This window comes from Scyliorhinus torazame, chromosome 8 (assembly GCF_047496885.1).
Source record: "Scyliorhinus torazame isolate Kashiwa2021f chromosome 8, sScyTor2.1, whole genome shotgun sequence".
Classification (NCBI taxonomy): Eukaryota; Metazoa; Chordata; class Chondrichthyes; order Carcharhiniformes; family Scyliorhinidae; genus Scyliorhinus; species Scyliorhinus torazame.
The window spans coordinates 174,524,492-174,596,302 of NC_092714.1; the positions used below are offsets into that span (position 1 = coordinate 174,524,492).

The 71,811-nt window shown below is 47.4% G+C and overlaps 1 protein-coding gene and 1 long non-coding RNA gene across 2 annotated transcripts in view; both read left to right on the plus strand.

Moving 5' to 3' along the window:
- Positions 1–11,570: 11,570 nt before the first annotated feature.
- On the plus strand, positions 11,571–45,154 carry prelid3b (PRELI domain containing 3). The gene is made up of 6 exons (XM_072514531.1): positions 11,571–11,715; positions 27,441–27,609; positions 33,918–34,007; positions 38,722–38,792; positions 39,480–39,582; positions 40,714–45,154. The coding sequence occupies exons 1-6, from the start codon at positions 11,684–11,686 to the stop codon at positions 40,825–40,827; spliced, it is 579 nt and encodes a 192-aa protein (XP_072370632.1). The 5' UTR covers positions 11,571–11,683; the 3' UTR covers positions 40,828–45,154.
- Positions 45,155–64,477: 19,323 nt separating this feature from the next.
- Positions 64,478–71,811, plus strand: part of LOC140428259 (uncharacterized) — an 18,057-nt gene continuing 10,723 nt past the window's right edge. The window contains exon 1 of the long non-coding RNA XR_011948740.1: positions 64,478–64,629. This is a non-coding gene — a long non-coding RNA (uncharacterized lncRNA). The remainder of the gene's footprint in view (positions 64,630–71,811) is intronic.

The window sequence follows — 71,811 nt, forward strand, 5'->3', positions numbered from 1 at the left end:
GTTCATGTTCCAGTGCCTCCCCGTGTTTATCCCGAAGGCTTTTTTCAGGCGGGTTAACAGGAGTATAATGGGGTTTGTGTGGGCGCGAGGGACTCCGAGGATGAGAAGGGTGTTCCTGGAGCGGAGTAGAGATAGGGGGGGGCTGGCGCTGCCCAACCTCTGTGGGTACTACTGGGCCGCCAATGCGACAATGGTGCGCAAGTGGGTGATGGAGGGGGAGGGGGCTGCATGGAAGAGGCTGGAGACGGCGTCCTGTGTGGGTACGAGTCTGGGGGCGCTGGCAACGGCGCCGCTGCCGCTCCCTCCAAGGAGCCCGGTGGTGGTGGTGGCGGCCCTCAAAATCTGGGGGCAGTGGAGGCGGCATAGGGGGGAAGTTAGGGCCTCGGTGTGGACCCCATTACGGGGGAACCACCGGTTCGCCCCAGGAAGAACAGGTGGAGGGTTTTCGGGGTGGCACAGGGCAGGCATACAAAAGTTGGGGGACCCGTTTGTGAACGGGAAGTTCGTGAGCTGGAGGAGAAGTACGGGCTCCCCCCCGGGGAACACCTTCAGGTACTTACAGGTAAGGGCGTTTGCCAGACGGCAGGTGGTGGAATTCCCACGGCTACTGCCACACACAGTACAGGACAGGGTGCTCTCGGGGGGTGGGTGGGAGTGGGGAAGATCTCGGAAACTTACCAGGTGATTCAGGAGGAGGAGGAGGCCTCGGTGGTGGAGTTGAAAGGTAAGTGGGAGGAGGAGTTGGGAGAGGAGATCGAAGAGGGGATGTGGGCAGATGCCCTAGGGAGGGTGAACTCTTCCTCTTCATGCGTGAGGCTCAGCCTCATACAGTTTAAGGTGCTGCACAGGGCACACATGACCGGGACAAGGATGAGCAGGTTCTTTGGGGCTGAGGACAGGTGTGTTAGGTGCTCAGGGAGCCCAGCAAATCACACACACATGTTCTGGGCATGCCCAGCGCTGGAGGAATTTTGGAAGGGCGTAGCGAGGACGGTGTCGAGGGTGGTAGGCTCCAGGGTCAAACCGGGCTGGAGGCTCGCAATATTTGGGGTGGCAGAGGAGCCGGGAGTGCAGGAGGCGAAAGAGGCCGGAATTCTGGCCTTTGCGTCCCTGGTAGTCCGGTGAAGGATTCTCCTTCAGTGGAAAGATACGAGGCCCCCAAGCGTGGAATCCTGGATCAGCGATATGGCAGGGTTCATTAAATTGGAGAGGGTGAAATTCGCCTTGAGAGGGTAGGTACAAGGGTTCTTTAGGCGGTGGCAACCGTTCTTAGACTTTCTGGCAAAACGATAGACATTGGTCAATGGCAGCAGCAGCTCGGGGGAAGGGTCTGAGGGGGTGTATACACCTGTTGTCTTAAGTCGGGGTGTTAATGTTAATTTATTATTTGGGTATGGGGGGGGGGAGGGGTTTGGGGGGTTGCTTTTTTAGATTGTGTTTTGTACTTAACCCTGTTGGGTTCTTTTTTCTTTCTCATTTTGTTATTGATATTTTATGAAAACCTTTAATAAAAATTATTTTTCAAAAAAAGATATAACTTTTGATTGTTCTCAACAACTGTTCCAGTTCAAACAATCCCAACAACCTCTTGCCTCCCAATTGCTCAACCTCTTCTCCCTAGACTACACCCACAGGATTTGCGAGGCTACACGCCAGGATCTAATCACAATCCCAGCTATCTAGCTACACTGAGCAGACACCCACCGCGCACCATGGGCTTTTCTACTTTTAAAGAGCAAACAGCTTCATTGAGCTGACAACTGTGCAGGTCTCTTAACCCAACTCCCCAGCAGCATAGGGTTAACAGTTGCTCCTGGGCTTCTCTGAGCCCCAGCTGCCACCTCTTAAACTCCGGACTAATCTCGTCCTGTTGGCTTGATTTATGTGCCCATACATACGACCCTGTAGTCAAACTTTTTGCACCACCTTTCAGCATATGCAGCCTATGTCTTCCCTGCCCCCCGCCACATCATGCCAGATTCCCTCCCTCTATTCTTTGAGAGAACAAAGTGAGGGAAGCTTCACCATAATGAAGGTTTCTTTACTATAGCTTTGAAAATATAACAAGATCCTACCATCATAAAGTTTTTGACAAATAGCTTATTGCACACTGGAAATCTTTCAATTTTTCACAATTACACATGGTATTTACAGACCGTTCAAAGCTTAACCAAAGCAAAAGCAAGTGTACATGACTAGTATTATTAGCAGGATTCAAAATTCAAACATTATAGAACTATCATAACTTAGTTTTTCACCTACATCTTTCCTTTGAACTCTGGACATAGCATCAGCAATTACATTGTGCTTCCCATAATCTTTTCATGTCAACAAAAGGTTTATATTCATTCATGAATGAAGGCATCTTTGGCTACGCCAGCATTTATTACCCAACCTTAATTGCCCTTGAGAGGTTGATGGTGAACTGCATTACTGATCCGCTGCAGTACCTGTGGTGTAGGTACAACCACAGTGGTGTTAATGAGTTCCAGGATTTTGACCCAACGACAGTGAAGGAACGGTGATATATTTCCAAGTCTGAATGGTTTGTGGCTTGGAGGGGAACATTCAGGTGGTGATGTTTTCAGGTTTCTGCTACCCTTGTACTTCTAGATGGTTTGGAAAATTCTGTCAAAAGGGCCCGTTGCTGAAGTGCACCTTGTAGATGGTAAACACGACTGCTACTATGTGTCATTGCTGGAGTGAGTTGAGTGTTTAAGATGGTGGATGGGGTGCCAATCAAGCGGGCTGCTTTGTCCTATATTTATAGCTTAAGAAACAGTGGCAGGATCGGACAGAGTCAGCATAGATTTCTGAAGGGGAAATCATGCTTGACAAATCTACTGGAATTCTTCGAGGATTAGTTAAATCGATAGCAAGAAGAGATATAGGATCAGAAGGCATAGAATCTCTGTGGGTAGAGTTGAGGAATCACAAAGGTAAAAAGACCCTGATGGGAGTTATATACAGGCCCCCGAGCAGTAGTCCGGATACGGGGCAGAAAATAAATCTGGAGATAAAAAAGACATATGAAAAAAGGCAATATTACAATAATCATAGGGGACTTCAATATGCAGGTAGACCTGGAAAATCAGGTTGGTAGTGGATCCCAAGAAAAGGAATTTATGGAATGTTTAGAGATTTTTTTTTGGAGCAGCTTGTGACAGCCTAATAGGGAACAGGCAATTCTGGATTTGGTGATGTGTAATGAGGTAGACTTGATTAGGGAACTTACGGTGAAGGCATCCTTAGGGAGCAGTGACCACAATATGATAGAATTTACCCTGCAGTTTGAGAGGGAGAAGCTGGTGTTATTGGGGGTTATTCCAGAGGCACAACAGAAGTTCTTCCCAAGGAGGAGGAAACATGCTAAGGGGAGGACGAGGCATCCATGACTGATGAGGGAAGTCAAGGTAAGCAGAAAAGAAAAAGAAAAAGCATACAAAGTGGCGAGTATTAGTGGGAAGCCAAAGGATTGGGAAACCTTTAAAAGTGAGCAGAGGATAACTAAAAAAGCAATAATGGGGGAGAAGATGAAATATGAGTGTAAGTTAGCTTGTAATATAAAAGAAGATAGGAAGAGATATTTCAATATATAAAAGGTAAGAGAGAGGCAAAAATAGACATTGGATCACTGGAAAATGAGGTTGGAGAAGTAATAATAGGAAACAAAGAAATGACAGGGGAACTTTAATAGTTACTTTGCATCAGTCTTCATGATGTAAGACACCAGTGGGATGCCAGAGCTCCAGGAGACACAGGAGAAGCTTCTGGGGAAACTAAAAGGTCTGAAGGTGGATAAGTCACCTGGGCAGGATGGACTACACCCCAGGATTCTGAAGGAGGTAGCTGAGGAGATTGTGGAGGCATTGGTGGTGATCTTACAGGAATCACTGGAGGCAGGGAGGGGCCCAGAGGACTGGAAAGTAGCTAATGTAACACCACTGTTTAAGAGGGGAGGGAGGCAGAAGACGGGAAATTATAGGCCGGTTAGCCTGACTTCGGTCATTGGCAAGATATTTTTGAGTCCATTATTAAAAATGAGATTGCGGAGTACTTGGAAGCGCATGATAAAATAGGACTGTGTCAGCACGGCTTCGTCGAGGGGAGGTCATGTCGGACAAATCTGTTAGAGTTCTTTGAAGAGGTAACAAGGAAGTTAGACAGAGGAGAGCCAGTGGACGTGATTTATTAGATTTCTAGAAGGCACTTGACAAGATGCCGCACAGGAGACTGTTAAATAAGTTAAGCTCCTATGGTGTTAAGGGTAAGATCCTGGCGTGGATAAAGGATTGGCTGACTGGCAAAAGGCAGAGAGTGGGGATAAAGGGGTCTTTTTCAGGATGGCAGCCGGTGACTCAGGGGTCGGTGCTGGGACCACAACTTTTTACAATATACATTAACGATTTGGAAGAAGGAACTGAAAGCACTGTTGCTGAGTTTGCAGATCTAAAGATCTGTAGAGGGACAGGTAATATTGAGGAAGCAGGGGGAGCTGCAGAAGGACTTGGACAGGCTAGGAGAACGGGCAAAGAAGTATCAGATGGAATATAATGTGAAAAAATGAGAGGTTATTCACTTTAGAAGGAGGAATGGAGACATAGACTATTTTCTAAATGGAGAAATGTTTAGGAAATCAGAAGCACAAAGGGACTTGGGAGTCCTTGTTCAAGATTCTTTTAAGGTTAACGTGCAGGTTCAGTCATCAGTTAGGAAGGCAAATGCAATGTTAGCATTCATGGCGAGAGGGCTAGGGTACAAGAGCAGGGTTGTACTTCTGAGGCGTATAAGGCTCTGGTCAGACCCCATTTAGAGTATTGTGAGCAGTTTTGGGCCCCGTATCTAAGGAAGGATGTGCTGGCCTTGGAAAGGGTCCAGAGGAGGTTCACAAGAATGATCCCTGGAATGAAGAGCTTGTCTTATGAGGAACGGTTGAGGACTCTGGGTCTGTACTTGTTGGAGTTTAGAAGGATAAGGGGGAATATTATTGAAACTTACAGCATACTGCAGGGCCTGGATAGAGTGCACATGGAGAGGAGGTTTCCGCTAGTAGGAAAAACCAGAACCCATTCCGTAGGGCAGGGACTCATTTTAGATACCTGGGGGTGCAGGTTGCTTGAGAAATACTCAGGGAGTCCGGTAATAATAGGTTCATTGAGAATTTGGAGACAGTTTTGCTAACACTTCGGGTTGGGGGCAGGGTCAAGGGAAATGCCGCTTCAGGGGAACCACAGATTTGAACCAGGGAAGTGGGACAGAAATTTTTGGAAATGGGAGGAGAAGGGGTTTAAGACACTAAAAGATTTGTTTCTTGGGGGTCGATTTGCAGGATTGAAGGAGCTGGGAGCAAGTATGGGCTGGAGCAGGGGGAAATGTTTAGATACATGCAGGTTTGAGATTTTGCCACAAAGGAGTTACAGAGCTTTCCGGTGGAGCCAGCCTCCACATTGCTGGAGGAGGTGCTGACAACACGGGGACTGGAGAACGTCGTAGTGTCGGCTGTTTACGGGGCTATTTTGGAAGAGGAGAAGGCACCACTGGAAGGGATCAAAGCAAAGTGGGAGGAAGAATTGGGAGAGGGTATGGAGGAGGGGTTCTGGTGTGAGGTGCTGCAGAGAGTGAACGCCTCCACCTCGTGCGCGAGGTTGGGGCTGATACAGCTGAAGGAGATATATAGAGCACACATGTGGTGCACGTGAAACTGGACCCGGGCCCTGGGGAGGGCATATTCGGGGTATCGGACCAGCTGGGGTTGGAAACTGGTGCGGAGGCAGATGTTGTAACCTTCACCTCATTGATTGCCCAAAGGCGGATCCTGTTGGGATGGAGAGCAACCTCTCCATCCTGTGCCCTGGCATGGCGGGGGGACCTGTTGGAATTCTTGACACGTGAGAAGGTTAAGTTTGAACTGCGGGGAAGGATGGAGGGGTTCTACAATTCACGGGCGTTATTCATTATGCACTTTCAAGAATTGGATAACATCGAACATTAGGGGGCGGGGGGGGGGGGGGCGGGGGGGTTGGAGGGGGGGACAACTGTATGTGTTAATGGTGACTGGGTGATTCCTGATTCCTTTTTGTTATTTGTTTAGGTTAACATGCGGGCAGTTGTTTGGGGGTTGGTGGGAGGATGGGATTGTTGTTGTTGATATGGGGATTGGCATTATATTCATTACTGCTTATTGTTTATTGTTGGTGGGTGCAAGTTTGGGAGAAAGTGTGAAAAAGGAGAATAAAAATATTTTTAACAAGGAAAAACTGGAACCAGAGGGCACAATCTCAGACTAAAGGGATGATCCTTTAAAACAGAGATGAGGAGGAATTTCCTCAGCCAGAGGGTGGTGAATCTGTGGAACTCTTTGCCGCAAAAGACTGTGGAGGCTAAGTCACCGAATATGTTTAAGACTGAGATAGATAGTGTTATAACCTGCCTACTGACGATTGGCTGGGGACTAATGACTATCCCACAATCCTATGGGAGTATGAACTTCCCCAATGAGGGGGGCAGAGAAACTCCTACTATAAATAAGCTGGCCAGTCCAGGAACCAAGAGGAAGGAGAAGGTAGCAAGGGAAGTTACTGCTACTGTTACATATATATTGTTATAGTAAATAAACTTTATTATTTTGTATCCTTAAAACTCGTGCTGGATTCTTCGGGGCCCTTACAAAACTGGCGACGAAGGTAAAAGTGAATAGCTGTCTACACTGCTGAAGCCACCTCCCTGGATTTTTGTTGGATACAGGTTGGAAGTTGTTTTCTATTATACCATGCCTCTGTACGGACGTTTGGATGTTTTTGATGCTGCGCTGGAAAGCTGGAACCAGTACACACAACGGATGCGTTACTATTTCCGGGCAAACAATATCACTGAAAACGAGCGCCAGGTGGTCATATTGCTCACCGCCTGCGGGCCGCATACGTTTGGGGTGATTAGGAGCCTTACGTACCCAGCTGCGCCGGACACCAAAACGTTTGACGAACTTGTGAATATAGTGGGGCAACACTTTAACCCAACCCCGTCCACGATAGTCCAGCGTTACCGGTTTAATACCGCTGAGAGGACCCCTGGAGAATCCCTTGCCGATTTTTTATCCAGGCTACGCGGGATTGCGGAATACTGTGACTATGGTGAGACCTTGTCAGAAATGTTACGCAACCGTTTGGTTTGCGGTATTAACAATGTGGCCACCCAGAGAAAGTTGTTAGCGGAGCCAACATTGACTTTTCAACAGGCAATACAAATAGTCTTGTCCCGAGAGAGCGCAGAGCGAGGAGTACAGGAGCTACAGGGAATGGAAGTGCATGCCTTAGGGCGAAACCCTTTCCGCCCAAAAACGTCCCCCCGCACTCCTGCGGTACCTTGGGCGAGGCAACGACCAGACCGACGCCAGTGGCCATCGGACATTCCTCCCCGAAGGGAGCCTTCTCCAGAGCCAATGGATGAGGAGCCATGTCCGTGTCAGACTTGTAGGCGCCGACCCCGTCGCGGACGGCGGTCCTGGGGACGCCAGAGGTGCCGTCGTTCCGACCGAAACTGGGACCAGCCCAGGGGCCGTAACTGGGACCAGCCCAGAGGCCGTACCTTCCATGTGGATGAACCTGTGGCGACCACTCCTGAGGACGTGGAGACGGAGGACGACTGCCTGCAGCTGCATTGTGTGGCAGCTCCCCGTGTGGCCCCCATTAAGGTGACAGTACGGGTCAATGGCCACCCGCTGGAGATGGAGTTGGATACTGGCGCAGCAGTCTCCGTGATCGCCCAGAGGACATTCGACCGCATCAAGCAGGGTATACAGACCCTTACACTAACTGACTCACAGGCCAGGTTGGCCACCTACACGGGGGAACCACTGGACATTGCAGGAACTACAATGACCCCTGTTGTCTATGGACGCCAGGAGGGGCGTTTCCCACTTATCGTAGTGCGTGGCCATGGGCCCAGCCTGTTGGGTCGGGACTGGTTGCGCCATTTGCGGTTGCAATGGCAGCACATCCTCCAAACAGTTTCTGGAGGGTTGACTGAGGTGCTAGGACGATACCCAGAGGTATTCCAGCCTGGTCTGGGGAAAATAAAAGGGGCCGTAGCCCGTATCCAAGTTGAACCAGGAGCCACACCGCGCTATTTCCGGGCGCGCCCAGTGCCTTACGCTTTGCTCGAGAAGGTAGAAGGGGAGCTCACTCATTTGGAGAGTTTGGGTATTATCAGGCCCGTCCGTTTTGCTGACTGGGCAGCACCAATTGTGCCAGTAATGAAGCCAGATGCCACAGTTCGCTTGTGTGGCGACTATAAACTTACAGTGAATACAGTTTCCCGACTCGACCGATACCCAATGCCTCGCATAGAGGATCTCTACGCGAAACTTGCAGGCGGACTCTCATTCACAAAATTAGATATGAGTCACGCCTACCTGCAGTTGGAGCTGGACCCTGCCTCCCGACCATATGTAACGATTAACACACACCGGGGCCTGTATGAATATACACGGTTGCCCTTTGGAGTATCCTCTGCCTGCGCAATTTTTCAACGTGTTATGGAGGGCATTTTGAGAGGTTTACCACGTGTGGCTGTCTACCTAGATGACGTGTTGATTACAGGGACGTCGGAGCAAGAGCATTTGGAAAATCTGGAGGCTGTCCTTAAACGCCTTTCGGAGGCTGGAGTCCGTTTACGTCACACAAAGTGCGTATTTCAGGCAAAAGAAGTAGTCTACCTAGGTTATCGGGTGGACCGCGAGGGTCTGCACCCCGTCGCAGAGAAGGTGCGTGCAATTCAACATGCCCCCACCCCGACTGACACTTCGCATCTTCGTTCTTTTCTCGGTCTCGTAAACTATTACGGGAAGTTCCTCCCCAATCTGGCAACTACGCTGGCCCCCTTACACCTGCTGCTAAAGAAAAATCACACCTGGGTTTGGGGTCAGCCGCAAGAAACCGCTTTCCGGCGGGTAAAGCAACAATTGTCGTCGTCTGGGTTACTAACCCACTATGATCCGGGAAAGCCTTTGCTCGTCACATGTGATGCATCCCCGTATGGTATTGGGGCTGTCCTGTCCCACAAGATGGAGAACGGGGCCGAGCGACCGATAGCTTTCGCCTCCCGCACATTGACTGCAGCGGAGAAGAAGTACGCGCAGATCGAGAAGGAGGGCCTGGCAGTGGTTTTTGCGGTGAAACGCTTCCACCAGTTTGTGTACGGCCGCCATTTCACTATCGTGACTGATCATAAGCCCCTGCTGGGACTCTTCAGAGAGGATAAGCCGATACTGCCCATTGCTTCTGCACGGATCCAGCGCTGGGCTTTGTTGCTTGCTGCATATGAGTATTCTCTGGAGCACAAACCAGGTACGCAGATGGCAAATGCCGACGCACTGAGCCGATTGCCTTTATCGACCGGCCCCATGTCGACCCCCACGACCGGTGAGGTGGTCGCAACCCTAAATTTTATGGACACCTTGCCTGTCACGGCATCACAGATCCGTGAGTGGACCCAGACGGAGCCAGTCCTGTCAAAGGTTCGGCACATAATCCTGTATGGTGGGCAGCATAGACAGCTCCCAGGCGAGTTACGGGCATTTTCCTCCAAGCTGTCAGAGTTCAGCGTGGAAGACGGCATCCTCTTGTGGGGGACGCGTGTGGTTGTCCCGGAAAAAGGCCAGGAGCTGATATTATCAGACTTGCACAATGGGCATCCGGGCGTGACCAAGATGAAAATGTTGGCCCGGAGTTATGTCTGGTGGCCAGGCCTCGACACCGACATTGAGAAGGTGGCCCAAAACTGCTCCATTTGCCAGGAGCATCAGAAGCTTCCGCCGGCCGTGCCCCTACATCACTGGGAATGGCCAGGGCGGCCTTGGGCACGCTTACATGCAGATTTCGCAGGCCCTTTTCAGGGATCCATGTTCCTTCTACTAATTGACGCCCAGTCCAAATGGCTGGAGGTGCATAAGATGCAGGGGACAACGTCCTGCGCAACAATTGAAAAAATGCGTTTATCATTTAGCACGCATGGCCTCCCCGAGGTGCTGGTCACGGATAATGGCACTCCATTCACGAGTGAGGAGTTTGCTAGGTTTACAAAGATGAACGGCATCCGCCATATCCGCACTGCCCCTTACCACCCGGCTTCAAATGGGTTGGCAGAGCGTGCAGTGCAAACATTCAAAAGAGGCCTAAAGAAGCAGTCTTCCGGATCAATGGACACGAGACTGGCTCGGTTTTTGTTTATGTACAGGACCACCCCCCATACAGTGACTGGGGTAGCTCCCGCAGAACTCCTAATGGGCCGGAGACTTCGCACCCGCCTTAGTATGGTCTTCCCGGACATTGGCGCAAAAGTACGCCGCACACAAGAACGGAAGGGACCGGGATTGTCTCAGCATCGTCCGATTCGGCAGTTTGCGCCCGGTGACCCAGTATTCTTGTGGAATTTTGCTGGTGGTGCCCAATGGGTTCCTGGGGTAATCTTTCGCCAAACGGGCCCTATATCGTACCAAGTGCAAGCCCAGGGTCGTCTCCAGCGAAAACATGTAGACCACGTCCGGTCCAGAAGATCATCCCCGCAAAAGATTCCCCGCCCCCGGAGCTCAGTTCAACAGCGGCAAAGACCAGAAACAAGGGAAGGTAGTCCTCCAAATCTTCCACTGGTGCCTCAGTCAAAGCCTGCGCAGGTCATGACGGGACCGAATGGGGACAGAGACGCTGACATGACGGAGGCAGCAGACTCTGACTCTGAGCTGGAGACACAGGATGAATCAGAGGGGGAATCCTCGGGTCCACAGGCCGTGGATGTACAACCGCGCCGTTCATCACGGAAGCGCCAGTCTCCGTCTCGTTATACGCCGCCTGATCCAGCGCCGCGTGCAAATGGCGTCCGGCCTGCGGCCAAACGAGTTTGACGCCTTCCTTCGCCAGGGCCTACGGTGGATTCCTTGGACTTTGGGGGGGAGGGATGTTATAACCTGCCAACTGACGATTGGCTGGGGACTAATGACTATCCCACAATCCTATGGGAGTATGAACTTCCCCAATGAGGGGGGCAGAGAAACTCCTACTATAAATAAGCTGGCCAGTCCAGGAACCAAGAGGAAGGAGAAGGTAGCAAGGGAAGTTACTGCTATGTATATATTGTTATAGTAAATAGACTTTATTATTTTGTATCCTTAAAACTCGTGCTGGATTCTTCGGGGCCCTTACAAAAGATAGGTTCTTGATTAATAAGGGGATCAGGGGTTCTGGTGAAAAGGCAGGAGAATGGGGGAATTAGAAAAATATCAGCAATGATTGGATGACGGAGAGACTCGATGGGCCGAGTGGCCTAATACTACTTTATCTTATGGTCTTAAAGTGCCCTGTACTGTAAGGCTTTCCTCCTCACTATTTCCCGCACCCCCAATTGAAGCACTATATAAATGTGATCAGTTGTTGAACACTCGAACTCTGAGGCTGTGTTCCTCCGGACTCCCCAGTGACCGCACCAGGTGAGCAGCAGAGGCGGTACCTGTGAACGTGATGATGTCAGCACGCACAAGCCCGGCGGGGCCAACTGGGGTTCCCGACGGCTGCCAAGACCGGGCTGCGTGATGACGTAAGTGGCGGCCAGGTCGGTTTGCGTGCTGACGTCAACTGAAGGCTTCGGGCGGGTGGAGAGCGGGACCCGGATCGGCAGTACGATCACCGGGAGGATGAAGATCTGGACGTCGGAGCATGTCTTCAAGTGAGTGTGGAAGTCACTAACCGGGGCCCCGGACCGGTACTGACTCAGGGTATTTGACCAGGCCTCAGGGTCGGTCAGAAGCCGGGCCTTCCCCCGGGGCGCCGGCCGGTTACCGACAATGGGTTAGTGGTTGAGGAGAGCGGCGGCCTGGGTTGAGCGGGGCTCTTCTGGGCGGTGTTGGCTCAGTGATTCGAGTCAAGGTGACAAGAGCCTCCATGTGCTGACCTCTAGAGAGAGGGAGGTGCTGTGATGTCCGTCTGTGCAGCGTGATTCAGGCTCACGCTGAGGGTGAAGTCAGTCTGTGCAGTGTGATTCAGACTCACTCTGAGGGTGAAGTCAGTCTGTGCAGTGTGATTCAGGCTCACTCTGAGGGTGAAGTCAGTCTGTGCAGCGTGATTCAGACTCACTCTGAGGGTGAAGTCAGTCTGTGCAGTGTGATTCAGGCTCACTCTGAGGGTGAAGTCAGTCTGTGCAGCGTGATTCAGACTCACTCTGAGGGTGAAGTCAGTCTGTGCAGTGTGATTCAGGCTCACTCTGAGGGTGAAGTCAGTCTGTGCAGTGTGATTCAGGCTCACTCTGAGGGTGAAGTCAGTCTGTGCAGTGTGATTCAGACTCACTCTGAGGGTGAAGTCAGTCTGTGCAGTGTGATTCAGACTCACTCTGAGGGTGAAGTCAGTCTGTGCAGTGTGATTCAGGCTCACGCTGAGGGTGAAGTCAGTCTGTGCAGTGTGATTCAGGCTCACGCTGAGGGTGAAGTCCGTCTGTGCAGTGTGATTCAGGCTCACTCTGAGGGTGAAGTCAGTCTGTGCAGTGTGATTCAGGCTCACTCTGAGGGTGAAGTCAGTCTGTGCAGTGTGATTCAGGCTCACTGAGGGTGAAGTCAGTCTGTGCAGTGTGATTCAGGCTCACTCTGAGGGTGAAGTCAGTCTGTGCAGTGTGATTCAGGCTCACTGAGGGTGAAGTCAGTCTGTGCAGTGTGATTCAGGCTCACTCTGAGGGTGAAGTCAGTCTGTGCAGTGTGATTCAGGCTCACGCTGAGGGTGAAGTCAGTCTGTGCAGTGTGATTCAGGCTCACTCTGAGGGTGAAGTCAGTCTGTGCAGTGTGATTCAGGCTCACTCTGAGGGTGAAGTCAGTCTGTGCAGCGTGATTCAGGCTCACGCTGAGGGTGAAGTCAGTCTGTGCAGTGTGATTCAGGCTCACTCTGAGGGTGAAGTCAGTCTGTGCAGTGTGATTCAGGCTCACTCTGAGGGTGAAGTCAGTCTGTGCAGTGTGATTCAGGCTCACTCTGAGGGAGAAGTCAGTCTGTGCAGTGTGATTCAGGCTCACTCTGAGGGTGAAGTCAGTCTGTGCAGTGTGATTCAGGCTCACTGAGGGTGAAGTCAGTCTGTGCAGTGTGATTCAGGCTCACGCTGAGGGTGAAGTCAGTCTGTGCAGTGTGATTCAGGCTCACTCTGAGGGTGAAGTCAGTCTGTGCAGTGTGATATAGGCTCACGCTTAGGGTGAAGTCAGTCTGTGCAGTGTGATTCAGGCTCACTCTGAGGGTGAAGTCAGTCTGTGCAGTGTGATTCAGGCTCACGCTGAGGGTGAAGTCAGTCTGTGCAGTGTGATTCAGGCTCACTCTGAGGGTGAAGTCAGTCTGTGCAGTGTGATTCAGGCTCACGCTGAGGGTGAATTCAGTCTGAGCAGTGTGATTCAGACTCAGGCTGAGGGTGAAGTCAGTCTGTGCAGTGTGATTCAGGCTCACGCTGAGGGTGAAGTCCGTCTGTGCAGTGTGATTCAGGCTCACGCTGAGGGTGAATTCAGTCTGTGCAGTGTGATTCAGACTCAGGCTGAGGGTGAAGTCAGTCTGTGCAGTGTGATTCAGGCTCACGCTGAGGGTGAAGTCAGTCTGTGCAGTGTGATTCAGGCTCACGCTGAGGGTGAAGTCAGTCTGTGCAGTGTGATTCAGGCTCACTGAGGGTGAAGTCAGTCTGTGCAGTGTGATTCAGGCTCACTCTGAGGGTGAAGTCAGTCTGTGCAGCGTGATTCAGGCTCACGCTGAGGGTGAAGTCAGTCTGTGCAGTGTGATTCAGGCTCACTCTGAGGGTGAAGTCAGTCTGTGCAGTGTGATTCAGGCTCACTCTGAGGGTGAAGTCAGTCTGTGCAGTGTGATTCAGGCTCACTCTGAGGGTGAAGTCAGTCTGTGCAGTGTGATTCAGGCTCACTCTGAGGGAGAAGTCAGTCTGTGCAGTGTGATTCAGGCTCACTCTGAGGGTGAAGTCAGTCTGTGCAGCGTGATTCAGGCTCACTCTGAGGGTGAAGTCCGTCTGTGCAGTGTGATTCAGGCTCACTCTGAGGGTGAAGTCCGTCTGTGCAGCGTGATTCAGACTCACGCTGAGGGTGAAGTCAGTCTGTGCAGCGTGATTCAGGCTCACTCTGAGGGTGAAGTCCGTCTGTGCAGTGTGATTCAGGCTCACGCTGAGGGTGAAGTCAGTCTGTGCAGTGTGATTCAGGCTCACTGGGGGTGAAGTCAGTCTGTGCAGTGTGATTCAGGCTCACTCTGAGGGTGAAGTCAGTCTGTGCAGTGTGATTCAGGCTCACTCTGAGGGTGAAGTCAGTCTGTGCAGTGTGATTCAGGCTCACTCTGAGGTTGAAGTCAGTCTGTGCAGTGTGATTCAGGCTCACTCTGAGGGTGAAGTCAGTCTGTGCAGTGTGATTCAGGCTCACTGAGGGTGAAGTCAGTCTGTGCAGCGTGATTCAGGCTCACGCTGAGGGTGAAGTCAGTCTGTGCAGTGTGATTCAGGCTCACGCTGAGGGTGAAGTCAGTCTGTGCAGTGTGATTCAGGCTCACTCTGAGGGTGAATTCAGTCTGTGCAGTGTGATTCAGGCTCACTGAGGGTGAAGTCAGTCTGTGCAGTGTGATTCAGGCTCACTCTGAGGGTGAAGTCAGTCTGTGCAGTGTGATTCAGGCTCACTCTGAGGGTGAAGTCAGTCTGTGCAGTGTGATTCTGGCTCACTCTGAGGGTGAAGTCAGTCTGTGCAGTGTGATTCAGGCTCACGCTGAGGGTGAAGTCAGTCTGTGCAGTGTGATTCAGGCTCACTCTGAGGGTGAAGTCAGTCTGTGCAGTGTGATTCAGGCTCACTGAGGGTGAAGTCAGTCTGTGCAGTGTGATTCAGGCTCACTGAGGGTGAAGTCAGTCTGTGCAGTGTGATTCAGGCTCACGCTGAGGGTGAAGTCAGTCTGTGCAGTGTGATTCAGGCTCACTGAGGGTGAAGTCAGTCTGTGCAGTGTGATTCAGGCTCACGCTGAGGGTGAAGTCAGTCTGTGCAGCGTGATTCAGGCTCACGCTGAGGGTGAAGTCAGTCTGTGCAGTGTGATTCAGGCTCACGCTGAGGGTGAAGTCAGTCTGTGCAGTGTGATTCAGGCTCACTCTGAGGGTGAAGTCAGTCTGTGCAGTGTGATTCAGGCTCACTGAGGGTGAAGTCAGTCTGTGCAGTGTGATTCAGGCTCACTCTGAGGGTGAAGTCAGTCTGTGCAGTGTGATTCAGGCTCACTCTGAGGGTGAAGTCAGTCTGTGCAGTGTGATTCAGGCTCACTCTGAGGGTGAAGTCAGTCTGTGCAGCGTGATTCAGGCTCACGCTGAGGGTGAAGTCAGTCTGTGCAGTGTGATTCAGGCTCACGCTGAGGATGATGTCAGTCTGTGCAGTGTGATTCAGGCTCACGCTGAGGGTGAAGTCGGTCTGTGCAGCGTGATTCAGGCTCACTCTGAGGGTGAAGTCAGTCTGTGCAGCGTGATTCAGGCTCACGCTGAGGGTGAAGTCAGTCTGTGCAGTGTGATTCAGGCTCACGCTGAGGGTGATGTCAGTCTGTGTAGTGTGATTCAGGCTCACTCTGAGGGTGAAGTCAGTCTGTGCAGTGTGATTCAGGCTCACTGAGGGTGAAGTCAGTCTGTGCAGTGTGATTCAGGCTCACGCTGAGGGTGAAGTCAGTCTGTGCAGTGTGATTCAGGCTCACGCTGAGGGTGATGTCAGTCTGTGTAGTGTGATTCAGGCTCACTCTGAGGGTGAAGTCAGTCTGTGCAGTGTGATTCAGGCTCACTGAGGGTGAAGTCAGTCTGTGCAGTGTGATTCAGGCTCACTCTGAGGGTGAAGTCAGTCTGTGCAGTGTGATTCAGGCTCACGCTGAGGGTGAAGTCAGTCTGTGCAGTGTGATTCAGGCTCACGCTGAGGGTGAAGTCAGTCTGTGCAGTGTGTTTCAGGCTCACTCTGAGGGTGAAGTCAGTCTGTGCAGTGTGATTCTGGCTCATTGAGGGTGAAGTCAGTCTGTGCAGTGTGATTCAGGCTCACGCTGAGGGTGAAGTCAGTCTGTGCAGTGTGATTCAGGCTCACTGAGGGTGAAGTCAGTCTGTGCAGTGTGATTCAGGCTCACGCTGAGGGTGAAGTCAGTCTGTGCAGTGTGATTCAGGCTCACTCTGAGGGTGAAGTCAGTCTGTGCAGTGTGATTCAGGCTCACTGAGGGTGAAGTCAGTCTGTGCAGTGTGATTCAGGCTCACGCTGAGGGTGAAGTCAGTCTGTGCAGCGTGATTCAGGCTCACGCTGAGGGTGAAGTCAGTCTGTGCAGTGTGAATCAGGCTCACGCTGAGGGTGAAGTCAGTCTGTGCAGTGTGATTCAGGCTCACTCTGAGGGTGAAGTCAGTCTGTGCAGTGTGATTCAGGCTCACTGAGGGTGAAGTCAGTCTGTGTAGTGTGATTCAGGCTCACGCTGAGGGTGAATTCAGTCTGTGCAGTGTGATTCAGGCTCACTGAGGGTGAAGTCAGTCTGTGCAGTGTGATTCAGACTCACTCTGAGGGTGAAGTCAGTCTGTGCAGTGTGATTCAGGCTCACTCTGAGGGTGAAGTCAGTCTGTGCAGTGTGATTCAGGCTCACTCTGAGGGTGAAGTCAGTCTGTGCAGTGTGATTCAGGCTCACTCTGAGGGAGAAGTCAGTCTGTGCAGTGTGATTCAGGCTCACTCTGAGGGTGAAGTCAGTCTGTGCAGTGTGATTCAGGCTCACGCTGAGGGTGAAGTCGGTCTGTGCAGCGTGATTCAGGCTCACTCTGAGGGTGAAGTCAGTCTGTGCAGTGTGATTCAGGCTCACTCTGAGGGTGAAGTCAGTCTGTGCAGTGTGATTCAGACTCACGCTGAGGGTGATGTCAGTCTGTGCAGTGTGATTCAGGCTCACTCTGGAGGATTCACTTCATTTTTCCTGGCTCGGCACATCACCTGAGTTTGTGGCTGCAAATCTTCAGCCTTTTAGGTAACGAGGCAGTTCCCAGTAAGGAGCAAAAACTTACTTTTCCTCTCTTAAATCTGATTTGTAACAGCTAGCGCATATTTTCTGTTTGTTCGAGTTGATGTTTGGCATGCACAGAAACCTCTCATATTGTTATAAAACTAAAAGATTGTCTTGTCCCAACTCCCAACTTGGCTCACAGCTCCGGGAACCGTGCTTCTCCATAAACATGTGCGGCTCCACAAGACGGACCCGTTGGTGGAAAGGGTGCACTTGCTCCACGCAAACCCACAGTACGCCTACATGGTGTTCCCCGACGGCCGCCGGATACCGTCTCCCTCAGGGACCTGGCACCAGCAGGTTCCGCCCCCACACCACCCCCGCCGTCCCCATCACCCCTGCTAGAACCGTCCGTCCTCCCCCTGCACACCCCCGTTGATGAAGAGGATTTTGGCACGTTCCCGGAGTCAACTTCGACCACGACAGCACCAACATCGCCGGCTCCACCTCGTCGATCCCAGAGGACGATCAAGGCGCCGGACCGGCTGAACCTCTGACCGGCCCACCGGATGGCCAGAGACATTTTTTTTTCACTGTTCTGTAAATATTAAAGATTGCGAATTGTATATAGTTATCCACCACCCCCGCCGGACTCAATTTTAACAGGGGGTGAATGTGGTAAACCACTGTGTTCCTATATTAAGGGTTGTACGGTAGAACATGCACTACAGGTTCACCTGGGCCCCTGCATGCTAGCTCCGCCCAGGAGCCGGGTTATAAATATGCGTGGCCTTCAGCTAGCAGCCATTTCGTCAGCTGCTGTAGGAGGCCACACTTCAGATACTAACAATTCAACTAAGTTTGAATTCAACTTCATCGGCAGCCAAATTGATCGTGCCTCAGCACATCTCTGCATCATGACATACATGGGAAATCTATCGTTTCTGTGAATCCAGTATACAGTGAAGTCCAGAGAGCTTGGGTGTAAAAAGTTGGAAGAACCATGACTTAAGTGATGTTAGCATGGGTCCTTTCAGTCAGGAGGACTATTCGGGGAGACAAATGGAGGGCTACTATTCCTTTTTTTCATTCTTGGGATGTGAGTGTCATTGGCTAGGCCAGCATTTATTAGGCATCCCTATTTGCCTGCAAAAGATGGTGGTGAACTATCATCTTGAACGCTTGATGTAGATGCACACAGTGATGTTAGGGAGGGAGTTCCATGATTTTGAACCAGTGACAGTGAAGGAGCGGCAATATGTTTCCAGGGTCCCGGGTTCAATTCTGGCCTTAGGTGACTATGAAGTTTGCACTTTCTCCCTGCGTCTGCATGGGTTTCCTCCAGGTGTTCCGGTTTCCTTCCACAGTCCAAAGATGTGCAGGTGAGCCCTCCATTTGTCTCCCTGAATAGTCTTCCTGACTGAAAGGACCCATGCTAAATTGCCCATTAATGTTCAAAATGTTAGGTGGGGTTACAGGGATAGGGTGGAGGTGTGGGCTTAAGTAGGGTGCTCTTTCCAAGGGCTGGTGCAGACTCAATGGCCCGAATGGCCTGCTTCTGCACTGTAAATTCTATGATTCTATAACCTGGAGGGGAACCTCCAGCTGGTGGTGTTCCCATGTATCTGTTGTCCATGTCCTGCTAGGTGGTAGAGATCATGGGGTTGGAAATAGTCAAACAAATCTTAGTGAGTTGCTCTTGTGATTTTTTGGGATGATACTGTAAACTGATGGTGGATGGGGTGCCAATGAAGCTGGGCTGCTCTGTCTTGGATGATGTCATGCCTGCTGAGTGTTGGAGCTGCACTCGTCCAGCCAAGTGGAGAGTATTCCATCACAGTCCTGACTTGTGCCTTGTAGTTGGTGACCAATCTTTGGAGAGCCTGGCGAATGAATAGAATCACTAGCCAGGGATTGCTGCTGGGAGGACACGTGGTGATTGGATTGGATTTGTTTTATTGTCACGTGTACTGAGGTACAATCAAAAGTATTGCTCTGGGGCAGCACGGTGGTGCAGTGGGTTAGCCCTGCTGCCCCACGGCGCCGTCGTCCCAGGTTCGATCCTGGCTCTGGGTCACTGTCCGTGTGGAGTTTGTACATTCTCCCCATGTTTGCGTGGGTTTCGCCCCCACAACCCAAAAATGTGCAGGCTAGGTGGATTGGCCATGCTAAATTGCCCCTTAATTGGAAAAAATGAATTGGGTACTCTAAATTTTAATTTTAAAAACGTATTGCTCTGCGTACAATCCAGACAGATCATTCCATACATTAAAAAAAACATAGGGAATACATAAATACACAATGTCAATACTTGCTATCCACATTCCAATAACTTGCTGTTGGGCTGCATACATCAGGAAACCTTGTCTGTGAATTCTACTCCAGAAAGTGTTCACACCAGTGGGACAGTAGAGGAGAATTTGACAGGAAAATTCATTTTAAAAGAAACAAATTTATTTCCTGTTTGAATCTGTTGAACACCTTACTAGATGAACCAATTTCCTTGTGCGATACTTTGCAGGCAGCACAAAGGTCATAATGCTCGTTCGCAATAGCTAAAATGTGTTTTGCCTTATTGTGGCATCAAATCGAGTGATCTTGTGTTCCCAAGTTGTCGTTAGTTTTGAGCTGTAATTTGAGCTCCTGACTTACTGATTCTGTGTGCTATGTAACAATTTATGTATTCACCTTACACAAACTAGTGGATCAGGTGCTGCTTCTGGTAAAGCAGACTCTGTTCAGTGTACTATAATAGCAGAATAATTTGGAATGATTTTAATTGGCCTGCAGGTTTAATTCTGCAAAGCTACTTTACAGTAAATGTCTTCAGTTTAGTTACAGGTTCATTGCCATGTGTGAGGGAGGTTTGCAGATTCGCACATGCTTGTAAATTTCCAGCTTCAGGTCAATTTGCAGATTTCCTCACGAGGAGGATTTACTTGTGATTGGTTTCAATATGAAATTACTCCTTTTCTTTGTGTTTTTACAGTGTACGGACAAATGACTTTCTCAGTGTTTATATTTATTATTTAATGTACATCGCGTTACAATAGATACATTTCTTTAAAGTATGGGATCACCTAGCGACTGGAACTAGTTATTTAAATCTTAAGCGAAAGTACACGGTGCAAGGAGATTTGAACACTTTTTATTTGTTCATAGCGTGGGTGCCGCTGGCTCGGCCAGGCTTTACTACCCATCCCTAATTGCCGTTGAGAAGGTGGTGGTGAGCTGCCTCCTTGAACCACTGCAGTCCATGTGGGGTAGGTACACATAACAGTGCTGTTGGGAAGCGAGTTCCAGGATTTTGAAACTGACAATGGTCGTTTACCATGCACCTGCACTTCAAGTTGTGGGAAGAGGTTGTAGGTTTGGAAGGTGTTGTCTATTGAGGCTTGCTGGGTTGTTTTGCATCTTATAGATTGTATACACTGCTGCCACTTTTGCGACAGTGGTGGTAGGAATTAATTTGAAGGTGGAGGTTGGGGTGCCAAACAAGCAGGCTGCTTTGTTCTGAATGGCGTCAAGCTTCTTGAGTGTTGTTGGAGCTGCACTAATCCAGGCAAGTGGAGAGTCGTTCATTACATTCATGACTTGTGCCTTATAGATGGTGTGCCTTATTGATGAGTCAGGAGTCACAAAATTCCCAGCTTGAGACCTGCTCTTGAGGCAACAGTATTTTTTTGGCTAGTTCAGTTTCTGGTCAATGTTAACCCCCATAAGGTTGATAGTGGCGGGTGGGGGGTGGTGGGGTGGAGAAGATGGTTAGATTTTCTCTAGTTAGAATGGTCATTAACTACTTTTGTAGAGTGAATGTTATTTGCCACCTGTCAGCCCAAGCAGAATGTTGTCTAGTTCTTGCAGCATGAAGGCACCAGCTGCTTCAGTATCTGAGGAGTTGTGAATGGCACTGAACATTGTACAATCACCAGATAACATCCCCACTTCTGACCATATTAATTAATAATCTTTATTGTTACAAGTAGGCTTACATTAACACTGCAATGAAGTTACTGTGAAAATCCCCTAGTCGCCATACTCTGGCACCTGTTCGGGTACACTGAGGGAGAATTCAGAATGTCCAAATTACCAAACAGCACGTCTTTCGAGACTTTGTCTTTGTTTTTCGGGACTATGACGAAGACCATCAGTTAAGTACCTACAGTCAATTGGTCTAGGACACTACCCTGAGAAATTGATGTCCTGGGGCGGAGATGGTTGATTTCAAATGAGCACGATTGACCAGGTTGGATTTGTCCATTTTTTGGCTAGAACATATCTGGGCAATTTTCCACATTGTCAGGTAGATGCCCTGTTGGAGCTGTATTGGAACAGCTTGGCAAGAGACACAGCTAATTCTGGAGCACAAGTCTTCACTATAGCTGGGATGTCCGAACCCATAGCCTTTGCAGTATCCAGTGCTTCTGCTGTTTCTTCATATCACATAGAGTGAATCAAATTGACACCTTTGTAAGACTGGCACTTGTGTTATGGGGCCCTCAGGAGGAGGTAAAGGTGAATCAAAGACATGCTGTTAGTTGAATTGGACATTCTGAATTCTCCCTCTGTGTTCCCGAACAGGCGCGGAATGTGGCAACATGGGGCTTTTCACAGTAACTTCATTGCAGTGTTAATGTAAGCCTATTTGTGACAATAAAGGTTATTATCATCCAATCGGCACTTCTGGCTGAAGATGGTTGTAAACGCTTCAGCCTTGTCTTCTATATTGATGTGCTGGGTTCCTCCATCGATGAAGATGGGGATATATGTGGAGCCTCCTCCAGTTTAATTTTCTGGTTTAAGTATCCATTATAACGACCGGTTGTGGCAGGACTGCAGGGCTTAAATTTGATCCATTAGTTGTGCAAATACAAAGAACAATACAGCACAGGAACAGGCCCTTCGGTTCTCCAAGCATATACCGGTCATGATACCAGCCTTTGCCAAAATCCTCAGCACTTCCTTGTGCCGCATTCCTCTATACCCATCCAATCCATGTGTTTGCCAAGATGGTTTTGAATACCGTTAATGTATCTGCTTCCACAACCTGCTCTGTCAACGCGTTCCAGGCACTCACCACCCTCTGCATAAAAAACCTGTCTCGCACATCTCCTCTAAACTTTGCCACACGGACCTTAAACCTACGCCCCCTGGTGACTGACCCTCCACCCTCGTAAAGAGTGCCTGCCCATCCACTCTATCCATGCCCCTCATAATCTTGTAGACCTCTATCAGGTCACCCCTCAACCTCCGTCTTTCTAATGAAAACAGTCCGAGTCTATTCAGCCTCTCCACATAGCTAACAGCCTCCAGACCAGGCAACATCCTGGTAAACCTCCTCTGCACCTCTTCAAAGCCTCCATATCCTTTTGGTAATGTGGAGACTAGAATTGTGTGCAGTATTCCAAGTGCGGCCTTACCAAGGTTCACATATCTTTGAAGGTAGCAAAACAAGTGGACAGGGTAGTCCAGAAAGCATTCAGAATACTTGCCTTCATTGGACGGGGCATCGAGTATAAAAACTGGCAAGTCATGCTACACGATGAAATACTTGCCTTCATTTGACGGGGCATTGAGTATTAAAAACTGGCAAGTCATGCTACACGATGAAAGATATCCTCAATGTGGAGATGGGACTGTGTCTCCATAAGGACTGTGTGGTGGTCATACCTGCCAATACGGCCATGGATAGATGCAACTGCAAAAGGTAAATTGCTTAGGATGATGTACAGTGGGATTTTCCCTCTTGTTGGTTGTCTCATCCCCTGCTGCTGACCCAGTCTGGCAACTATGTCCTTCAGGACTTGACCAGCTCAGTGGTACTACTAAGCCACTCATGGTGATGGACATTGAAGTTCTCCAACCAGAGTCCATTCTGTGCCCTTGTCACCTCAGTGCTTCTACCGCCAGGGAGAGTACAGATTCATCTCCTGCGGACAGTAGATGCTAATCAGCAGGAGGTTTCCTTCGCCTGTATTTGACCTGATGTCATGTGATTGTCCGGAGTCAATTTTGAGGACTCCCAGGGCAACGACCTCCGATTGTCTACCCACTGTGCCACCATCTCTGGTTGGTCTGTCCTGCTCGTGGGACAGAACGTAACCAGGGATAGTGATGGAGGAGTCTGGGACATTGGCTGTAAGGTATGATTTGATGAATATGGCTATGTCAAATTATTGCCTGCCTGGTCTGTGGAACAGCTTGACATAACGTGATGCTGGGTGGTCTGCCTTTTTAAAATTCTTATTTGACTTTTCCACAATAAAGAAAAATTCTAAAGGGAGGACCCACCATTCGTAGTTAACTAAAGACGTTAGGCAAAGCATGAAACTTGAGGAAAAAGCACAACTGCTCGAAGACAAGTGGCTGGTCAGAATCTAAAGAACGGCAGAGAATGACTAAACCTTTAATCAGGAGAAATAAATGATACAGTATGGGAGGAAGCCAGCTAGAAATTTAAAAACGGATAGCAGGAGTTTATACAGGTAGTTAAAAAGGAGCAGAGTCGGTAAAGTGAATGTTGGCCGTCTAGAGAGTGACAGTGTGGAGATGATAGTAGATAATAAGGAAATGACTGATAAAATTAACAATTATTTCGCTTCTGTCTTCACTGTAGAGGATTAAAAAAAATCATTCCAGTAATAGCTGTAAATCGAGGTGGAAGGGAGAGGGAACTTGGTGAAATTCCAATCACGAAGGAAGTGGTACTGAACAAACTGATGGAGCTGTAGGCTGTCAAGTCTCTGGGTCCTTATGGACTTCATCCTAGAGTCTTAAAAGAGGTGGCTAATGAGTTAGTAGATGCATTGGTGTTAATGCTCCAAAATGCCCTCAATTTTGGAAAGATTCTATCAGACTGGAAATGATCCCTCTATTCAAGACGCGAGGGAGGCAGAAAAGTAGAAACTATAGGCTAGTTAGCTTGTAGTGCGGAAAATGTTGAATCAATCATTCAATAGGTTTATAGTTGGACATTTAGGGAAAAAGTCAAGTCAATCAGGCAGAGCCAACATGGGTTTGTGGAAGCGAAGTCATGTTCAACCAATTTATTATTCTTTGAAGAACTAACGTGTGATGTAGATAAAGGGGAACCTGTACTGTACTTGAATTTCCAGAAGGCATTTGATAAGGTGTCACATCAAAGATTATTGCAGAAATCTACGGCGCTGAGGACCCGGGTTCGATCCCGGCCCCGGGTCACTGTCTGTGTGGAGTTTGCACATTCGCCCCGTGTCTGTGTGGCATTTCAAAGGAATTGAATTATTTAAAATTAGAGGTCATCCTTTTAGGACAGTAATGAGGAGATTTTCTTTCTCTCTGAGAGTTGTGTGACATTGGAACTCTGTGTCTCCAAAGGTGTTGGAAGCGGGTCACTGAATATTTTTAAGGCAGAGCTAGGTAAATTTTTATTGGACAAAGGAATCAAAGGAGTAGATGGGAATGTGGAATTTGAAACACAGACAGATCAGCATTAATCTTATTGAATCGCGGAGCAGGCCCGAGGGGCCGAATGGCCACCTCCTGCTTTGTATGTTTGATAGATCTGCCTGACTTGCAAAACCATATTGGACAGAAGTTAAGAGTCAGCCATGTTGCTGGAGGTTGGAGTCATGTGTAGGCCAGACCCAGGCAAGGACGACAGATTTCCTTCCCGAAAAGGACATTAGTGAATCACGCTTAAAGGAGAAAAATTATAAGAGTGGAAAGTTTCACTATGATGTGTTGTTCCTTTTGAATTAAATTATCTTGTCTTCAAATCGTCTTATCATAGATAATATGTATTTTGTCATACAGACTACCATTTTGGCTATGGCTTGATGACTGATGTAGTTAGTAAGTTTCTGAACCAGTCAGATATTTCTGTAAGCTGCCCTGGATGGTGTCCAGTTAGTATTTGTTTCTGAAACAGTGTTTCTCTGTAGGTTTTCCAATGGGGTTTCTCAGTACTGCCATAACTGTTCAAGCTGAATTTCTCCCTTCTGATGCCCAGAATCATGGTTCTTCATGATTAAGGGAAAGGGGAAAATTAAAGATTTTCCATGTTTTTACACTGCTGTACCCTGGCTGGAATCTCGGCCAATGATGCCAAGTCAAATGTGATAAGATCTTCCTGTTGCCGCTTGCAGCATACGTCAATGACATTGGGACAGTGGCCTGGATTTCGTTCAGCACTGAAGCAACAGCAGTCGCCACTGACCTCCGAGTTGCCCACAGAGATCTTATGATGTCGGTGGCATGGATTTCCTCTTTCATAACTTTGAATCTGGTGAAAAATCAAGAACATCACCGAGACCCGATTCCCATAACCCCGGTTAACCTGCACATCTTTGGACACTAAGGGACAGTTTAGCATGGCCAATCCACCTAACCACATCTTTGGACTGTGGGAGGAAACCAGAGCACCTGGAGGAAACCCGTGCAGACACTGGGAGAACGTGCAAATTCTACAGTCATCCAAGGTCATAATTAAACCTGGGTCCCTGGTGCTCGCTGTGAGGCAGCAGTGCTAAACCACCGTGTTGCCCTAATTAGCAGTAATTATGAACATAGTGTGCAGTTAGATGCCCTCATTCACAATGCTGTAACTTTTTGAAGGGGTTTTACAGCGAGACCATTAGCATATAAAGGCAAAGTTCTAGTTCAGGAATTGTAGTTAATTGCAGTCTGGGGGACTTCAACTTCGCACCTTATGGAGTAACGTAGAATCACTGCCAAATACTTCTGAATTTCCATGTTAATCTGTGCGGACTCCAATTTACTGTTGGTTTTAGAGATGTAATGACTGAACAGTAATGACTGAACATTAATAGTATCGTTGTCGTTATCACTGCAAAATCCAGGCCACTCAATTGGACTGGTGTTTATTCAATTTTGCCTCACTATTAAATATTAGAAGGACTTTTATAATTAGTGCAAGGTCATGCTAATTGCAAGCGGACTGATACAATGTTAAAGAATCAGATATAAGAAATTAACACTGCTTTTTTATGCCTAGTCCAATCCCACTCCTGGTTAGTCACACACATTTTACAATCTTTTACAAATAATACTTAATTCCCCTTGAAATAATGTGATACCTGCTTCAGCAACTTTTTGGAAGAGTGCTTCACACACTAATCTCTTGGGCATGTAAAGAATGTGGCACACCTTCTCATGAATTAGGGATGGCAATAAATGCTGGCCCTGCCCAATCCCATGAATGAATAGCAAAAAGGAAAAGGCAGACTATTATATGAATGGCCATAAATTAGGAGAGGGTAAGGTGCCACGTGACCTGGGTGTCCTCGTGCATCAGTCACTGAAGGTAAGCATGCAGGTACAGCAGGTGGTAAAGAAGGCAAATGATATGTTGGCCGTCATAACGAGAGGATTTGAGTACAGGAGCAGGCATGTCTTGCTGCAATTATACAGGGCCTTGGTGATGTCACACTTGGAATATTATGTGTCATTTTGGTCTCCTTATCTAAGGAAGGATGTTCTTGCTCCTGGTGGAGGGTTTGACGTTATGAGGTGAGATTGAATCCGTTAGGATTGTATTCGCTGGAGTTCAGAAGAATGAGGGTGCATCTCCTAGAAACCTATATAATTCTAACGGGACTAGACAGGGGAGATGCAGGAAGGATGTTCCCGATGGTGGGTATGTCCAGAACCAGGGTTCACAGTCTGAGGAAACGGGGTAGACCATTTAGGACAGAGATGAGGAGAAATTTCTTCACCAAGAAAGTGGCCCACAGGAAGTAGTTGAGGCCAAAACATTCTATGTATTCAAGAAGCAGTTGGATAAAGCATTTGGGACGGAGGTGATCAAAGCATATGGGGGGGGGGGGGGGAGGGGGGAGAAGCGGTATTAGGCTATTGAGTTGGATGATCATAATGAATGGCAGAGCAGCTCGACAGGCCGAATAGCTTCCTTCTATTTTCTATGTTTCTAAACTTCTAACAAGTGATCTTTTTTAAAATAAATTTAGAGTACACAATTATTTTTTTCCCAATTAAGGGGCAATTTAGCATGGCCAATCCACCTAACCAGCACATCTTTGGGAAACCCACGCAGACACGGGGAACATGTGCAAACTCCACATGGACAGTGACCCAGTGCCGGGATTTGAACCAGGGTTCTCAGCGCCGTAGTCCCAATGCTAACCACTGCGCCACGTTCCGCCCCCGAACAAGTGATCATTCAAGGTTATGACAATGTGATTGACGAGTGGAAATGATTTACACTTTATCTTATCACTCTTCAAAAAAGTCATCCTTTAAATTTCTCAACGTGAGGGAAGACAGCCTCGAGTCTCAACTGGTAATTAACCTGCCTGGGATATTCTTACTGAATTTGCACCTTTTCATTGCTATTATATCATTCCACGATGGCTCCTTACAAACTGTAGACAGTGCTACAACTGTAGCTTAACTGTGATTTTGTGCATGTTCATCATTGTTTTGTTGCTGATTTCTTTGTATTCCTTTCTCCAGCCACCCATGGGAAACTGTATTTAAAGCTGCCATGCAAAAGTACCCCAATCCGATGAATCCATGTGTTGTAGGAGTAGATGTACTAGATCGACGTGTTGATGACCAAGGCAAGTTGCATAGTCAGAGGCTGCTTAGTACAGAATGGGGGATACCATCTGTTGTCAAATCAGTAAGTATTGTTCTTCTATTATGAACTGTTACACTCTGTACCTTTTAGGTAGTAGGGAATAGAGCCTACAATTTTTGCTATATATTCTGTGTATCTTGGGTTTTAACCAATTTTACTTTTTGCAAGAACAAAATTCGCCACCATTTTTAACGCCACTGAACCCATCCTCTTTAAATCCTGTAGAGACACATTGGGCTGCAGGTAAAAGGATAAATGAGCTGTTCCTTATCCGACATCACTGGTGCTCTTTGGCTAGCCAGAACCTGGCAATGATTATCCTTCGGATTTTTGCCCAGTTGTTTCAACTACTTCTGGTACCTGCTTTCAAAAACATTTTAAGACCTATTTCTTTACCATAGTGTCTCCTTCTCCCAGTATTAATCGTTCCATTACCTTCTCACCACTGTCAATTATCAGTGTCCTCTGAAGTACTCTGATCTCTCACTCTCTCTCTTGCACTCTCTCTTTTCTCTCTCTAGAATAGAATAGTTACTGCACAGAAGGAGGCCGTTTGGCCCATTATATCTGTGCTGGCTCTGTGCAAGCAACTTGGCTTGACCCTTTCCTCTGCCCTCTTCCGATAGCTCTACAAATTTTCTATTTTCAGATGCTTATCCAATTTCCTTTTGAAATGGCCTCACATGAATGGTCAAGGTCAGTGAATCCATCTCCACATCACATTTCCTACCCTCCAGCCCCTCGCGTGCTCAATGCCCCACAGCTCCATCACTACCCAGTAGCAGTCCCTAATAACTAGGACCCTCCCCTAATATCCAGATACTTCATCCGCACAGGCATTCCAGTTATGCTGTAGATACTGTGCAAATGTACAGTTTACTAGCTTCAAACCAATTCTGGAAAGGCGGGATAGCAGTGTTATGTTGTACCGTAGTGCCTTCTAACAAGTCAGTATCCTTTGCTTGTGGTATTATGAATTATGTGTTACTATATTTGGTGACATGGTGCCACTTTTCCAAATATAGTAACTCACAATAAAAATATCCCAGCGATGAACTTGGGGACGAGTATGAGAGCATACTCAAACTGTTGCCGTTCACCATGATCAATCTCCAGATTGATCCTGCAAGCTGCTTTTTGCAAATGACCTGAATTAGCGGGGAAAGACCAGTGATCCATCACCTTGGATTTGTTGTGTGGGATTCTGATAGCCCCAAGATAAATGTAAGACTTGTGCGAGTCAAGTTTTTAGTCAGAGAGAGAACTATATCGCACCTTAAAATCAGTTGCATGGGAGGGACCGCAGCCAGGAGGGTGAGGTATCAGATTGGGATAAAATAATGTAGATAGGAATGCTCTTCACTTTTGATATATTCTTACAACACCAGGTTAAAGTCCAACAGGTTTGTTTCGATGTCACTAGCTTTCGGAGCGCTGCTCCTTCCTCAGGTGAATGAAGAGGTATGTTCCAGAAACACACACATAGACAAATTCAAAGATGCCAAACAATGCTTGGAATGCGACCATTAGCAGGTGATTAAATCTTTACATATCCAGAGATGGGGTAACCCCAGGTTAAAGAGGTGTGAATTGTATCTAGCCAGGACAATTGGTAGGATTTCGCAGGCCAGATAGTGGGGGATAAATGTAATGCGACATGAATCCCAGGTCCCGGTTGAGGCCGCACTCATGTGTGCGGAACTTGGCTATAAGCTTCTGCTCGGCGATTCTGCATTGTCGTGCGTCCTGAAGGCCGCCTTGGAGAACGCTTACCCGGAGATCAGAGGCTGAATGCCCTTGACTGCTGAAATGTTCCCCGACTGGAAGGGAACATTCCTGCCTGGTGATTGTTGCGCGATGTCCGTTCATTTGTTGTCACAGCGTCTGCATGGTCTCGACAATGTACCATGCTTCGGGACATCCTTTCCTGCAGCGTATGAGGTAGACTACGTTGGCCGAGTCGCACGAGTATGTACCGCATACCTGGTGGGTGGTGCTCTCACGTGTAATAGTGGTATCCATGTCGATGATCTGGCACGTCTTGCAGAGATTGCCATGGCAGGGTTGTGTGGTGTCGTGGTCACTGTTCTGAAGACTGGGTAGTTTGCTGCAAACAATGGTTTGTTTGAGGTTGCGCGGTTGTTTGAAGGCAAGTAGTGGGGGTGTGGGGATGACCTTGGCAAGATGTTCATCGTCATCAATGACGTGTTGAAGGCAACTTACCGCAAACCCACGGATAACCTCACGATGCTCCACTTCTCCAGCTTCCACCCTAAACACATTAAAGAAGCCATCCCCTATGGACAAGCGCTCCGTATACACAGGATCTGCTCAGACGAGGAGGAGCGTAACAGACATCTACAGTCATTGAAAGATGCCCTCGTACGAACGGGATATGGCACTCGACTCATCGATCGACAGTTCCAACGCGCCACAGCGAAAAACCGCACCAACCTCCTCAGAAGACAAACATGGGACACAACCGACAGAATACCCTTCGTCATCCAGTACTTCCCCGGAGCGGAGAAACTACGTCATCTTCTTCACAGCCTTCAACACGTCATTGATGACGATGAACATCTTGCCAAGGTCATCCTCACACCCCCACTACTTGCCTTCAAACAACCGCGCAACCTCAAACAAACCATTGTTTGCAGCAAACTACCCAGTCTTCAGAACAGTGACCACGACACCACACAACCCTGCCATGGCAATCTCTGCAAGACGTGCCAGATCATCGACATGGATACCACTATTACACGTGAGAACACCACCCACCAGGTACGCGGTACATACTCGTGCGACTCGGCCAACGTTGTCTACCTCATACGCTGCAGGAAAGGATGTCCCGAAGCGTGGTACATTGGCGAGACCATGCAGATGCTGCGACAACGAATGAACGGACATCGCGCAACAATCACCAGGCAGGAATGTTCCCTTCCAGTCGGGGAACACTTCAGCAGTCAAGGGCATTCAGCCTCTGATCTCCGGGTAAGCGTTCTCCAAGGCGGCCTTCAGGACGCACGACAATGCAGAATCGCCGAGCAGAAGCTTATAGCCAAGTTCCGCACACATGAGTGCGGCCTCAACCGGGACCTGGGATTCACGTCGCATTACATTCATCCCCCACCATCTGGCCTGCGAAATCCTACCAATTGTCCTGGCTTGATACAATTCACATCTCTTTAACCTGGGGTTACCCCATCTCTGGATCTGTAAAGATTTAATCACCTGCTAATGGTCGCATTCCAAGCATTGTTTGGCATCTTTGAATTTGTCTATATATGTGTTTCTGGAACACACCGCTTCATTCACCTGAGGAAGGAGCAGCGCTCTGAAAGCTAGTGACATCGAAACAAACCTGTTGGACTTTAACCTGGTGTTGTAAGACTTCGTACTGTGCTCACCCCAGTCCAACGCCGGCATATCCACATCATGATATATTCTTGGCAGTGATAGGAATGAATATGTAAAAAGTGAGTTCCACCTTCTGGCTGGACATCCCATTTTAACAGTAATCTTGCAATCTGGGACGGTTTCGTGCTCTCTCATCAGACTAGTCGAACTCCCTGTACCAGCTTGTATTTGTTTGGGGCTGAATGATACTTGGTAAATTATGAAGGAAATTTATTGACACAGATTAACATCAAAGGCTGAAGTAAGTTGTCGGAATGTTTTCGAAGCAATCTATGTCCTGAAACCCTGGAAACAACGTTGTTGTCAAACTCATTGCTCTGTTTGACTTTAATGTTCTTGGAGGTTTCAAAAGAGCTGTTCTTAGTCCTATTAATTATAGCTAGCATTTATACAATATCATGTCATTTTGTTAAGTATGTGCAATAGGGTTTATTACAGTTTTACATGGCAAAAGTATTTAAATATGGAGATAAACTGTTGCCTGGTGGATACATTCCAAATTAGAGCACCAGAATTTGTTAGTCAACGTAGTTTGAGACTTGTGTAAATTAAATGAAAATGAGTCGAAATTTTCTTGCAAAGTTGCATGTTATGCATCTAAGCCGTCCACAAAGAATCATTTGTCTACTAATTAAACAATCCCACCTGACAAGCTTGGGGGTAAGAAGCAGAGCGCATTCCAGTGCTGCCACTGTATTCCAGTAAGAAGTCTTACAACACCAGGTTAATGTCCAACAGGTTTGTTTGGAATCACTAGTTTTCAGAGCGTAGCTCCTTTATCAGGTGAGTTGTAAGACTTCTTACTGTGCCCACCCCAGTCCAACGCCGGCACCTCCACATCATGACTGACCTCCAGGGTGAATCTCCAGTATGCCTATAAGGAGTGCTCTATTCAGAGCTTTGAACCATATTTGGTTCATTGATTTATGCAGGCTTGTGGCGTTGTAACCTACAAACCTATCATGAATGATTATGTATATAATGCTGTACTCTGAAAACGGTGAACCACTTTATATTTTTATAATGGCTGAATGAGGAAAGATGGCATTATAAAAGAACCGAATCCTATCGGGTGGAGTTAAATGGTTTAGATTCACAGAATTGGTATTCATTTTATCCGGTCAGCCTAAGAATTGCAGAATATAGGGCAGCACGGTGGCACAGTGGTTAGCATTGCTGCCTACGACGCTGAGGACGCAGGTTCGAATCCCGGCCGTGGGTCACTGTCCGTGAGGAGTTTGCACATTCTCCCTGTGTCTGCGGGGTTTCACCCCCACAACCCAAAAGATGTGCAGGATAGATGGATTGGCCATGCTAAATTGCCCCTTAATTGGAAAAAATAATTGGGTACTCTAAAAAAAATTTTTTAAAGAATTGCAGAATATTTTTGCTTTATTAAATCAGACTGACAAAGGGGTAAGGTTCAGCAAATTGTGTTAGGACTGGTGACGGACTTTGATTCTAACGTGGAGAATATGTTAAAGGTTGTAGTTGTGTATGACTTCAGTTGTGCAATTCTGCACCAAGTCCCCTCCTATTGCATAACTGATTAATGTGTGGAGAAGCAGGCCAAAATAACAAAAGGTCACCTTTCAGGGTTTTCACTGAGACTCGTGCGAAGTGACTAGGCGGATCAGGTTACAACTTTGAATCGTTCAAAAGGTAGAGAACAGGATAGGCACAGGAGAGAAGGTGGGGAAGTGCACGCTTGCGTTATTTGATACCAGTTTCCTGTTCACACTTCATCACGTGACTCCTTGCCTGCTGACCTCTAAAACATTTCTTTCCAAGTTAGATCAGAGGTTAAACAAAAACTAGTTCATTGTATTAGTCTTAAGTACAAGAATTTAGCCCAGTTGGAGTTTTTTAAAAATTTGTGAATGTCAATTTACTGTTGAGTCACAATCTATTCAAACGTTTTTCATGTTTCTGCTAAATAAAACTATTTTATAATACATAATTTCTTGTTCTTTCAATTAAATTGAAAGAAGTTTATTCACCTGCACCCCAACACCTCAATCCCTTAAAACCACCAATATTGGATTTGGATTGGATTTTGTTTATTGTCACATGCACCGAGGTACAGTGAAAAGTATTTTTCTGCGAGCAGTTCAACAGATCATTAAGTACATGAAAAGAAAATACATAATAGGGCAACACAAGGTACACAATGTAACTATATAACACCGGCATCGGGTGAAGTAATATCCCCCTCTTACCAACCTATGGTACTGGCACTTTGTCACATAATATGACTCGCCTATAGGAGAGAAAGTCCATTTTGTAAATAAATCAATTTGTGGCAAACTGAAAATGAAAGCGGAGCAGTTCATGCACAACATCTTGACTCCTTCACAAATAAAATCGTCTTCAACTTCCTTTATATGTTGTACAGTTTGTCCTAATACACTTGTGTCCATTATTTAGAAGCAGGTGAGATCGTTTGGCCCATCAGGTTCATGCTAGCTCTCTGTAAAGCAGTCCAGTCAGTTACATTCCTCCACTCCATCACCATAACCCTGCAAGTGCCTCAGCAATTTTCTGGCAAACAAGGGAATTTCTGGCGCTAACTAAGGTGGATCAATATGTTTGACACCTTTATGTTCAACTTATAGAAATAAAAAGGAAAGGAGTGAGAAGTTTGATAATTAAACAGGTGTTAGAGATCATCCTCTCCCATTCTGGCTGCTTACTCCCAAACATTCCAAACAGGGCAACTGTGTCTGTAAATTGTCGGGAAGCTGGACTGTTTCACTTCCAACCCATGTGGTTGGGGAGCAGCCATATGGCTAATTTTGCCGGTGTACAATATCGCTCGAAATGCTGTATTGTCTTGGGTGTGAAACAAGTTCGCAGTAGCTACGATTAATATCAGGTGGAATAATTAATAGTAATTTTTATCTAAAACATTGATCTTTCTTCCAATCTTTCAGCTCATTGGTGCTTCGAGGACGCGGACGTATGTACAGGAACACTCTGTTGTGGATCCCGTGAAACGAACCATGGAGCTTCGATCTGCAAATGTTAGTCAAGTAACATGACTAGAAACAGGGCATAATTTCTCACTGTGTATACATAAGGGGATAACGGGAGTTGTAATATTGCCTAGAAATATTGCGTGTTTTAGAAACTTCATGTTTGGTTGCAATCAGGGCAGCATGGTGGTGCCGAGGTCCCAGGTTCGATCCCGGCCCTGGGTCACTGTCCGTGTGGAGTTTGCACATTCACAAATCATTCAAAGTAAAAACACAGATTAACAAGGCGATTAAAAGTATAAAAACAAGATACTGATATCCAATTGTAGAATTGGAAAACAGTGAACTTATGCTGAATTTGCACAGAATCTCGGTTGGAACACCTTTGTCTCGATATGACAAAACGGATATGGAGGCACTGGTGAAAGTGCAGGAAAGATTTACAAAGACGTTACAGGAACTGAGAGACTATAGCCGTGTATTTCTGTCTCGTGTAATGCAGCCAGTCTTTCCTGATTGTCCAATGAATGTTTATTCAAATTTCGAGGATTTTCTGCAGCCAAACTACAAGCAGTATTGCCAACACTGAGGGAAACAGTTGGTTCATTTTTTTTTTATCAACAAACACTCTTCAACCCCTCCAGCTTTACATTCTCTCTTTTCCTTCACATGGTTACTTTTGGCGACAAGTAAAGCTGAGGGTTGGCTGTAAATGTATCATTCTTTGTCTTACAGTTTTTAACTTCCTCATCAGAGTCTTAATCACAGCCCTTATCACCATTTAGGAATACGGACTGAAAGAATTTGTGTTTTCCAGATTTCAACTTTTCTGCTTTACTTTCAGAATCAGAGGATTCAGGCACATTATTGGCTCCATGGACTTTTCTTACTTTGTCATAATTCTTAAACAGCCCCTCCCCCCGACAGGGAAACCTAAAATTCCCGTATCTGCCCCATCAATTTACTTTGCGTGGGCAATGTCCACTTTTCTTTCAGCCACTCAATTTGGATTACTGGATAAAGGCAAATTACTGCGGATGCTGGAATCTGAAACGAAAGGGAAAATGCTGGAAAATCTCAGCAAGTCTGGCAGCATCTGTAGGGAGAGAAAAGAGCTAACGTTTCGAGTCCGATGACTCTTTGTCAAAGCTAACAGACAGAGAAAGTGGGAAATATTTATACTGTGGCGTGAGAATGAAAGATGAGTCATAGCCACAGAAACCCAGGGAAACCAGGTGCTAATGGCTACAGAAACCAAGGGGAAAGACTGTTAATGGCAGACCCCTGAGAGGACAAAAGATGTGAAAGGTCAAACAGCAGGGAAACTAACATCAGGATGAACTGTAGGTGTGGGGGGAGGGGAAGGGGGAAGCAAAGAGGAGAAAGGTGCAGGAAAGGTGGATAAGATTGGGGAAGAAAATTAAATGTATATTAAGAAAGAAAGAAATGGTAAAAGACAGTTAAAATGAAATGAAAACAAATGGGTCGAGGTGGGGTTGATCATCTGAAGTTGTTGAATTCGATGTTCAGGCCAGAAGGCTGTAGCGTGCCTAACCGGAAGATGAGATGTCATTGCAGCCAAGAACAGACACGTGGACATGGGAGCAGGGTGTTTTATTAAAATGGCAAGCAACAGGAAGGTCAGGATCCTGAATCCTGACCTTCCTGTTGCTTGCCATTTTAACAACAGACCCTGCTCCCATGCTAATTTTCAATGCTTTAAGCAGGAAGTCTCTCTCTTTGGCTTTTTCGTCCCTCTCTCTATTTCTCTCTCTCTCTATCTCTCATTTCCATCTCTTTTTCTTTTGGCCTCATTTCCTTTTCTTTTTCTATTCTTTTTAATTCCTTCTCGAACAGCAACCAAATTCTCTCCAGCTCAATTTCCCCACCAGAAAATATCCTTGATGCTACACCACTTTGTGGGCTCTCCTGTGTTCCTAGCATCTCTTATCGTGTCAATTATCTCCACCTTCCTAGCTCTAGCTGGTAGCTCTATTTCTAATTCCCCAGCCAATTTGACTAGCTTGTCTTTCGAAGCTCTTTTAAATAAACCAGAGACAAATCGTCACCTGAAGAAAAATCTTAGCAGCTTTCAGAGCCATCACATTAATTGTGTTTAATCTTACAAACCCGGTGTCTCTTTTCAAAAAACGTATACTGTAACCCAAACTTTGCATTAACTGTTCCAAAGATCCGGACTCCCTAATTATGTTATGACGCTAGTGTACTGTTAATTCCAGCTACACTTCACCCACAGTCACATATGGTAGCACAGTGGGTTCACAGCGCCAAGACCCAATATTCGATTCCCGGCTTGTGGAGTCTGCACATTCTCCCCATGTCTGCGTGGGTTTTCTCTGGGTGCTCCAGTTTCCTCCCACAAGTCCTGAAAGACGTGCTGTGAGGTAATTTGGACATTCTAAATTCTCTTCCAGTGTACCTGAACAGGCGCTGGAATGTGGCAACTAGGGGCTTTTCAAGGTAACTTCATTTCAGTGTTAATATAAACCTACTTGTGACAATAAGTTTAAACACAATTTATGTTTATTTATAACCAGAACTATAATGAAATCTTCAGCAAATACAACTGGTGAACTATTATCTAATTGCTAATCCCCTGCTTTAACTTGCCCCCGCCCAACCCTCTATATTTACACACATACACGCACACAAGACAGACAAACACGAAGGGGAAGAAAGAAGTTTAAAAAACACAAGTAAAGGAGAAAATATGCCTTTCTTTCAAATGGGTGTTTCCAGTACCCTGCTCCTCTTCAAACCTTGCTTTCAGTTTGAGGCTTTTACTGTGGATTCATTCAGGCCTCTGTAATTTTAGGAAAACAGTGTTCACAGCCTTTCTGGAGAGCGAGAGAGTGTCCTGGTCTTTGCCTGCAATGGTTTTCCTGATAGATTCATTCATTCAGATTCTCTGCAACCTCAGAAATACAGCATTCACCGCCTTTCTGGAGAGGGAGGAAAAAAAGCATGTCTTTTGTCTTTTTGTGTCTAGGAGTCAAAACTGAAACTCCTTGGGATTCTGAAAACCATTCCATTGCGATAAGATCCAATCACTACCTGCTACCGGGCAGAGTTCAGCCTTTTGAGCCATTTCATATACCCCCAGCCAATCAATCAAACTGAGACCCAGCCCATTCCCCTCTCTGGTGACAAGTCTGAAACTCCTGTTCAACCTAGCAGGATGTTTTGTCCTGTACGTCTGAATTTCTCATTCTCTCTGCTGCTTGACTTAAAGATATAGGCCCATTAATCACCTATGGATCAAACGATAACGGCAAAATAAAAGAAAGGGGAAATAAGGGAATAAACAGGGAGGATCCTTACAAAAGAAACTGAAGGATGAGCTGATTGAGGTCTTTAAGATTATGAAATGGTTTGTTAAAGTAGACTTAGGGGAGATGTTTCCACTGGTGATCCATAAATACAAAATAGTCACAAGTCCAATAGGATATTCAAGAGATATTTATTTCCCAGATAGTGGTGGGAATGTCTAACTCGTGACCACAGAGTAGTTGAGGCAAATAGCGCTGATACATTAAAGTCGAGCAAGTACACAAAGGGGAAAAGAACAGGACATGATGGTATTATTGAATTAAGTAGGTGAGGAGGAGACTCTTGTGGAGCATTGGCATCAGCGTGGACCAAATGGCCTATTTCAAATTTAAAGTCTTCCTATATTGTTGAGCATTCTTATTCTCAAAGCAATTTGACACAAAACTGTGGCACTGTCTCCTAACAGCAACCTCTAGAACATACAGTGCAGAAGGAGGCCATTCGGCCCATCGAATCTGCACCGAACCACTTCCACCCTATCCCCACAACCCAATAACCCCTCCTAACCTTTTTGGACACTAAGGGCAATTTAGCATGGCCAATCCACCTAACCTGCACGTCTTTGGACTGTGGGAGGAAACCGGAGCACCCGGAGGAAACCCACACAGACACGGGGAGAAAGTGCAGACTCCGCACAGACAGTGACCCAGCGGGGAATCGAACCTGGGGCCATGGCGCTGTGAAGCCACTTGTGCTACCGTGCTGCCCTTTGTGCTAATGTGCAGGTTAGGTGGATTGGCCATGCTAAATTGCCCTTCGTGCTACCGTGCTGCCCTTTGTGCTACCATGCTGCCCTTAGTCTGTCCGTGCTGTCCCAACAGTGTGTTGGACTAATGATGATTTTTCCAATTACTGAAACAACCAATCTGTTGTCTCTCCAAGACTGGGTGCTGTTTTGCGCTGTGATCCATGCAAAATAAGACTACTCCAGCTGACATCACTTAACGGTCTGCAGACAAACCATTGTTCCAGGTTTGATTTGAACCCAAGATGAAATCGGGCACATCATCCACTGCACTACCCAGTTCCCCACTCATTTTGATAGGATTTTATTGGTAGCCATGTTATCAGTTATGAATGGCGTATATTAGGGCAGCCTGGTGGCACAGTGGTTAGCATTGCTGCACCGAGGTCCCAGGTTCGATCCTGGCTCTGGGTCACTGTCCGTGTGGAGTTTGCACATTCTCCCCGTGTTTGCGTGCGTTTCGCCCCCGCAATCCAAAGATGTGCAGGCTAGGTGGATTGAACACGTTAAATTGTCCCCTAATTGGAAAAAATGAATTGGGTACTCTAAATTAAAAAAAAAAAAAGAAATGAATGGTGTATATTTGAGCATCTTGATGGTAGAGCTTGCAAATGTATGTTCTGCTCAATGTTTCAAATTCTGTTTCGCACTTGCAATATTTTTCAGATATCCTTAACAAATCTAGTATCGGTGGATGAACGATTGGAATATAAACCCCACCCACATGACCCAGAAAAGTAGGTACAAGCACACTTGTTGATAAAAATTCTATACAGAGTGCATTTATCCATTACAGAAATATTGTGCTGTTTTATTGCTAATTCGTCTGTAGACATGAAGGCCTTTTATTTCCCTTGGGTCTTGGTAGGTGACTTCCAAGTTGGGTGACCAGCAGCAGTCCATTGTCTTGTTTTGCAGGCACCAAATGGAGAGTGAGCACCCTTTCACCAGCTTGGCTACGAACAAAGTAGTAGTGAAATGCAGAGTCGAACTCTCCAGCACGCACTCTGGTTGCTGCTTTGTTTTCTGTCATTTTAAAAACGTAGCTATTTAATAGCACAACTGGGCATTGAGGTTGAATAAGGTGGGTGACAAACCCATGGTAATGCATTGACTGCTAGGATGCATCTGCTCCTTGGTTTGCTGCATTATTCTGCTTTCTTAATTTGTTTGATCTTTTCTGTGTGGGGGTGTTTACCAATAGCTAGTCAGCATGACGTTCCCTCAGAGGTTGCTTTGGCACCTAAAGGGGAAGTAGCTCATGTGCTTTCTATTGTATATCTTTGAAGCAGCATTCAAGGGGAAAGTGAAACGGGAAATTGTATGATATTAATCAGAGCAATTGGTACAGACCATTCCTCAATTATATTACTCTTTTTATTCCAGTAGGACCTCAAATGTATAATTCAGTTTTGTTGTTTCAGAACAATCCTTACCCAAGAAGCTATAATCAGTGTAAAAGGAGTCAGTCTAAGCAGCTACATGGAAGGAATAATGGAAAACACCATCTCTGCTAATGCTAATAAAGTGAGTATAAGAGTTGGAAAAATAGAACTGCGAGTGACACAATGGAAATTTTTGAATAACCCGTGGAATGTAATAATTTACCCAGAATGCTTCTCTTCGCCCTCCACATTTCTTCCTGAGCTTTTAAGTACAGTTCGAAGCATGGTGATAGCTCACCTGTGTCTCTCTATGGCCATTCTGGATTTTGAAAACACATTTATTACTTTGTGGGCTGTGGGAATCACTGGCGAGGTTATCATTTGTTGCCCATCCCTTATTGTCCTTGGGAAGATGGTGGTGAGCCACGTTTTAGAACCACTGCAGCCCATGTCATGTAGGAACACCCACAGCGCTATTTGGGAGGGAGTTTGAGGATTTTGAGTCGGCTACAGGGAAGAAAAGGCGATATATATAGTTCCTTCTATTATATGTATATGGAGAGAGTCGGGGTGACGTGTGGCTCGGAGGGGAACTTGTGGGCAATGCTAGGCCATTGCAGGGGGCAGTTAAGAGTTAACCGCATTGCTGTGCGTCTGGAGTAACAAGTAGGCCAAACCAGATAAGGATGGCAGATTTCCTCCCCTAAAGGACATTAGTGAACCAGAAGGTTTTTACAACAATCGATGATAGTCATGGTCACCATGACTGAGACTTGGTTTCAATTTCAGACTTATTAACTGTATTTAAATTCCACCAGCTGTTGTGCTGGGATTTAAACCTCAATGCCTAAAGCTTTTGCCCTGGGCCTTTAGACAACTCGTCCAGTGATGTTACCAATATGCCATCTTTCAGGGATATATTTAGTTGAGCACAATTGGCAGGCCTGATATTGTCTTCACCTGACAGCACTTCTTTGTGATCAGGTATGGATATTTGGTCTGATTTTTAGCATTCTGTCTCCTCTCTCCCTCACTACACCATTTCCTCTTTCTGCATGATGGTCACTGGGGGCAATAGCAATGCCCCTAACACTCCCCCTCTGACCAACAAAGATTATGAATGAAACTGGGGCTACTTGGTATGATTTAATTGACAGGCTGAGCTGCTTTTGGGAGTCTCAGCGGGGTCTTACTGCATTGGTTTATAATTAATGAATGACTTGCTATGCTTTGGCCGGTGTTTTAATACTTCCGTCTGTGATTTTCTACGCAGGGACGAGAAGCAATGGAGTGGGTAATTCGCAAGTTAAATACTGAAATCGAAGAGTTGGCAGCATCTGCAAGAGGAAGTATCAAAATGCCAATGGCAGCAACTTCAGTGGAGTAATAGCTGAGGGTCGTTGAGAAATATGTTGTTCGCCTCTGGGCTGTTTAGCCGACTGCTTCCCACTGTGCATTTCATTTCCCTCATTCGCCAGAGCTGCAGATCTAAGAAGTGTTAATGCATCTTGGATTTGTTTGTTTCTTGCTCTGTTTCAGTGGGACACACCAAACTGCTGCGTGCTGATTGTGATTGTGTCCCGGCTGTGCAGTATGTGTGTGTTTTCCTGGAGGGTTTGTTTTGGAGAGAATGTATTAGGACTGGTGCACAGAGGGAAGTACTGGGTTTTAATATGTATTACTAGGTATATTATAATATTGGCAGAAGAATTGAGAAATAGCAAAGGCAAGTAAGTTGGCAATGAAGGAGCTTGTGATCTCAGTGTGCCAGATTTTGTGGCTCACATGCTTGCAGAGGTTAAAGACAAAACCGTGTTTGTGGTACTTGCCATTGATCAGAAAGCAGTACACAAACTGATGGATTTGTTGGCAAAGTCCTTGTATAACTGAGGAAGACAGTGAAGATTCAGTCCTTCGTCTGGACTCCGTTAATTGGTCTTAGCCAGGTGGCCAGTAGGATTGCTGCAATCAGCCTCAGCAATTCCAGACCAGAAAATTCAGCCGAGTATTCCCATTTCTGATCACTATCCAGTAGTTCATGTTAAAAAAAAAAAAAATCAGCTGTGGTGCCCAACAAGCTACTGAATCTTGTTGCTTGTCTTCACAATTTGTGACTTGCCATATGGATGAGGCACTGGAGGATGGCAAGCACCTTCTGATTTGTAACCCAGCTAGTCTAAGCGCTGAGCAACTTTGAGGGGCTGAGGTACAGGGCCCACAAATATTTCACCTGCAATTTGGACAAGCTGTTGTGATTTAGACTCATTGGAAGTCCAGGGTTTGTTGGCTCAATTATGCTGTTAAGTTCAACATAATCAAAATTTGGAAAAAATTGTTGTTTTGACCACCCATACCTAACAGCCCAATTGTTAGCCCCAAACAGCAAGTATTGTAGCATGAGTGTTTTAAATTACAGTATTAAAATTCGGAAGTTAAACTTTTAGAACTTGTATCCAGTTCTCAGTCATTCAGTACATCATCCTTCAATAAATGGACCTCTGTCGTAGTAAGAGAAATCCTATTGTATAGCAGTGTCATAGAGCTTGTAAGTTTAGAAATGAAGTCTTCAGGTTAAGAGAAAATCTGTATAAAAAAAACCAAGGGTGTTGCCATAATATCAAAAAATACTTTACAGTTATAGTTTTGTATGAAAGTTCCTCTGAATCTCTGGGTAACTACGTATTGGTAATCTTTCTCTCATTAGTATTTACAATTTAACCTGGAGAGAATTACACCACATAGTTGTGATAGAGGCGATAGATTTTCTGCATTAATGTGGTGACATTCCTAAAGCACTGAAATATTAGTGAAGGCTTTTTGCCTGTGGTGGTACTTGGATCTAGCGCTTTTTAAAAGAGACACTTCCTCATTATTTATTTGTCAAATCCCAAAGTCACATTACTTCTGAATTATCAAAATAATTGTGGAGCTGGGGGCCACGGTGGCGCAGTGGTTAGTGCTGCTGCCACACGGCGCCAAGGGCCCAGGTTCGACCCCAGCCCCAAGGCACTGGCCGTGTGGAGATTGCACATTCTCCCCATGTCTGCGTGGGTCTCACCCCCACAACCCAAAGATGTGCAACGTAGGTGGATTGGCCACACTAAATTGCCTCTTAATTAGAATTTTTTTTAAAAAAATTACTCTGGAGCCTTATAATAACCCTTTACATATCACTGCGACCTCAGTGACCATGCTTAGGACAGTGCCTTCTCTCCCTAAGGAGCAGTATTGACTTTGGCTATTGATTGGATATCTACGATGCTCCTGTCGCCGCTTGCAGACTACAGGGAAACAATCCTTTTGTTGCACCAAGCCAATATCGTACAGTTCAATGGGACAGAGTGCCATTTAAGAATTCCTGAACTAGACTGTGGGGAGGGAGACCTGTTGTATTGGCAAAAAGCACTTGACAAATTCCAGAGCTGAGCTGTGCTCTTTGTGACCTTCAAGCAGGTGAATTAACATTATACAACACTTGGAAGTATGCAGACCTAAAAGTTAATTTCGTTTTCACAGGATTCTAGTGATAAAGTTGTTTCCTGTCCTGAATGTAGAGCGATTAATGTAAAGTTGTTGCAGTGAAATGTCAGCTTGGCACAGTTAGCAGCAGCCTTGCCTCAGGATCAGATGATCAAGCCCACTGCATTGAACACCAGCACAATAGCTACACAGGAATTAGTAATTCCATCCTTCTCATGAGGCTTGTTCAAGTGAACATTAAAGATCCGAAGGCATTATTTCACAAGGAGAGGTTTTCCACTACCTGAGCTAACATTCCTCTTTCAATACTATCAAAGCTGTATTAACTGATGACTATTTGTCAGACCTTGTTGTAGTCAAATTGGCTGTGCATTTCCTTGCATAAATCACTAATTCATTGAAAGTGAGGAGCTTGAGAAGTGGCCAAGTGCTTTACAAATGCAATCATTTAAATTTAATAGACTTTTTGTCTCTTAACTACAGGATAATTTTGAGTTGAGAATTTCATTTGGGGTTGTCCTGCCCGAGGCCGTCTCTTTTTGAGCTCTCTCTCTGTAACATTTTCGTTGGAGGGTTAAAGAGCTTTTGACTTCTGACCATAGAACCATGGAAAGGCCACGGTGCAGAATGAGACCATTCAGCCCATTGTGTCTGTGCTGTCAGGTTGCTGCTGAGCTGTTCCTTGTATAACCACTAATTTTATGTAGTACCAACTGATTATTGACGAGTAAGCACAGCAGGACTTTAGTTCTCGGGGACTGTGTTCTATTCAGTTTCCATTGTACTTGCAGCGAGTTTGAGCTACTGTGCAGATGGATTACTTCAGTGGAATATGGAATTGCGAGTAAGTTTGAGGTGCCTGCATTCACCAGCACATTCTGTCTTAGTACATTATTTGTGCAGCACTAAAGTACAGGGTGGTGTCTACTATTTTGCTCAGGATTGTATCACACGCCATATCTTGCAATAAGAAAACTCTTCACTTAGTTCCAAACTTCAAATTTTCATTTAAACAACTCTCTGACAATAATTCTCTTAATATATGTATCTTCTGGGATCACCCTGTAATTTTGCCAGTACCTGCGAAGTGCATAGAAATAAGTTGTGCCATACACATTCGGTCGAGTTGCACTAATATGGTGAATAGAAATAAACTTTTAATAGATTAGGTTTTTCAATTAACACTATATGGAAAATGTCACTGCACATGGTGAGTTTGCCTCAGTTTGTATAATTGTACAGCTTGTGAGATGAGTTTAAAGTGCATATGTAGAGAGAGGACGGTGTCGTTAATGTTTCGGGTCGATTAAGTCTCATCAGAATTTGTTCTGATGAAAGGTAATTGAATTGAAATATTGACCCTAAATCCTCCCTTTTGCCACAGATGCTGAGTGTTTCAAACATTTGCAATTTCACTTCAGATTTTCAATATCCGTGGTATCTTGTTTTAAAGTAGATAGTTCGGTTGAAGAGATCACACCAGCACAGTTTGTTGTGCTGCACTTTCTGTGATTCTCTTGGAGTGCTAAGGCTGGTACGATTTTGGAGACATGGGTGATTTGTCTTTTTAACTTCTATGGGATTTAGAGCTGGAACCCAGTATTTCATCACCTACCGGCCCAAAATCCCATTCTTTGAAAAGTAAGATTCAGCCGGACCATAGATTTAATTAGGCAATGTGACCCAATATTCTTATTAAGAGTTCCAAAAAGATTGGTGATCAGTGAGTGAACAATTCAACACTGAATTCTGCTGTGTGTTCATATGTTAAGTGGGCTCGGAGGACTGTTCCAGGCTCTATCTTTACCCCTACTTGATTTGGTTTTGCTTTGGTACAATGGCCATTCCTTCCTGGGACTGTCAGCATCTCCTTGTTTCCTTCTCCACATAAATGGTTTGTGAACTGGAACCTTTTCAAGCTACAAAAAAACACATTTTTATATGCTGCTAGTAACATTTATTATTTAATATTTTGCTAGATAAAGATTTTATTTAACTTCATGTGACCAACATAAAGAAGTGAGCATTGGATTAGACTTGTTCAGTGAAGCATAACAGTGTTAGTTTAAAAAAAAATATTTTCCTGTGTAATAGCTCTGCTACCTTTCATTTCCATGAAGGAGTTTTTTGTATGGGATAGTATTTATTTTAATAGCACTGAATTGTACTTCAAACTCCAGCCAAGTTATCATTTTTAACAAAACTGCTGACAATAAAATGGTGTTTTTAAAGTAGATTGTATTGTATCTGTGTTTCTTAATTCAATCTGATCTGAGCAAACTGATCTAATCCTTTTCTCCAAATGCTTTCATATCCTTCCCCATTCTGGGGAATGGTGCACTGCATCCCCACCAAAATCAAATATATCCTTCCTGAGATATGTCCAGAATTGAATGCAGTATTCCAGATGGTCTGTCCCAGGTTCTACACAACTGAAGCATGAACCTCAATTTTGTATTTCAGCCAGGCAGTAATTGCAAGTTGTTGAAGTCAGTCCAATTGACAATGGCATTAAACCAGATTGTCATGCTTTTAGTGAAACCGGGCAGGAGGTTACATTTTATTTCTGCATATATATTTTTTTTAATAAACATTTTAGTGAGGTATTTCTTTGGCATTGTAACAACAACAAAATCAAGAACGTACATAACAAGGAAAATATTAACATAGTGCAAATACCGCCACCCACTCCCTCAGGTCCTATCATTGTTTACACCCCCTAATCTATGCTAACCTATCCCCCCCCTTCTGCTGACGATTAATTCTCTGCGAGGAAGTCGATGAATGGTTGAACCTTAATGGTTGAAACTTAATTTTCTCCAGGCAGAAGCCAGCCATGTCCGAAAGCCAGGTCTCCGATTTTGGGGTCTTTGAGTCCCTCCATGCTAGTAATATGCGCCTCCGGGCTACCAGGGAAGCAAAGGCCAGAACATCTGCCCCTTTCCCCTCCTAGATTCCCAGATCCTGCGACGCCCCAAAAATCGCCACCTCTGAACTCATTGCCACCCTCGTATTTAATACCATGGACATGGCGTCGGCAAACCCCTGCCAAAATCCCCTCAAATTTGGACATGCCCAGAACACATGGACATGGTTCGCTGGCCCCCCCCGCACACTTCGCACACCTTTCCTCCACCCCAAATAATCTGCTCATCTGGGCCACTGTCACGTGAGCCCGGTGAACAACCTTAAATTGGATCAGGCTGAGCCTGGCACATGTTGCGGTCGCGTTGACCCTACCCAACGCGTTCACCCAGAGACCCTCTATCTCTTCCCCCCCCCCCCACCCCGCTCCTCCTCCCACTTTTGCTTCAGCTCCTCGGTCTGCGTCTCCTCGGAACCCATAAGCTCTTTATATATGTCCGAGACGCTCCCCTCTCCTATCCATCCTCTAGAAACCACCCTATCCTGAATCCCCCTTAGCGGCAGGAGTGGGAAGGTTGGCACCTGCCTCTGCAGAAAGTCCCGCACCTGTAAATATCTACGTTCATTTCCCCCTGCCAATGCAAACTTCTCCTCCAGCGCCCTCATACTCGGGAAGCTTCCTTCTATAAACAAGTCCCCCATCCTCTCAATCCCCGCTCTCCGCCAAATTCGGAATCCCCCGTCCATCCTCCCCGGGGCAAACCGGAGATTATCGCAGATTGGGGACCATGCTGATGCCCCCTCTGCTCCCACATGTCTGCTCCACTGCTCCCAGACTCTCAGGGCCGCCACCACACTGGACTGGCGGAGTACCGCGCCGGCAACAACGGCAAGAGGCGCTGTTACCAATGCCCCCAGACTTGTGCCCTTCCAAGAAGCCGCCTCCATGTGCACCCACGCCGGCTCACCCCCCACCAGCCACCTCCTCATTATGGCTATGTTAGCTGCCCAGTAGTAATTGCTGAAATTTGGCAGTGCCCGCCCTCCATCCTCCCCCGACTCTGCTCAAGCATTGCCCTCTTCACTCGTGGGGACTTGCTCCCCCACACAAAACCCACAATAATCTTATTGATCTGCTTAAAAAAGGACCGCGGGATGAAGATGGGGAGGCATTGGAAAACAAATAGGAATCTCGGGAGGGCCGTTACTTTTACCGATTGAACTCTGCCCACCAGAGACAACGGGAGCGCATCCCATCTCCGGAAATCCTCCTTCATCTGATCCACCATCCGGGCCAAGTTCAATTTATGTAGCCGGTCCCAATCCCTCGCCACTTGGATACCCAGGTACCTTAAACTGTCCCCTACAAATCTGAACGGCAGTTGCCCCAGTCGCCTCTCCTGACTTCTCGCCTGGACCACAAACATCTTGCTCTTCCCCATATTGAGCTTGTACCCCGAAAACCGGCCAAATTCCTCTAAAATTTCTTCCATCCCCTCCATTGGGTCTGAGACATGCAACAGTAGGTCGTCTGCATACAGCGAGACTCTGTGCTCCCCCCGCCCCCCCCCCCCCCCCCCGGACCAACCCCTTGAGACCCTCAAGAGCAATTGCCAGCGGCTCTGTCGCCAGCGCAAACAGCAGTGGGGCGAGGGGGCATCCCTGTCTCGTCCCCTGGTGCAGTCTGAAATAGTCCGAAGTCGTCCTGTTTGTCCGTACACTTGCAACCGGAGCCCGCACAGCAACCTATCCCAGTCAATAAAACCCCTCCCAAACCCGAACCGCTCCAGCACCTCCCAAAGTCTTTCTCTGCGTCCATCGCGACCACTACCTCAACCTCCCTATCTTCCAGGGGCATCATGATCAACGTTTAGCAGCCTTCTTACATTGGCCACCAGCTGCCTGCCCTTAACGAACCCCGTCTGATCCTCCACTATAATGTCCGGTACACATTCCTCAATCCTGGAGGACAAGATTTTGGCCAGAAGTTTGGCATCTACGTTCAGCAAAGAAATTGGCCTGTAAGACCCACATAGCTCTTGGTCCTTGTCCCGTTTCAGAATGAGCGAGATCATGGCCTGTGAAATTGTCTGGGGCAGAGCCCCTCTTTCCTTAGCCTCGTTAAAGACCTTCCATCAGCACCGGCCCCAATATTCCGGAGAACTTTTTATAGAACTTGGCTGGGTACCCGTCCGGTCCGGGGTCTTACCCGACTGCATGGCCTTCAAGCTCTCCACAATCTCCTCCAGCCCAATCGGGTCCCCCAACCCTTCTACCAGCTCCCCATTCACCTTCGGGAAAGTCAGCCCATCCAAGAAGTGCCTCATCCCCTCCGGTCCCACAGGGGGTTCCGACCTATACAACCTGCTTTAAAAGTCCCGAAAGGCCTTGCTCACCCCCGCTGAGTCCCCAACTAAGTTCCCATCCCCGTCAATAACTTTCCCTATTTCTCTAGCTGCCTCCCTCTTTCTGAGCTGCTGTGCAAGCATCCTGCTGGCCTTATCAACACGCTCGTAAATTGCCCCCTTCGCCTTTCTGAGCTGTTCCACTGCCCTTCCGGTTGTTAACAAACTAAATTCCGCCTGTAGCCTCCGGCGTTCCCTTAAAAGCCCTGCCTCTGGAGCCTCCGCATACCTCCTATCAACTCGTAGAATCTCTTTTACCAGTCGGTCCGTTTCTGCCCTATCCGTCCTGTCCCTGTGAGCCCATATCGAGATCAGCTCTCCTCTCACCACTGCCTTCAGCGCTTCCCAGACCACCGCTGCTGAGACCTCCCCCGTATCATTTACCTGCAGGTAATTCAGCATGCACTTCCTCAGCCTCTCGCACACCACTTCGTCCGCCAATAGCCCTACATCCAACCTCCATTGCGGGCGATGCTTGCTATCCATACTAACCTGCAGGTCCACCCATCGTAATCGCCGAGTACCCAGTGTCCACCACCCCCGCCAATAGGGCCCTACCCAAGACAAAGAAATCGATCCGGGAATACACCTTATGTACCTGGGAGTAAAAAGAAAATTCCTTCGTCCTCGGCTGCCTAAATCTCCATGGATCCACCCCCCATCTGCTCTATGAACCCTTTCAGCTCCTTTGCCATTGCTGACACCTTGCCCGTTCTCGAACATGACCGGTCCAGGTTTAATAACCATATTAAAATCCCCTCCCATAATCAGCTTCTGCGAGTCCAGGTCCGAAATCTTCCCCAACACCCTCTTTATAAAATCCCCGTCATCCCAATTTGGCGTGTATACATTGACCAGCACTACCTTCATCCCCTGCAGCTTGCCACTAACCATGATATATCGACCTCCCACATCTATTCCCACCTCAAATGTCACCCGCTTGTTAATCAGAATCGCAGCCCCTCTTGTCTTTGTATACAGCCCCGAGTGGAAAACCTGACTTATGCAGCCTTTCCTCAACCTGACCTGGTCCACTACTTTAAGGTGCGTCTCCTGCAGCATTACTACATCCGCCTTCAGTCCCCTCGGGTGCGCAAACACACGTGCCCTCTTTATCGGCCCATTTAGCCCGCGAACATTCCAGCTGACCAGCCTAGTTGGGGGGCCAAGTGCCCCCCCCCAGCCGATCAGCCATCCCCTTTCTTGGGCCCGCCTCCAGCCCATGCGGCACACCTCCTCCGGCCCGCCCCACGGCGGCCCCCACCCCCGACCCCCTCAGTGTCCCTCCATCGAAGTCCCTCCCTCGTCAACAGAACCCATCCTCCCCTCCTCCCAGCAACACTATTCTAAAACCCAACCTATCTAGTAAACTAAGCGTATACGCACCCCCAACTGTGCTTCCGTGATCTAGTTCACCCAACTAGCTTGGTGGCCCCCGGCGCCAAGACGTCTCCCACTTATTGTTCCCTCGCTCCCCTCCCCCCGCTCATACAAACAAATTCCCTCATCAAACAATCCCCAAACAAACACCCAACAGCAAGAAAACACAAAAACAAAAGCACCACCCACCAAAACTCAAACAGGCACGTCTCCATCCCACAAAGTGCACATCAATAAAAACACAAAAAGGACATTGCCAACATCTACCGAGAAAAAGAACCCAAAAACGAAAAATCGACTCCCTGCTTCCCCCCCCCCCCACCCACTTTTTCCCTAAACAAAGCTCCAAAAACAGGCACAAAAACAATAAGAGAAGGCATAACCAATTTAAAAATCAGGAAAACAAAACCCACTAAAAACCAAGGGACAGAAAAGAAAAAAGACAGAAAAAAGGGGCCCAATATAGGCCAAAAGCTGTCTCTAAGTCCAAGTGTTCTCAGACCCCCACCAATCCTTTTCTTTTAACAAAGTCCAGCGCCTCATCGGGCGACTCAAAATAGTGATGCTGGTCCTCATGCGTGACCCAAAGACGCCCCGGATACAGCAGACCGAACTTCACCTGCTTCTTAAAGAAAATAGCCTTGACTTGGTTAAAGCCTGCCCTCGTCCTCGCCACCTCCACGCTCAGGTCCTGGTGCACCCGCAGGATCCTGTTGTCCCACTTACAACGCCGCGTGCGCTTGGCCCACCGAAGAATGCATTCCTTGTCCAGGAACCTATGGAATCTCACCACCATTGCCCTCAGAGGGTCCTCCGCTCGCGGCTTCCTAGTAAGCGCTTGGTACGCTCGGTCCACCTCCAACTGTCGGGGGAATGCATCCCCCAGCATCTTTTCGAACATACCCGCTACGTATGCCCCAGGGTCTGCTTCCTCAGCCCCCTCCGGGAGCCTGACAATTCTTAAGTTCTGCCGGCAGGACTGGTTCTCAAGGTCCTCCACCTTCTCCAGGAGCCTTTTCTGCTGTTCCCGAAGCATCCCCACCTCCAGCTCCACCGCTGTTTGATGCTCCTCTTGTTCAAGCAGCGCCTTCTCCACCTGAATCGCCCGATCCTGGGCGTCCAGTCTGCTCTCTAGCCGATCAATTGATTCTTTAATCGGGTCCAAACATTCCCGCTTCTGCCTGGCAAAACCATCCTGAATGGCCTGCATCACTGGGTCCGTTGGTCGCTGCGCTGCCACCCCAGGGGTCCGGCCCTCGGCCATACTGTCTCCCACTGCAGCTTCAACACAGCTCGTGACTGACTTCTTGTTTCTGCCCTTTTGTGTACTTCTGGTCCTTTTCTCCATACACCGATACGTGGAAACGGTGCCCAATTGACTCAGCCTTCGAATTTGCCATTTAAAACCGGAAAAAAGTCCGGGGAGAAAGGTCCAAAAGTCCGGCCAGAGCGGGAGCCACCAAATGTGCGACTTACTCTTTCATAGCCGCCACCGGAAGTCCTCATTTCTGCATATTCTAACACATCTCACAAAATTCACATACATCTCAGAAGTAACTCTTTGGCTCCATAACCATGATGTGAAATTGAATATTTCATTGCACCAGAAATGTGCTGCAGTTTCTGTGATTCTCTTGGAGTACTGAAGCTGGTACGATTCTGGAGACATAGGCGATTTTTAAAAAATTTTTTTTATGGGGTTTAGATCTTGTTAAACAGTCCATCTTCTCAGTGGTGATTCCTTACCCTTCAAAGTGGTATCTGCACGATTCAATAAATGCATATTTCACCTGATGTAGAAACCTTCCAGATAATACAGCAGGCATTTAGATTGATGCAATCCAGCTCAGCTCCGAACTCCCGAAATAAGATACTAAAAATATAGAAGCGGAGGGGACGTTTCTGTGGGGTTTCTTCTCCTACAACGTTGATAGAAGCAACGCGGAAACCTCGGAGAAGTTCCCCGAGGTGACTTTTTTCAGAAATTACATTCCTGTGGAGTGAAACCCCTTTGTGGTGTCATTGCCTTGGCATGATATCCCCTAGAGTTGTATTGCTCTGGATTCACATCACATTTGGGTGACAATTGTAGGATGCTGGAGCACAGAAGAGCCTGCCCTTTCCACATAACCCTGCAAATTCTTAACAAAATGCCTTTTCAAAATTATTCTTGAATCTGCCTCCAATAGCCTCTCGAGCACTATATTCCAGCCTCTAATAAAAATAAAAAATAGTTCTTCTCAACTCACCTCTGTTTCTTTTGCCAAATACTTTCAATCTGTGTCCCCTGGTTATTGATCCCTTGAACACTGGAAGTAGTTTCTGCTTATTTACCTTCATGATTTTGAATTCTTTTGACCTTCCCTGCTCCGAGGAGAACAACCATAGCTTCTCTAATCTTTCCGCAAAACTGAAGTCTCTCATGCCTGATACCATCCCAGCAAAACTCCTGCGGACACATCTAAGCCGGTAAATCTTTCCCAAAGCCTAACGGCCAGACTTGGACTCTACCTCAGCTCGGGTCTAACTAGTGAGTCAGAAATATTAACCATAACTCCTCTACAGTTGGACTTTATAGGTCAGACCTTTGTTACCAAAGTGGGTGGCTCAAGTCAGGAAATTTCCCAACGCACGGCACCACATTGGTAAAAAGTACCTCCAATCTTGCAATTTTCATTCCAGGGGGTGAGTACAGAATGAATCCAGGCCTGAATGGGCAGCACGGTAGCATAGTGGGTAGCACAGTTGCTTCACAGCTCCAGGGTCCCAGGTTCGATTCCCGGCTTGTGTCACTGTCTGTGCGGAGTCTGCACGTTCTCCCCGTGTCTGCGTGGGTTTCCTCCGGGTGCTCTGGTTTCCTCCCACAGTCCAAAGTCATGCAGGTTAGGTGGATTGGCCATGCTAAATTGCCCTTAGTGTCCAAAAAGGTTAGGAGAGGTTATTGGGTTATGGGGATAGGCTAGAAGTGAGGGCTCAAGTGGGTCGGTGCAGACTCGATGGGCTGAATGGCCTCCTTCTGCACTGTATGTTCTATGCATCTGTGTCCTGCCCACCATTTTCAATGTTTGCCAAGTCAGAAAGACGGTGTGAAAATCGAGCCCTAGGTTTCTATGTTTCACAAGTTTATTAGATTTGTCAGCATTTTAAAAATAGTTATTCTTGTTCACCTACATCAGACAACAGTTTGTCCATTGTGGCTATCTTATGTTATAGGTAGGATAACATTCGCAAAACCATTGGGGCTGGTTTAGCACACTGGGCTAAATTGCTGGCTTTTAAAGCAGACCAAGGCAGGCCAGCAGCACGGTTCAATTCCTGTACCAGCCTCCCCGAACAGGCGCCGGAATGTGGCGACTAGGGGCATTTCACAGTAACTTCATTTGAAGCCTACTTGTGACAATAAGTGATTTTCATTTCATTTGGAATGTGTGAGTGGTTAGAAATATAGAAAATGCATGACAAGGGGTCGATTCAGTCCCTCATGCCACATAATATCATAGGCTTATAATATGAATGATTTTCTAAGGCAGACGAAAAGAAAGACTACAACAACATATTGCATTAATATAGCATCATTGATGTAGTAAAAGACCCCAAAGTGTTTCATAGGAGCATTACCAAACAGAATTTGACACTGAGCTACATGAGATATTATAATAGAAAATCAAAAGCTTGGTGGAAAAGGTAGTTTTCAAAAAGATGATTAAAGAAAGAAAGTGAGGTAGAGAAATGGAAATGTTTGGGAATTGATTCCTGAGCTTTGAACTATTATGTTCTTGTCAGATGGCCGGATTTATGTTACAAGAACACGAGCTAAAGCTATAAACGATTAATAGTATGAACATGCACAAGGGACTTCCGGTTGCGGCTATGCCTGGGTAGGTCGCACGTTCGGCAGCTCCTGCCGTGAACGGACTTTTGGACCCTTTTAAGGAGCCCCAGCGGCACTTGGACGACGATTCCCGGTGTGGGAAGACAGCAGTGAGGTTCCCCCAGCACTGTATGGAGTGGACCAGGAGCGGAGTGGTCAAAAAAGCGGCCCTGGAAAAGAGAGCGAGGGCGGAAAAGCAAGATGGCGGCGGGTGGAGACCAGGCAGTGTGAGCTCAGTGGTCTTGGGAGCAGCAGGAATTTTTGAATAGCTGTTTTGCGGAGTTGAAGGCGGAGATGTTGGCCCCCATGCAGGCGTCGATCGAGAGGCTGGTGGAGACCCAGAGGGCGCAGGGGACGGCGATTAAAGAGGTGCAGCAGAAAGCCTCGGACAATGAGGATGAGATCCTGGGCCTGGCGGTGAAAGTGGAGGCGCACGAGGCGCTGCACAAAAAGTGGCAGGAAATGTTTGAGGACCTGGAGAACAGGTCGAGGAGGAAGAATCTGCGGATTCTGGGTCTCCCTGAAGGCGTGGAGGGGTCGGATGTCGGGGCGTGTGTAGCCATGATGCTGGGCACGCTAATGGGCGTAGGAGCCTTCCTGAGGCCCCTGGAGCTGGATGGGGCTCACAGAGTCCTGGCAAGGAGGCCGAGGGCGAATGAGCCGCCGAGGGCTGTGGTGGTGAGGTTTCACCGTTTTACTGACAGAGAGTGTGTCCTGAGGTGGGTGAAGAAGAAGCGGAACAGCAGGTGGGAGAATACTGAAATCCGCATCTACCAGGACTGGAGTAGAGAGCTGGTCAAGAAGAGGGCAGGATTCAACCGGGCCAAGGCGGTTCTCCATCGAAAGGGGGTGAAATTTGGACTGCTGCAGCCAGCGCGGCTGTGGGTCACTTTTCAGGATAGACACCATTATTTTGATACGCCGGGCGAGGCGTGGACCTTCATCCAAAATCAAAAGCTGGACTCGAATTAATGGTTTGCTGCAGGTTGTGGGGATGCTGGGGAGTGGGAAGGATCGATTTGATTTGATGTGTGTGTTTTCTGGGCATGAGTATCGATTTGGAGGGGCTGTTCCCCGCGCTTGAAGGGGGAGGAGGGGCCGGAGGCCCTGGGCCGTTGGGAATTGGGGAGAGGCTGCAGGAGAAAGGAGCTGCGCCACGGGGGGTGGGGCCGGCCCAGGCAGAAAGCGCGGGCTTTTTCCCAAGCACAAAGGGGGGGGGGGGCATGGCCCGACGCGGGGGGGCGGTACCGGATGGGAGCCCGCACTGGCTCGTAGGGGGAGGAGGGGGGAGGGGACTTCGAGGGGGAATTCAATCGGGGGATCGTCCCCCGATCCGGCTGATCACATGGAACGTGAGAGGCCTGAATGGGCCGGTCAAGAGGGCCCGGGTGTTCACGCACTTAAAGGGAATGAAGGCAGACGTCGCAGGAGACGCACTTGAAGGCGGCGGATCGGATCAGGCTGAGGAAGGGATAGGTGGGGCAGGTCTTTCACTTTTGACTGGATGCGAAGAATAGGGGGGTTGCAATCCTGGTGAGCAAGTGGGTGACGTTCGAGGCGATGAGTATTGTGGCGAATAATGGGGGCCGATATGTGATGGTGAGTGGTAGACTGCAGGGGACCCGGGTGGTGCTGGTGAATGTGTATGCCCCAAATTGGGACGATGCAGGGTTCATGAAGCGCATGCTGAGCCGGATCCCGGATCTAGAGGCGGGGAATCTGATAATGGGGGGGGACTTCAATACGGTACTGGACCCGGCACTGGACCGATCTAGGTCGAGGTCGAGCAAGAGGCCAGCTGCAGCCAAGGTTCTCAGGGGGTTTATGGATCAGATGGGGGACTGGATCCATGGAGGTTTGCCAGGCCAGCGGCGAGAGAGTTCTCCTTCTTTTCCCAATTGCACAAGGCCTATTCACGGATAGACTTCTTCGTGGTGAGTAGAGCATTGATCCCAAGAGTGGAGGGGATGGAGTACTCGGCCATAGCGATTTCGGACCACGCCCTGCACTGGGTGGAGCTGGAGTTGGGGGAGGAGAGGGGCCAGCGCCCGCTGTGGCGCATGGATGTGGGACTGCTGGCGGATAAGGAGGTTTGTGGGCAGGTCCGGGGGTGCATTTAAAGATATGTGGAGGCCAATGATAATGGGGAGGTACCAGTTAGTGTGGTTTGGGAGGCGCTGAAGGCGGTGGTCAGGGGAGAGCTAATCTCAATCAGGGCTCACAGGTAGAAGAGGGAGAGGATGGAGATGGAGAGACTGGTGGGGGAGATACTGAGGGTGGATAAGAGATACGCGGATTCCCCTGAAGAGAGCTGCTGAAGGAGCACCGGAGCCTCCAAACGGAGTTTGATTTGCTGACTACGGGGAAAGCCGAGGCCCAGTGGAGGAAGGTGCAGGGGACAGCGTACGAGTATGGGGAGAAGGCGAGCCGGATGCTGGCGCATCAGCTACGTAGGAGGGAGGCGGCGAGGGAAATTGGAGGAATCAGGGATAGAGGGGGGAACACGGTGCGGAGTCCGGCCAAAATAAATTAGGTCTTCAGGGATTTCTACGGGAACCTGTACAAGTCAGAACCTCCCGGGTGGAGTGGGAGTACCTATGGGAAGTGCTGGGCAGGTTTGGGTTCAGGGAGAGGTTCATAGGATGGGTCAAATTGTTATACTAGGCCCCGGTGGCGAGCGTATCGACGAATCGGCTGAGGTCAGAGTACTTCAGGTTGTACCGTGGGATGAGACAGGGGTGCCCCCTGTCCCCCCTGCTGTTTGCCCTGGTGATTGAGCCGCTGGCTATGGCACTAAGGGAGTCTAGAAACTGGAGGGGGTTGGTCCGGGGAGGGGAGGAGCATCGGGTCTCATTATATGCAGATGACCTGCTTTTGTATATTGCAGATCCAGTGGAGGCGGTGGCAGAGGTCATGCAGACCCTTAGGGAGTTTGGAGACTTCTCAGGATACAAGCTCAATGTTGGGAAGAGTGAGCTCTTTGTGGTGCATGCGAGGGGTCAGGAGAAGAGGCTGGAGGAGCTGCCGCTCAAGAGGGTGGAGAGGAGTTTCCGGTATTTGGGTATCCAGGTGGCCAGGAGTTGGGGGGTCCTGCACAAGCTAAACTTTGTGCGGTTGGTAGACCGGGGGGGGGGGGGGGGGGGGGGGGGGGGGGGGCAGGGGGGGGGGGGGGGGGGGACGGCTGGTGCTGCCGAATCTGTGTAGCTACTGCTGGGCAGCTAATGTGGCAATGATTCGCAAATGGGTAATGTAGGGAGAGGGGGCGCCGTGGAAAAGACTGGAGGCGGCGTCATGTGTGGGTACTAGCCTGGGGGCACTGGTGACAGCACCGTTGCTGCTACCGCCGATGTGGTACACCATGAGCCCGGTGGTGGCGGCACCACTGAGGATCTGGGGCAGTGAAGACGGCACAGGGGGAGGTGGGGGCCTCAGTTTAGTCCCCGATACGGAACACCATAGGTTTGCACCGGGCAGGATGAATGGCAGATTTCTAAGTTGACATCGGACGGGAATTAAAAGGATGGGTGACCTATTCATTGACGGGACCTTTGCCAGTCTGAGGGCGCTGGAGGAGAAATTTGGGTTACCCCCAGGAAATGCCTTCAGGTATATGCAGGTCAGGGCGTTTGTGAGGAGGCAGGTAGGGGAATTTCCGCTGCTGCCTGCACGGAGGATACAGGACAGGGTGATTTCGGGTGTGTGGGTCGGAGAGGATAAGGTCTCGGCGATTTACCAGGAGCTGCAGGAGGCGAAGGAAGCCTCGGTGGAGGAGCTGAAGGGCAAGTGGGAGAAGGAGCTGGGTGAGGAGCTGGATGAGGGCCTGTGGGCTGACGCCCTGGGCAGGGTGAATTCCTCCTCGTCTTGTGCCAGGCTCAGCCTGATCCAGTTTAAAGTGGTGCACAGGGCGCATATGACAGGGGCGAGGATGTGTAAGTTTTTTGGGGTAGAGGACAGGTGTGTGAGGTATTCAGGGAGCCCAGCAAATCACGCCCAAATGTTCTGGGCGTGTCCAGCACTTGAGGGGTTTTGGAGGGGCTTCGCAAGGACTATGTCCAGAGTCTTGGATACTCGGGTAAAACCGAGCGGGGGGATAGCAATATTTGGGGTGTCAGACGAGCCGGGAGTGCAGGAGCCGAAAGAGGCCGGAGTTCTGGCCTTTGCCTCTATGGTAGCCCGCAGAAGGATCTTACTAATGTGCAGGGACGCGAAGCCCCCAAGTGTGGAGGTGTGGATCAATGACATGGTGGGGTTTCTCAGGTTGGAGAAGATAAAGTTTGCCTTGAGAGGGTCTGTGCAGAGGTTCTCCGGGCGGTGGCAGCCGTTCCTAGACTTTCTCGCGGAACGTTAGGTGGAGGTCAATGGCAGCAGCAACCGGGGGTGGGGAAGGCGGGGGTGGGTGGGTGGGGTCTTGTTTTGGTTTATGTGAGAGGCGTTTGCCCCATTTTTGTTCTTAGTTTGTTAGATAGTTTAATGGTTAGAGGATTAAGTTGCTTTGTGTGTTGGCATAATGCCCTTTTTATTTCTCTTTTGTATATTTTCTTTCCTTTCTGGAGTGTTTTGTAAAAATTTATTGGAAAAATTTTGAATAAACATATTTTTTTAAAAAGAACATGCACAAGCAATCTTCATAGTAACTTTTCACAGTAACTTCATTGCAGTATTAATGTAAGCCTACTTGTAACAAAGATTATTATTATTAATCTCGCTCCCAGCTCCCTCGTCAGTCTGAGGTCACCTGACTCAAACATTCACTTATATACTATTGAGACCCCTAGTGGTCAGTTAGTGAATTACAACACAACCATGATATCACTACATGGACCTCAGCAACTGAAGACACAGGAGGAATTAAAATTAAGAATGCACGAGCCCAGAATTTAATGAATGCTGAGATCTCAGCACAGTGGTTAGCATTGCTGCCTCACAGTGCCAGGCACATGGGTTCAAGTCCAGCCTTGGATGACTTTGTGGAGTTTGTCATTTATTCCCGTGTCAGTGTGGGTTTCCTCCGGGTGCTCCGGTTTCCTTCCACAGTCCAAAGATGTGCTGGTTAGGTGGATTGACCATGCTAAATTGCCCCTTAGTGTCCAGGGATATACAGGTTAGGTTATGGGGATAGAGCGGGGAGAGTGGGCCCAGGTTCTGTGCTCTTTCAGAGGGTCGGTGCAGACTTGATGAGCCGAATGGCCTCCTTCTGCACTAGGAATTCTATGGTTCTATCTCAGAGAGTTGTAGCGCTGAAGGGTGTTGCAGAGGTAGGGAGGTGCAAGGGATGAAAATGTTAAAACAGAAGCGTTGATTGGCCTAGAGCCAAATGAGCATGGGGTTAGGACATAGGATTAGACCATTTGGTCCTTCGAGCCTGTGCCACCATTTGATAAGATCGTGGTTGATTTGGTTGTGGTCTCCACTATCCTGTCTCTCCATGATCAATGGGTGAAGAGAAGTCACTGTAAGTTAAGATTTGGGCAGGAGTGTATTGAATGAGCTTAAATTCATGGAAAGAGGAAAATGGGATGCCAACCAGGAATACATTAGAATAGTCAAATCTAGATGTAACAAAGGCATGGATAAAGGTATTGGCAGGTGAACTGAGGCAGGAGTGTGGACTTGAATGAAACTACAGAAGTGGAAATAGGCTGGCGTTGCGATGATGCAGATACAAGGTCAGAACCTCAAGAGGTCAAATACAATATTGAGATTGCCAACAATTGGTTCAGCCTTAGGTAATTATCAGGTCAGGGGCAGGAATGGAATTGTTGTCTAAGGATCTGAGTTTGTGATGAGAATTGAAAATAGTGGCTTTAGTCTTCCCAACATTAAGTTGGATGAAGTGTTTGCCCATCCAGTAAGTGATAATATAGAGGTAGTGAGTAGGTTGAGATAGGTGGAGGTGGTGAGAGCTAGATGCTGTCAGTGTCCACGTGAAACCTGACATGTTTTCACTAAGGACATGTTCCCATTTCAAGTGTTGTGTTTGGTATTCGATGACCAACAAGGAATCTACCAAACGACTTGAGTCTTGTCCAAATCAGGATCTTTATTGAATCGCATGTGGTAAGATAGCGATCTGTTACAGAGCAAGTTATCGTGGAGTTTCTTTGTACTCCTCTGGACCTACACCTAGCACAACTGTCCACTTGTACATCTTATAACTCTCCGCTCGTGACCAGCTGTATATTGGATGATGTGTATACCACTTATATTGGAGTGCCTTGTCACATGACCATTGTCTTGTGACTGCATGATGTATCTGTACTGGTTGGAGGTCGCATCACCAGCCAGCTATGATATTGCTTACAGGCATATCACCATATCTCCCTTCCTCACAAAACATTAACATTTGTTTACAACCATCATTGCTTTTTAACTTTATACATTCATGGTATGTCTAACAGTGTGAATAAATTTAACTAGGGTGTCCATAAGCATGAAATGCCTGGCCAGTGTCCATCTCTTTCGCACAGGTCATTGTGCCCCCCTCACGGGATCATCTGTGTGATCATTGGGGCTGTTGCCAGCCTTTTCGATGACAGGTTTGTGTGCCGGCCTCTTGCTTCTTCCCCTGACTTCCTGATTGCGTCACCAGCCTCTTTACTTTGCGCTTCCTGCCACGATGCTTTTTGCTGCTTCTCTTTGTTTCTGGTTTGTCAGTCATGACCTCATCTTTTCCTTTCTTACTTTTGTCAGTGGGATGAGTAGCTCTCCCAGTCTTCTCCTATTTCTTCTTGTTGTTCTGACAATGGGATTACACAGCCTCTGGTTCTGTGCTGGTCTTCACCCTATGTTCGTAGGTCTGCGGAGTTTCAGGTGGATCCTGAGGGGCCGACGCATCATCGCTGGGTTGTGTGACCACGCCCACATCTTCAGCCTCAACAGAATGTATGAGCACTTTGCTTTCTGGTGCCTGGGTGGAGGTTAGATCTACAGCAAAGCTGCTGCCCTTTCTTGGCTTGCTGGAGCATCGCTCAATTGCTCTTCTTCACTAGAGATTACGATGCTCTCTGGTTGTGATGATCCTGGCATTGGGTCATCATGGTCTAGTTCAAGAATGTATGAGTGATTGGTTGAGCTGGATAGTGAGATTGTCATCAGCTCCTCCGTTGTTTCACTTTCGGCGCTGTCAGTCTCTTCCACATCAGAGTTGCTGTCATTGTCTGCATCATCAATGTCTTCCCACTCATCCTCAGTTTACACAATGATCTTGGGGTCAACTATGGAAATCGCTTCAAAGGCCTGGAATGAGTCACCAAGTTCCTCTGGAGCAAGCTTCTCTAATATTGGGACGATATCTTCTGTTTCAAGCTTGGTCAGTGGATAATCCTCTGTGGTATTAGCAGCTTCGATTGCAGTTTTTATTTTTGAGTGTGCCATCTCTGAGCTCCTACTCTTCTCAGTGTCCAGCGCGGTCTGGGCGTTCCCCTTGACCACCTTGTCATTCCATCCAAACCACGGGAGTAGCACTTCTTGAGCCTTTTCATTGAGCTCATTTTTGCTCCTGTGAAAAAAAATCTACAAGCAGTTCATACTGGTCTTCATCTCTTCCATGCCATTGCTTTCTGCATCTTCTTTGAAATCTTCAAACACGTATTCGTAGTAGTCATCATTAGATTCAGCAACGTTGGCAATGATTTCTCCTGTAAAATATTACATTACATATGGAATTATGTGTTCACGCAGTCGGCCGCCAAGTTCAAAGTCAGTCTTGAGTTTGGCTGCCAACATTCCATGCTGTGGAACTTCAGGAGGATTGAAGAAATTAAAGAACAATTCATTTGGTACAGTATTCATGACTGTTTTGCGAGTGCTTCGATTTTTGTGCTTCGATTTCATTTGAATTGTTTTCAACATTACATTTTTGCCCTCCCTCCAGTCTGTCTTACAGCCTGCTGGTATGAACCATAATGTCTGGTTCATTAATTGATATACTTTCGCGATCACCTCATTTGTGAAATACTCATTGGGCTCGAACTTAAACTCCAGAGTGAAGCTCCATGGCTTCTCATGATCTGCCCATTTAACATTCACATCCTGTAGTTGCTTTAATATGGGCTCATCAGTCTTCTGCATCATACCACTGAGCACATGCACTTCTAGAAGACTATTAACCAGAATTGCGGAATGCTCACTGGCTGTTCCGTCTCCCCGTCTGATTTGTTGTCCTTCACCTGGATTTATTTTGAATCCTCATAAACTGTGCACACTCTGATATCTTGTAGGGATCTGTAGTAGTCAGCTGGCCAGTCATGTTCTGGGACACACAGTCGCTCAACTAAGTTCAGGGATTCACACGCATCTGCTTCTACGATGGACTCATGATTTGTGTTCACTATGGAGAACAGCACAATAAGTCTTTTATTGTGCACCCACGCTTCTAGGACACATTCCCCCATTGTCTCAAACTCATTTTCACTGTAGTCGACCAGCGTCCTTGGCCGGATTGCAACTGTCAGCATTACCCGCAAACATTCTAGTTCACCCAAACTGAGGAGATTTGCCTTCACTCCCGTGTCAAGTTTGTGTTTTACCATCATATCATTTAACATCATTGGAATGGTACATCTGCTTTTGATGCTATCAGCAGGCCTATCACTGTCATTCCAATCGGTCATCAAAATGTCCGAATTGTCCAGTGTCGGACTCACCGTGTCTTCGGTGGAAATAGAATCCACGAAGCATAAGTCACCAAGGGTTATCTTATTAACCGCATTTATCAACCGCGTCCGGTCGAGAGATCTACTTTGGTCCCCTGGAGCATGCATGGAACACTGTTTCACCAAATGACCAACACGGTCGCACTTGAAACAAGCTCTTTCAAGACCAGACGTTTCCGTGGGCAATGTCGATTGCCACACTTCTGGCACAAGATGGCAGATGATGCTTGTTGCCCAAAATGGCCACCCACATCGAGACCACGTTTCTTTTGATATTTTGAATCGGTGTGCTCAAAATGGCTGCCCGCACTGAGACCATGTTGCTTCATGACATGCGTCACAGCACTAATGGTGCTGGCATCTCCCTCGGAGTTGGCGCCAAAATTCTGTGAGCTAAGCGCGCTGTATTGCTGTGCAGCCACCTCGTCCGCAAGACACGTCTTAATGTGGCTTTTTGATTGAAGCCCTTCTTTCTGGGTATGCATACTAAATATGTCACGTTCACATGCTTCGTTATTTTCCATAGAGCAATACCGATCAAAGTACTTTAAGGCTTCATCATAGCTCTTGTTCTGCTCTTCACTGCCACAGGAGAAGGTATTATATTGTGCTGCTGCTTGATGACCTGCTGCCATGAGCAGCAATGCAGTAAGCCTGTTGTCAGGCTGTGCCTACAGGTTCAGGGCTACAAGGTACAATTGGAATTGCTGCTTAAAAAGACTCCAATTTTTTTCTACGTTACCCATCTGGCTGCTGGGGTCCCTTGATACTATTATCTTTAGCTCCATCCTTTTATTGCGCCAAATTGCCACAGGCTGCAGCTCACCACATCGGTCTGTCTGTCGAATATTAACTTTGTCATTGCTGTCGTTATCTTCAAATCTTCAGCACTCGTGGTACCATGTTGTTGTTTGATGTTTGATGTCTAGCAAGGAATCTACCAAACAATTTGTGACTTGTCCAAACCAGGATCTTTATTGAATCACATGTGGTAAGATAGCGATCTGTTACAGAGCAAGTTATCATGGAGTTTCTTTGTACTCTTCTGGAACTACACCCAGCACGACTGTCCACTTGTTTCGTATAACCCTCCGCTCATGACTGGCTGTGTCCCAACTAATATTGGAGTGCCTTGTCACATGACTACTGTCTTGAGACCGCATGGTGTGTCTGTACTGCTACCTGCTAGTTGGAGATCACCCCACCAGCCATCTATGATATTGCTTACAAGCATATCACTACAATTTACAGTGCAGAAGGAGGCCATTCAGCCCATCAAGTCTGCACTGATCCTTGGAAAGAGCACCCTACTTGAGCCCAAACCTCCACCGTCCCTGTAACCCAGTAACCTGACCCAACCTTTTGAACGTTAAGGGGCAATTTAGCATGGCCAATCCACCTAACCTGTACATCTTTGGACTGTGGGGGAAACCGGCGCAGACATGGGGAGAAAGTGCAAACTCCACAGGCACCCAAGGCTGGAATTGAACCCGGGACCCTAGAGCTGTGAGGCAGCAGTGCTAACCACTGTGCCACCATCCAGACTGTAGTTGCCTTTGCCACTTATACTTCAGTTGTGTCCGCAGCACACATAGCTAAACCAGGCTCAACATGCTGTCATTTTGTTTTATTTTTTCATGGGATGTGGGTGTTGCTGGTTGGGCCAATATCTGTTGCCCATCCCTAATTGCCCTTGAACTGAGTGTCTCTCTAGGCCATTGCAGAGGGCAGTTAAGAGTCAACCACATTACTGTGGGTCTGGAGTCACATATAGGCCAGACCAGGTAAGGATGGCCAATTTCCTTCCCTAAAGGACGCTGACAACATTCAATGATAGTTTCATGGTCATCGTTACCGAGGAGGGCTTGATATTCCAGATTTATTCATTGAATTCAAATTCCACCAGCTGCTGTGTCCATGCAGGACATTAGCCTGGGCATCTGGGTTGCCGATCCTGTGATATTACCAGGGTCCCACTGCCTCCTGATTATGAAAACAGAAGCTGTCACAAATTGGCAGCATCCTAATAACAGATGCAGAGTATTAATTTATTGCTCAGCCATGCCTTCTGCTTTCACAAGATGATAATTTGGTCCTTAACGTACTCTAGCTTTCCTTTGACTACCCAGTTTTATTACATGTGTGGTGAATACATGCATATACCCTTCTATATAAATATATAAACATGTTCCCGATCCTGGTTTGACATTATCCTTTTGCAGACCGCTTGGAATGGCTCGCTCTGATTGGACCAGACTTGCGGGGTGCTTCTAATATCGCTCTCCGATTGGCGCATTATCCAGTGCTCTGAATGGTCGGCAGTATTATGCTTATTGATTGGGCAACGTGGCTTCGATACTGCACTGTGATTGGGCGTGTGCGTAATTGTCCTATTCGCTGATTGGTTGATCTGTCCATCCAGCCGTTGATTGGCTGGCTATCAACGGCTTTCCTTCTGCGGGGCGCCATCTTGGCCGAGGCGGCGAGAGGAGCGAGGTGAAGATGGTGGCGTTCTGGAGGCAGGCCGGCTTGAGGTACATACTCGAAGCCGGGGATCGGGTCCGGGCCGCTGGGCTGGGCTGGGGGACTGGCGTCACTCATCCCCCAGGATCAGGACGTTGTGCGGGCACCTTGTGCTCCGGCCGGGCTGAAGGTCATTGCGGACAGAGAGCGGCCGGCAATCCCCGGGCGAGTTGGAGGGTGCAGCACTTTTGGGTGCCTGTTGTCCCATGAAACTCCGCATTATGGGTGCAAGAAGCTTTAAATTGTCGTTAACCTGGTCTAATTTTATTTGGGGAGGTGTTGGTACTGAATCTTTAATCCAGGGACTGGAGATCGGAGTTACCTGGCACCAGGTTCAAATCCCACCGCGGCAAATAGTGACATCTGAATTAAGCATTGAAAAATCTGGAATTAAAATCTTAATGATGACCATGAAACCATTATTGATTATTGTTTTAAAAAACCATCTGATTAACTAATATTCTTTTAGGGAAGAAATCTGCTGTCCTTACCTGGTCTGGCCTACATATGAATCCAGACCGAGAACAATGGGTTGACTGTTAAATACCCTCTGAAATAATGTCGCTGGGTTGGGGATGGGCAATAAATGCTGGCACAGCCGGCGACGACTACATCCCATCAATAAAAGTGGGGATTGTGCCATGAAATGAAGCAATATCAGTGGAAGAAGCTTTAAATTGTAGTTAACCTGTTCTGAATTTATGATCTTGATTCTGTGGTTTCTATAGTAACACCCAGAATGGAAGATTGTCCATTATAATTGCAAATGTGTGTGTTGGTGCCTGCTGATTAATGAATTGAAACAGATATCCCCCAAGACATTAAGGCTAGTTGGGCAACTTAACGATAAAGGCAATGCAATGTTCATGGACAAAGCATTGGCTTGGCTGAGCTGTTCTGCCTCAGTACCTATAAGGTGTTGACTCTGGCTCAATGTGCAGCATTCTTGTCTCGTATTCAGAGGATTGGCTTCGAGCCCCACATCAACACACCACCTCGGCTGACATCCCAGTTTAGTACCGAGGGAACCTTTTGGATATGCTGTTAAAGCAAGTCTTACTTCTCGGGTGGACATAAAAGATCCAATTGCAGTACTTGCAAAAAGAACAGGTATTCAAAAGGCATTTCATTAATTGTAAGATATTTTGGGACCAGCTGAAGTTGTGAAACTTGCTTTTGGAGGAAAACCGAACTGTGACCCACCAGACAGTAGAAACACCCTCTCATTGGTCCCATTCCATCGCATCTCATAACGCAAAACTGAGTTTTCATCCCACTAGTCTGATTTTTGGAATATGTGCTTGATTGTGACAGCTGCTGAGCTAGGACAGCAACTTGGAGCATGCTTTGACCTTTTTCAGTGTGTGTGTGTGGCTCTAATGGAGTAGGGGAGTTTGTTTGTATGGAGTCAAATGAATGGCTGAGGGAGAAGAGGACCACATTGTTTACCTGAGTCACAAACTAATGCAGCAGAACAGGGGCAGTGAGGAGACAACATTAGCAATACAAAGACAGAATCTCTTGTCGGAATTTTGAGGAAAAGGTGATGCAGTTACAATTTTATAAGGAGTGAAGAGTAGCCCACCACGAAAGACCCAAACATACCCTTAAGATGCAATTGTGAAGTTAAAAAGATTTAAAAGTTGAATATATTTTGTTTGCTGTAGGAAAAAGATTTAGGATATTGAATATATTTTGTTTGCTGTAGGAGAGACATTCAGTAGGGAGTTCTCTATCTTGGTATTGCGAAGTAGTAAGTTTTTAAAACCACACTAATTTATTTCTGTTCGTAGAGTCTCTTGGTAGTTTGTGTGTTTTTTTAGACCTTAAGTTCTGTATCAATGATTGCTGCTTTTTACTCTGCTGCGTAGGGCCTGTCTAAATTCTGTGTCATCACGCTGTTCACTAATAATCTATAATTTCTAAAAAGTTTGATTAAGATATGTCTCATCGTCATCCAGGCAGGAACCTGGCAGAGCACACATTGTCTGCCCTCTTATAGAATTAACATTTGCTTGAATTCAGTGTGGTGATCTATAACAGGCAGGCAATCTGGTTACTGCCTAGGTAAGGTGAAAGTTTTGCCCTACAAATCCTGGGTTGTATTTGAAGAGGGAACTGCAAGCTGCGAAAGCGGATACGGTTAGAGTTGTTACAGTTCTGTTACTTGTCTGGGGAATTCAAGGTGACAGTGAAGAAGAAAAGACTTGTATTTATGTAGTGTCTTTCATGATAGCAAAACTTAAAATGTTTTGGTCTTGAGTGCTTTAGAAATGTAATTAGCATATGAGGAAGGGGTACAGCACATTTGGGTGCCAAATGCACCATGAGTGGGAGGTGTGCTGCAATTTACATTTGGCAAACTTCCACAAATGGCAATGTGATCATCATAGAATCACTACAGTGCAGAAAGAGGTCATTCGGCCCATTGGGTCTGCACCACCCCTCCAAAAGTGCACCTTGCCTAGACCCACTCCTCGTAACCCCACCTAACCTGTACACCTTTGAACACTAAGGAGCAATTTAGCATGGCCAATCCACCTAACCTGCACATCTTTGGAATATGGGAAGAAGTCTGAGCACCTGGAGAAAACCCACGCAGACATGGAGAGAATGTGCAAACTCCACATAGACAGTCACCCAAGCCTGGAATTGAACCCAGGTCCCGAGTGCTGTGAGGCAGCAGTGCTAACCACTGTGCCACCGTGACCAGGTAATTTATTTTACTTGTACTGGATAAGCATTGGCTAGGTTACCTATGGAAAATTCTCTGTTCTTTGTGATCGTGCCGTGGAATATTTCTGTTCCCATCTGAGGACAAACAATGCCTCAGTGGAATGTTTCATCCAAAAGATGGCATCACTGATGGTGCCACACTCCCTCAATACTCAGTGTCAGCTTGGATTATATACACAAGTCTCTAGAGTGGGGCAGAGGTCTCTGACCTGGAGACACGTGAACCACAGCTGAGTGTGTTAGCAAAACATTCCAAGCATGGTGGCACAGTGGTCAGGACTGCTGCCTAACAACACCAGGGACCTGGGGTGAATTCTGGCACGGGTCACTGTCTGTGTGGAGTTTGCACATTCTCCCCGTGTCTGCGTGGGAGGTGCTCCAGTTTCCGCCCACAATTCAAAGATGTGCCGGTTGAGTGGATTGGCGATGCTAAATTGCCCCTTCGTGTCCAGGGATGTGTAGGTTAGATTACGGTGCAATGGGGGGAGGGGGCTTCTAGCCAACTGAGTTGGCCACTTCCCGACTTAAAATGGAGAACCGCAAAGGCTGAAGGGAAATTCAGCCAACACAGGCAAAAATTAGCAGGTGCAAGTTTACTGTGTATTAGACTCTGCAGAAACCCAGACAGCATTGATACAAGCAGCCATCTGCATAGTAATGTAACAGCCATCTACATAGTAATGAGCGATCCCCGGGAACAATCGAAACATTTTAAGGTAAACAAGGCCAAGCCAGACTCCTCGGCGCCAGCAGGAGCCAACACACAAGAGATTAACGGACACTTAAAGACCGCCCAACGATCAGGGAACAGCTCCAGTATTGGAGAAATTGAACCAAGCGATTGGAACGAAGTCCAATCACTTGGAACCAGGTACGGGTCCGCCCTGAAAGGCGGGAAGCCCCTGGGGACTATAAAGTAAAGCTGCCAAGTTCAAATCGTCCTTCTTGACAGGGTCACTCAGCAACGCGAAGCAACCCTTGACAGTGACCTGTCCGGCGGCCTCCAAGAACGTAAGTTTCAAGTCAACGCTCGCTACGAGATAGGTGCTCCTAGCTACCAGTCCATACCAGCTTTTGAACCCTGCAGTTTCAGAACCCGAACAAAAGGCCATTTGTTCCCCTGACCTGGTGGGCCAGTCTGAAGCTAAGTATAGGCCTGTTAGTTATAGAAATAGCTTAGAAAGTAGAGTTTATGCATGAGTAGTGATTTACTGTGTATAATAAATGTGCTTCGATTTGAATCTTACTAATTGGTGTATTGAGTTATTGATCATTACTTGAACCTCGTGGCGGTATCATAAAGATACCTGGCGACTCTAGAGCAAAGGTTATAAAACAGAGCCAATTGAACCAACCAAAAGTTAGCAACATATTACTGCCGACATCCTGACAGGACCCGATCTAGAAGTGGCTTAACCACTCCGGGAGAACCCAAAATTTGAATGAGAAATCCAATTGGGAACAGAAAAACCACAAGTGTTCAAGCAGTTCTGATCAATCCTCATAATTCGGAAGTGTGTTAACGCATGCGTAACTAACAGGGCGATAAGGTAATACTGAGAGACTTTTGTTGCGACAAAACTGTCTGGAGTTTATTCTGGAAAATAGCGAAAGCCGTACCCGTAATTACAGCACTGCCTTAATACCCCTTGATCTAAATTTTAAGAGAATCATTCAGATAAGAAAGATGGCAATGCAACGCCTCATGAACCCTGAAGAATTTGTGGTCGCAGCGACCAGCAGCAGCAGAGTAGGACAATGTCCCGTTTGGGAAGAGGAAATCAGAAAGTACCTCAAAGGGAAAGGAGCGAATTCCGTGAAAATGAGGAAACCGGTCCCGGGAGTATAGAACATACTTGGTGGGAGAACCTGAGCGAGATTCACAAGAAGAGCTTAGGAAAAGCTCGCAAGCCGATGGCAATCGTGTCCGGTTTGGCACAATTGCGAGGCATAGAGGAGGTCGTTAGGACGCTCCGAAAAGAGATAGAAGGCATACATCGAATGAGCAAGGTCAATGTCAGTGAGGTAGAGAAAGAAAACGTAGAATTAAGAAGGAAGTTAGCAACAAAGGACGGAGAGGTGGATGATGCCAAGCGGGCACACCAGTCTTGTCTGGCGCACTTAAGCGGCTTCCAATCCCAGTACGAAAAGGCCCATCAGGACACGCAACGTGCAGTCCTGGTACGAGACGAAACAGAAAAGCAGGTAAAGGCATTGCAGAGGCAGTGTAGTGACCTGAAGGCAGCGTTAAGAGCATTCCATGCTGCCACCACGGAGCAAAGACAAAGCTCATTAGACCACGCAAAGTGCCGGAAGCAGATTGCAGAACTGCAATCTCTGCTTTCAGTTCAAAAAGGATTCCAGGAAACCTTTGGATCACAGCCAGATGAGGAAGACGGCCCTGATTGGGAAGAATTGAGTGAGACAGCACCGAGATATGTTCAGGGAACATGTGCGCAGGGAAAGCCCCAGAAGAGAAAAGTGCCCCAACCCCCCACAGAGCAGATAGTTCCGGCTCCAATGAACCCAGTCACCACCCACCGCACAGCCACATCGGACGACATGGAATTTCTGTACACCACCCCCTTAACAGTGACCCGATTACGGGACGCGTGCGATTAAAATCAAACCGTTCCTCCCCACCTCAGACCCCCACCACTTTTTTGCCAGAGTAAAACAGCAGGCTACCATGTACGGCCTGGATGAGCGAGAGCAAGTAAAGCTCACAGTTTTGAGTTTAGACCCTTCGGTCGTAGCAGCCCTTCCCGACCCACAGAATGTAGGAGGAGGCACCCTTGCAGAAATGCATACCGCGATCCTAGACGCGATCGGGTATAACAGGGGTGACCCCGTAGAAGGCCTCAATATGTGCAGACAAAAGCAAGCCGAGCACCCCACAGCGTTTGCTGGACGCCTGTGGATCCATTTCGCAGCAGTTTTCGGAGACTTAGACCGTGCCCATTTGTCCCCAGACAACATGGCCAAATGGACCCGCACTCTTATCTCCCATGCCACAGAAACAGGACAAAAAGCTTGTGCCAATTATGATCCCTCAGAGGAGGCTCACAATGAGAAATGGGTTGTAAAAAGATTGTCCCGCACCTGGGAGCAATCTGTTCAAAACAAACACACGAACAAAAATCCCAAAGAACAGCAGGCAGAAGCAGACATACACACAGTTAAGGCACACCAGAACCCCGCATGGGTAAATTTAGGCAGGAGCAGCCCCCCACAAAAACCACAGGAGTGTTACAACTGTGGACAGTTGGGACACTTTGCAGGAGAATGCAATGCCCCACAAAAGCAACAGAGAGCCCAGCAGACAGGCACTCTAAATAAAACCAGGACAAAGCCAATACATAACGTTAGCACCCGTTCAGATCAGACGGACCTGAACGGACGGATTGATGGTGTTCGGGCTCCCCCAGTTGGGTCTGCGACACCCTTTGGGATAGGTCCGGCCGACCAGTAGTTGCAGCAAAAATACGGGGACAGCCCATCGAGTTTCTCTGGGACACAGGAGGGTCCCGCACCACAATCAATTCCTCCACCATGTTTCAAAAAGACACATGGCCCACTACAGCCACCATCACCCTCAGCGGCTTTACAGGCCACTCAGCAGGGACACATCACAGCCCCTGTACCCATTCAAATCGGCAACATCACCACCAAGCACCCCATAGTTGTAGTCGATCTACCCCACACAGCAGAACATATTTTAGGCATAGATTTTATGAATTCCCACAATCTATCCTTTGATCCAGTCAACCAATGTGTCTGGAGAATGGCAAAATCTGCAAGAGCCCCGCAACGCTCACCATAGGAGAATATGCAAACAAGATTAGCGCAGTAGGTGGATTTTGGTTTGACCCGACTACGATTAGCACGGACAAGCAGGTTAGGGCAGTTTTACAAAAGAACAGGACCGCATTCGCGACCCACAAACACGATTGGCCGGATGACTGGTTCAGTACAAATCACAGGACCTGACCCTCGACCCCAAAAGCAATATGGATTTCCCCAAGAGACAGAGGGAGAAATCGCAAAAGTTATCGACAGCTTATTAGAGCAGGGCGTACTCAGACCAGTAGCCTCTATTGATAATGCCCCGATTTGGCCAGAGAGGAAACCTGATGGATCATGGCGACTGACCATCGATTACCGGGAACTCAACAAAGTCACCCCCGCAGCAGCCCCCACGGTAGCCACAAGTCCCGAGACCATGCTCAAACAGGGACTCAACTCACAATTCTTAACGGTTTTGGACGTCAGTAATGGATTCTGGTCTATTCCATTGGCAAAGGCATGCCAATACAAATTTGCCTTCACTTTTAAAAATCAGCAGTACACGTGGACATGCCTTCCACAAGGATTCCACAACTACCCCTCCATTTTCCACCGACAGCTGGCAAATGGATTATCGAAATGTTCTCGCCCCGAATGTCTGGTCCAGTATG

Excerpts from the sequence above, each read along its gene's own strand:
- prelid3b (XM_072514531.1), top strand. The coding sequence starts at position 11,684 with ATGAAGATCTGGACGTCGGAGCATGTCTTCAA. Across the intron at positions 34,008-38,721 it reads TGGAGCTTCGATCTGCAAAT|ATATCCTTAACAAATCTAGT; the intron begins GTTAGTCAAGTA and ends AATATTTTTCAG. Across the intron at positions 39,583-40,713 it reads TCTCTGCTAATGCTAATAAA|GGACGAGAAGCAATGGAGTG; the intron begins GTGAGTATAAGA and ends TTTTCTACGCAG.